At 37.5% G+C, this 72,089-nt stretch overlaps 3 protein-coding genes across 3 annotated transcripts; 1 reads left to right on the forward strand and 2 right to left on the reverse strand.

Annotated features, from left to right (window-relative positions):
• Positions 1-15,173: 15,173 nt before the first annotated feature.
• Positions 15,174-15,923, forward strand: LOC138890590 (secreted RxLR effector protein 161-like). The gene has a single exon (XM_070173987.1). It carries the CDS (start codon positions 15,174-15,176, stop codon positions 15,921-15,923), a length of 750 nt encoding a protein of 249 aa, XP_070030088.1.
• Positions 15,924-26,928: 11,005 nt separating this feature from the next.
• Positions 26,929-28,139, reverse strand: LOC104220823 (uncharacterized protein At1g76070). Its single transcript, XM_009771778.1, has one exon. It carries the CDS (start codon positions 28,069-28,071, stop codon positions 27,319-27,321), a length of 753 nt encoding a protein of 250 aa, XP_009770080.1. The 5' UTR covers positions 28,072-28,139; the 3' UTR covers positions 26,929-27,318.
• Positions 28,140-33,179: 5,040 nt separating this feature from the next.
• Positions 33,180-36,139, reverse strand: LOC104220822 (thioredoxin-like protein CDSP32, chloroplastic). The gene is made up of 2 exons (XM_009771776.2): positions 35,570-36,139; positions 33,180-33,850 (listed from the first exon to the last, which is right to left on the reverse strand). The coding sequence occupies exons 1-2, from the start codon at positions 35,993-35,995 to the stop codon at positions 33,389-33,391; spliced, it is 888 nt and encodes a 295-aa protein (XP_009770078.1). The 5' UTR covers positions 35,996-36,139; the 3' UTR covers positions 33,180-33,388.
• Between the last annotated feature and the right edge of the window lie 35,950 nt (positions 36,140-72,089).

A 72,089-nucleotide genomic window follows, 5' to 3' on the forward strand; every position in this document is an offset into this window, starting at 1 on the left:
AATTGTTAGTTTGTGTGCGTACACCAAACAATAGAGTACCTGGTCCTCTACGAGATTCTACTGAGAATTCTAATAAAACTATATATAAATAAGGCAGAGGATTTTTACGTGGAAAAATCCCACACAAGGGGATCAAAAAACCACGACCTACACCTGTAGGCTTTCAACTTTACTAACTTGTAAAAACCTATTACAAGCCACTTTGTAATGACTCCATTACAAAGAATTTACTCAACTAATTTGTGGTACTCTTACCAAAAGCCACTTTATGACTTCCTAGTTACAAAGACTTTTACTAACTTGTGATGCTCTCACCACAAGCCACTTTGTCACTCTACAGTTACAAAGGCTTTTGCTTATGACTAAATCGAGTCACAACATAAACTCAAGGAGTTTACAAATTTACAAGAGGATTCATAATCAGCGCTTCTAGCTAAGCAATTTAGGAGATACAATAAGTACAATTACAAAGTTACAACTCAAGTAGGACAACAACAAGCTAACTTTAGGAACTGGTCTGTAGTTGCATTCAACTTTGTTCTTCAAGCTTGTAAGGATTGATTTCTCTGTTTTAGCAAGAAGCTTGAATGAGAAACTGAAACATTCAAGTAATGTTTTGTATAAACTCATTGCAAGTACACCTTGATCACATCACTTGAAATGATGTGAACACTTTAGTTGGTCAGAGAATGAGTGGGCACTGGAAACAGTGCAGTGCGGTAGAAATAGTGCAGTCAGTCACTCCGTTTCCAGCTGTGTCCAATTGGCTGTGTACTACTATGAGGAAACCACAAGGGTATCAGGTCCTTGTTTGGGTTCCTAGCTCTTGAAGCTGTAGCAGTTCACCTTTAGCAGGAATCCGTTAAGCTTGTAGTGTAGTCCGAGTAGGTCAAGTTCCCTATCTGGTTCTTAACAGTAAGTTTGTTATATCATCAAAATATAAGACAAGAACATTTAAAACCTATCAGGAGCATTGTCCATCGATTCGAGTCTTCGAAAGGGCGTGTAATGCCGGTTATGGATCTTTGGAGCAAGGTGAATCTCCTTTCTAACCTTCTAAGATGGAATTGTTCCCATATGTGAATTAATTGGATATGTGCTTCTATTTGTAGGGGCTATGTATGCACGAAGTGACGAGAGTCCGTGCGTAGATACTATTATGCTTAAGCCAGGGTAGTTTAGGATCCAAAATCATGCTTTACTTGCATATTTGAAATCTTGTTGTCAATTTAAAAATGCTTAAAATATATCGAATGTGTAAATGAATTTCTAAAAGACTAGTCATCATTTCTATATTTTTAAAAGAGCAATTTTCTTTTCTTGGATAATTGCTCCTTGATGAGTTCTTGATTGACTGTTTGAATGTGTTTATATATTGTGGAACGGGCTGAATGCCTCGTTAGATTAAATAGATGCATCTACGGTTCCCGCCGTTCGACCCTCGGCAGTGCACATTTTACATTTATGTTGGATCGGGTCGTATGACCTCGGCATGATAGGCGCATGCTAGCATTGTTTTCTTGAGATTTATAAATGTTAATATTTGCCTTTCCTGGCCGGAGATAAATTGATAAAAGATGATAAAAAGTAAATCTTTGGGAATCCATTATTATTTGAGAAGTTGTTTACCTGCTATCCGGCTTTATGACTTTATAATTGCTTTATAAAATCCATGATCTTGTAAAGCCCCAAAAAATTTTGCTAAGTAATCTAAGATTTCGTGGTGCCAAGATAGGCTAATTATTTTATCTTGTGTGCAAGTGAGGGTTCATTATATAATGGATATCAATTAGATAAGTTAGTAAGTGTATAAGTCATATTATAAGTAGTTTGGGGTCTAAGGAGAGGCCTAAGTCTAAGCCAAGTTGAAAAAATTTCATAATAGGCTAAAGTTGTAAGCGAATGCGCACAAGACCTCACTTTGGACAAGCGTATCTCTAGTTATATAAAGTGTTGAGTGATGCACAATCTATCAAATTAAGTCCCTTTGGGTCTAGTTCTCAACTCAACAAACCGTTTGTCATTTGGAGGTGTATACAGAAAGTTATGACCATTTTACCGGACATGCGTCACCAGCGCGCCCAGGAGCGCGGCCGCGGCGAACCGCGACAAACCAAGGTTTTTCTGCCTGTAAACCACGGCGGACCACGGCGGAACGTGGTGGAACAAATAAAATATCTAAAATACCCCTGGTCAGTGTAAAAACCGAAGAGGTATTACATTTCCGTCATTTTTTGATCATTCAAGCTCGAATTTTGGGGGTTTTCTTCACCCTCTCAAGACCTCCAACCCCTCCCATCTTCAAGGTAAGCAATATTCATTAACTTGGTGAAAAATTCCATTATTCTTACACTAGTATTGATGAAATCTACTCATAAAACACATAGACCTTCAAGAACTCAAAGGAGGGTTTTGCAAGATTTCTTCCAAAAGGTAATCCTACACCCTTAGACTTACATGTATGAATTTATTATGGGTATATGAGTGTGAATTAAGTATTGGGACTCTTGGTGTGGTGATTAGAAGCCATAAGTTCTTAATATAAATACATAGTCATTATAGAGATTGGAAGGTGATTATTTGATGGAATTTTGTTGGTTGGGTGAAGATGGGTTGTCACACATATGTTGTTGGAAGTTAAAAATTGGTTAGGAATGATGGTGGAATGAATTATTGGTTAATGGTGATATTTGGGTGAACCAATACTATAGTTATGAGGTGTAAAGATCTATACCTACAAAGTGTTTGATGATATGCCTAAATGGCATAAGTTACGGAATTTATTACTAATATTGGCCCTATTGAATATTGTATTGTAGATTGAGGTTGCTTAAGTGTATTTGATCATTGTAGTATCATTAAGGGAGAATTTGAGGTATGTATGGCTAACTTTAACTCTTGTAGAATCCCCTTGTTGTGACGAGCATACGGTATGTGTACCTTGTATGAAAATATGTGTATTGATTGTCTTAGTTGATTTCCACACCACCGTGTTATAGGTGATTGTGAAAAGTGATTTGATGTGCCTACCTTATTATGTGTTAATCTTGTAAATGCTTGAGGATGATGACATGGGAGTATGTGTTAACGAATGAAAGAACGTTAATGTGTCCAAATGTGGGAATGTGTATAATGGCTAAAACCCTGCGTGGTAAGTAATGAAATATGGTATTGTGAAATGACGTAAATAAGTTGAACGATTACGACAACACCTTGTACATGAATTACTGCTTGGTGACATCTATGGTGTCTTGGGCCCAAATGTATGAATTGTTGGTATGAACTTGTGCTTCCTTGAAATGATGATTCTTGTGATTTATATGCTTTGAACGCTGTTGGTTAAGACTCGCGATATAATGGTGTAAGTAAATGGCAACAAACCAAGTGTGTGTGTGCGTGTGAATGTGTTCATGTGGTAAGAACTGTGTAACAAATGATGGAAAGAAATCATAATTGATGCAATTGAAACAACTGTGGTAATATCATATGTGACTTGTCGCGGGCAATTATCGTTGTGACTTAAATTGTATACGGGTTGTTGCATATGATGGAAATGGTATTGATGTTATGAAAGTTCTTTGTGAATTATTGTTGTTGTCGTGTGAAATTTGATTGTCCGTTGGGATCGGGTTGCGCGCCGCAACACGAAGTTATAAGGTGTGGGTTGTGGTGATAAAGGTGGCCGAGGTAATAAGGGTGGAAAAGTAATCGAAATCACTATTGAAATAAAAATATGTGAAAGTTGTGAAACCATTGATGTGATGAAATAATGTTGAAAGGGGAAAAAGGAGAGATTGTGGAACTTGTTTGGCTTTGGTTGTTCCTTTCATGTGCATTGGCTTGTTGATTCTATTACTGTTTGTTACCTATGTATTTATTGATTTTACTTAGGGTAAAGTTTGTTCATACATACCAGTACAATTCAAATGTACTGACGTCCCTTTTGCCGGGGGCGCTACATTCGTGTTATGATTGTAGGTGGTTCTATAGCAGGTACTCCAGTCCACCAACAGTAGCACTCCTTCACTTTCCGTCATCTATATTGGTGAGCCCCTTTCCTCTCGGGGCCTTGCGTGGCTCATTCCGCTTTTCTTCCCGGAGTCTTATTTTGGTATTTGTGTAAGGTATAGCCAGAGCCTTGTTGCCGGTATTTCCATATTATTCTTCAGTTGCATTTAGAGGTTCCGTAGACAGGTCATGGGTAGTGTCGGGTATTGACATTTAGAATAAAAATATTGATATTTGGCAATGAGGTATAAAACTTGTAATACCTGTAAACTGGCGAATGAGGTTGCTAATGAAAATGAAATGGAAATCGTTAATAATATGATTACAGAATTTGTTTAATGGAGTCCATCTCCTATTTATTCATGAGTTGGTTCGGTTAGAATGAGACCTAACATGCTTGCTCGGTCGGGTTTACTCGGTTGAGCGCCGGTCGCGCTTCTCGGGTTTTGGGGCGTGACAAACTTGGTATCAGATCCTAAGGTTTTAAAGTGTCCTAGGATGTCTCAGAGCCGTGTCTAGTAGAGTCCTTCTTATCGGTGTGTTGTCGACCGCATCTATAATTTGGAGGCTACATAGACATTTAGGAATATTACCCTTCTTCAACACTCCAGATCGTGCGATAAAGCTTGACTATAAGATTGTCTTCTAACTCGTGCGTTGAGATTCGAGATAAGTTTAAATGCTCTTTTGTCTATTTCAATAATGTTGTCATATGGAATGACCAATGGGAAAGGCCTGAATATTAATGAGATGGCACGTGTATCATGTTGAACAAATTGTACGGATATATGAGATACGTACATAGTACCAGAAGCATACTTTATATGAGAAAAATGTTTAAATTGATCACCCACCTCCAAAGAGACATTGACTTGATAAATGAGATGCAAGCTTATATGGCACATATTGATAGTGTGGGAAGCATGTATATGATCCTGAGGTGTAAAAGAAAAATTTGTTAAATAAGCATGTGATATATGTAAGGCATGACAAGGAGAGTAATGACAAACATGTAGGTCTCTCACGGGAGACAAAAAGTCATGAAATGAGAGTCAATTGAACCCATAATGAGAAGACCCTTATGCTATGAATGTTATAAGAATCCCATAAGTGTATGAAGTTGTGTTACACTCCTAAAGGATATTGACATGAGGAATTGGAATCCCAAGTCCGTGTGGTTGAATAAGAGTAGAGAACTTATGAGGTTAATACAATGTTGACTTCAATCTCCCTAATAGTCGAACATATATGTGAGGGATAGATATATGAAACATATATCCATGAAGTTGCTAAATTCAAGACTTATGTCAAAATCCGGGGCATTCGCCCTAAGTGTGGGAGGAAGGGCCATAGTAAGGCCACTTAAATACAATGAAACAAGAGTAAGACCATGTAGCTATGATGTTTGAATATTTTGTTGAAGACATGAGTAGTCTAGAAAGGTGATAATGGATAACGTGATTATTTGGAAGGATATGCTAATGATAGACCACTAGTACCCCCCCAAAAAAATGGAAGGTTAAGGAAGGTAAATTCTTCATACATGGCAATGTGAATGATAGGGTCAACGATCCTAAAAACTAAGAGTATGTTTGTAAATGGATTTTATACTTGTTAGAGGGTTAGAAACAATGGAACCTAAGGAAGTACTATAGGCCAAATATGGAAGGTTGCAAGTTTTTAGAATGGGCTAATCATAGATCTGTGATTTAACCAAAGTGCCAAGGCGTTAAGAAAGGCGAAATGAGTGGGAGAAATAAATGTGATACAATAATAACCCAAGAGGGTATTTGGGCTTGATGGAGAGCCTCTAAAGAATCTTACAAGCAAAGAAGTGTTAAGTGATATGACGATGAACACACTTTCCCACGGATATCCTAACAAGAGTTAAGAGGTGAGCGGAATGAAAAAATAAATAAATAAGGAAAAAGACCACATAATATGTGGAAGAATGCGTGGCTATTCACTAGCTAGGAGTAATGAGGCGAGAAGAAATGGGAAGAAAATCTATAAATTGAGATGTCCATGGTTATCGCAAAATAGTTCGTATCAGAATGGTGGACTCGCCTGGAGCACAAGTGTTAATTAAAGGTATAAAGGACTAACCGTAATGCTACCAACTTGGGTGACACTAAATATCAATTGAGATATTTAGAGGGAGTTCATGTCTACATATTACAATGGAAAGTGAGACTACTGGTGGTGAAATAGTGGTGTGGTAAACTCAACAAACCAGACACAATGATACCACGAGTCCATGGGGTGCAGACAAGTGTGTGGCACAATAAGGCTATCTGCTATGCATTATAGCAAAATGGAATGGGAATGAATGTCCACACAGAAAAGATAGTACCAATGTATTGGCTAGACCGAAAGGGAGAACAAAAAGGGCAAAACAACACAATCTACCCAAAGGACAAAGGGAAATGTTTGAAATGTAGTGAGAGAGGATGAACACTTGTTACGAACCAAACATGTTTAACATGATAGCTCTTAAGCCACAATACTAACAAACACTATTGGTAGCTACAATATTGGGAATAAGGTGAGTTACTTATTGAGGATGGAGTAATTGTTACACTTAGAAGGAAAACAAGAAGTTTTTGTTGAAGAATTTAGGAGGATTTCAAGTTGTTGTTTGGGCCAGTAGCTCTTTCTGAATTGAATATGTATTAAGATTGTTGATACATATTTTGGAAAGTGTTTAACAGTATGGAGGGAACATGAAAATGTTCACAAGGGAAGTGGAGTGGTTTCTTAAATCCTATAAGGCACACAAGGAGGAAAGAGGTTGACTAGGAAAGGTCTGAGCACAATGTTACATTACATTTGATGTAATGTCGTGCATGTTGATGATATTAAGGTGTGTGCGTAGGCTAGAAAATGTTACTCCTTTGAAATAGAAGGTCCTATAAGAAAACTCATCCAGTAATGTCTTTATTGAGAATTTGGAAGAGCAAGTTGCAAGTACTCACAAAAGATTGTAACCATATCAAGAAAATTATTGAAGAACTCAAATCCTAGGAGGTCATATGTAAGAGAAATGTGACATCGATGGTCCACTATTGATGCAACATGGCCAGGTGATCGCTTATGCTTCAAGGCAACCCAAGAATCATGAAAGGAACTATTCGACACATGACTTAGAACTTGCGGCGGTAGTTTTGTATAAAGATTCGGCGACATTATGTGTATGGGGTCCATGTTGATATATTTATGAACTACAAGAGCCTTCAATATATTCTTTTTAAACAAAAGGAGTTGAATCTAAGACAGAGAGGATGGCTCGGGTTACACAAGGACTATGACATCGACATTCTCTATCACCTGGGAAAGACTAATATCGTGGCAGATGCACTTAGTCAAAAATCTATGGGGAGTTTGGCTCATTTGGGGGCAAATCAAAGGCGGAGGGGTAATTATACAGAATAGGGCCGAATCATCGCTTGTAGCGGAGGTGAAGGAAAAGCAATTCAACGATCCATTGTTAGCACAACTGAAAGAGGGGATTCACAAACACAATACCACAGCTTTTTCCTTTGGCATGGATGATGGTACTCTACGGTACCAAGACCGCCTATGTGTTCCTGATATCGACGGTCTTTGGGAAAGGATCATGGCAGAAGCTCACACATCCAGGTATTCTATGCACCCCGGTTCTACAAAAATGTATCATTATCTCAAGGAAATTTATTGGTGGAACAACATGAAGAGGGATGTGGCGGATTTTGTAGCAAAATGTCCAAATTGTCAACAAGTGAAGGCCGAATATCAAAGTCCCGGTGGATTGACTCAAAGCATAGAAATTCCAATGTGGAAATGGGAGATGATCAATATGGATTTTGTTGTAGGGCTGTCGCGCACTCCGCGCAGGTTCGACTCAATTTGGGTGATTGTTGACCGACTCACAAAATCAGCGCACTTCTTGCCAGTTAAATCTACCGACACAGCGTAACAATATGCTCAGTTGTATATAAAAAATAGTCAGGTTGCATGGCACTCCAGTCTCAATCATTTTAGATCGAGGGGCTCAGTTCACGGCCAACTTTTGGAAGAAATTTCAGCAAGGTTTGGGTACGCAGGTAAACCTTAGCACAACATTTCATCCACAAACCGATGGGCAAGCAGAGCTGACTATTCAGATGCTTGAAGACATGTTGCGTGCCTATACTATTGATTTCAAGGGTAGTTGGGATGACCATTTTCCACTCATAGAATTTGCTTACACCAACAGCTTCCATGCTAGTATCCAGATGGCACCATTCAAGGCACTGTATGGTGGGAGATGCAGGTCTCCAATTGGGTGGTTCGAGGTTGGAGAAGCAGAATTGATAGGGCCGGACCTCGTGCATCAGGCCATGGATAAAGTCAAGATTATTAAGGAGAGGTTGAAAACTGCTCAGAGTCACCAAAAGTTTTATTCGAACATTCATCGCAGAGATTTGGAGTTCAAAGAAGATCATTGGGTATTTTTGAAAGTTTCTCCCATAAAGGGCATTATGCGATTTGGGAAAAAAGGGAAATTAAGTCCGAGGTCTATCGGACCGTACAGAATCATTCAGAGGATTGGTCAGGTAGCATACAAGCTCGAGCTGCCACCCCAGATGTCGTTGGTACATCCAGTCTTCCATGTGTCTATGTTGAAGAAGATAGTGGGAGATCCGTCCACTATTGTGCCAGTTGAAACTATTGAGGTTAATGAAGAATTATCTTATGAAGAAATTCCAGTTGCCATTCTAGATAGGCAAGTCCGGAAATTGAGAAATAAGGAAATTGCCTCCGTAAAAGTGTTATGGCGAAACCAGCAGGTTGAGGAAGCCACTTGGGAAGCCGAGGAAGAAATGAGAAAGAAATACCCACATTTTTTTGAATAGTCATGTAATAGCTTTTATGCATTTGGTTCCTATGAACTCTTATCTTTTGATTTGATCCATGTTAAACTATTCCATTTTGATTATATGTGTTGCCTATACGGCCATGGTTGGTGTTGTACAAGTTATGTTATGTCTATGAAACATGTATATGCTGTTAGGATATGTATCTAGGGCCTTCTGGCAGGTGGATAGGTCTAGTTACAAAGGAAACTCTGGCGAAATTTTCGAAAATTTAAGGAGTTAGCCAAATTCGGGGTTGTTGATATATTTCATGATGTGAACAAGCTGAAGTTACATAAGGATGGCTAGTTAATGAACCTTGATCCTCATTAGAGGACGAATGATCCTAAGCGGGGGAGAATGTAAAGCCTCAGAAAATTTTGCTAAGTAATCTAAGATTTCGTGGTACCAAGATAGGCTAATTATTTTATCTTGTGTGCAAGTGAGGGTTCATGATATAATGGATATCAATTAGATAAGTTAATAAGTATATAAGTCATATTATAAGTAGTTTGGGGTCTAAGGAGAGGCCTAAGTCTAAGCCAAGTTGGAAAAATTTCATAATAGGCTAAAGTTGTAAGTGAATGCGCACAAGACCTAACTTTGGACAAGCATATCTCTAGTTATATAAAGTGTTGAGTGATGCACAACCTATAAAATTAAAGCCGTTTGAGTCTAGTTCTCAACGCAACAAACTGTTTGTCATTTGGAGGTGTATACAGAAAGTTATGACTATTTTACCAGACATGCATCACCAGCGCGCCCAGGAGCGCGGCCGCGGCGAACCGCGGCAAACCAAGGGTTTTCTGCCTGTAAACCACAGCAGACCGAGGCGGAATGCGGTGGAACATTTAAAATGTCTAAAATACCCCTAGTCAGTGTAAAAACCGAAGGGGTATTACATTTCCTTCATTTTTTGATCATTCAAGCTCGAATTTTGGGGTTTTCTTCACCCTCTCAGACCTCCAACCCCTCCCATCTTCAAGGTAAGCAATATTCATTAACTTGGTGCAAAATTCCATTATTCTTACACTAGTATTGATGAAATCTACTCATAAAACACATATATCTTCAAGAAATTCCTTCAAGAACTCAAAGGAGAGTTTTGCAAGATTTCTTCCAAAAGGTAATCCTACACCCTTAGACTTACATGTATGAATTTATTATGGGTATATGAGTGTGAATTAAGTATTGGGACTCTTGGTGTGGTGATTAGAAGCCATAAATTCCTAATATAAATACATAGTCATTGTAGAGATTGGAAGGTGATTATTTGATGGAATTTTGTTGGTTGGGTGAAGATGGGTTGTCACACATATGTTGTTGGAAGTTATAAATTGGTTAGGACTGATGGTGGAATGAATTGTTGGTTAATGGTGATAGTTGGGTGAACCAATACTATAGTTATGAGGTGTAAAGATCTATACCTACAAGGTGTTTGATTATATGCTTAAAGGGCATAAGTTACAGAATTTATTACTAATATTGGTCCTATTGAATGTTATATTGTAGATTGACATTGCTTAAGTGTATTGGATCATTGTAGTATCATTAAGGGCGAATTTAAGGTATGTATGGCTAACTTTAACTCTTGTAGAATCCCCTTGTTGTGACGAGTATACGGTATGTGTACCTTGTATGAAAATATGTGTATTGATTGTCTTAGTTGATTTCCACACCACCGTGTTATATGTGACTGTAAAATGTGATTTGATGTGCCTACCTTATTATGTGCTAAGATTGTAAATGTTTTAGGATGACGATATGTGAGTATGTGTTAACGAATGAAAGAACGTTAATGTGTCCAAATGTGGGAATGTGTATAATGGCTAAAACCCTACGTGGTAAGTAATGAAAGATGGTATTGTGAAATGACGTAAATAAGTTGAACGATTACGACAACACCTTGTACATGAATTAATGCTTGGTGACATCTATGGTGTCTTGGGCCCAAATGTATTAATTGTTGATATGAACTTGTGCTTCCTTGAAATGATGATTCTTGTGATTAATATGCTTTGAACGTTGTTGGTTAAGTCTTGCGATATAATGGTGTAAGTAAATGGCAACAAATCAAGTGTGTGTGTGTGAATGTGTTCATGTGGTAAGAACTTTGTAACAAATGATGGAACGAAATTGTAATTGATGCAATTGAAACAACTGTGGTAATATCATACGTGACTTGTCGCGGGCAATTATCGTTGTGACTTAAATTGTATACGGGTTGTTGCATATGATGGAAATGGTATTGGTGTTATGAAAGTTCTTTGTGAATTATTGTTGTTGTCGTGTGAAATTTGATTGTCCGGTGGAATCGGGTTGCACGACGCAATACGAAGTTATAAGGTGTGGGTTGTGGTGATAAGGGTGGCCGAGATAATAAGGGTGGTCGAGGTAATAAGGGTGGAAAAGTGATCGAAATCACTATTGAAATGAAAATATGTAAAAGTTGTGAAACCATTGATGTGATGAAATAATGTTGAAAGGGGAAAGGAGAGATTGTGGAGCTTGTTTGGTTTTGGTTGTTCCTTTCATGTGCATTGGATTGTTGATTCTATTATTGTTTGTTACCTGTGTATTTCTTGATTTTACTTGGGGTAAAGTTTGTTCATACATACCAGTACAACTCAAATGTACTGACGTCTCTTTTGCCGGGGGCGCTACATTCGTATTATGATTGTAGGTGGTTCTATAGCAGGTACTCCAGTCTACCAACAGTAGCACTCCTCCATTTTCCGTCAGCTATATTGGTGAGCCCCTTTCCTCTCGGGGCCTTGCGTGGCTCATGCCGCTTTTCTTTCCGAAGTCTTATTTTGGTATTTGTGTAAGGTATAATCGGAGCCTTTTTGCTGGCATTTCCGTATTATTCTTAAATTGTATTTAGAGGCTCCGTAGACAGGTCGTGGGTAGTGTCAAGTATTAACATTTAGAATAAAAATATTGTTGTTTGGCAATGAGGTATAAAACTTGTAATACCTGTAAAATGGCGAATGAGGTTGCTAATGAAAATGAAATGGAAATCGTTAATAATTTATTTACAGAATTTGTTTAATAGAGTCCATCTACTATTTATTCATGAGTTGGTTCGGGTAGAATGAGACCTAATAGGCTTGCTCGGTCGAGTTTACTCGGTTGAGCGCCGGTCGCGCTCCTCGGGTTTTGGGGCATGACAGATCTCCTCCCATTTTTACAAATATTATTATTGGATCACTAGTAAGTATCGAAGTCGACCTCTCATCTCTACTTCTTCAAGATTAGACGGAAGACTCACTAGGTACATGTTGTTTTCGTACTCATACTACACTTGCTGTGCATTTTTGTTGCACAAGTTCATGTGTGGCTAGTGGCTTAGTGGCATAGCGGCATGGTTGATACGGAGACTTAGGTGAGCTTCAATTATCGAGACGACCCACAGCCAGCAGAGTCTCCTTCAGAGTATTGTACAGTATTTTTATTTCTGTCCACTTGTATTCCGGACAATTGCTGTATTTTTATTTCACTCCCTAGTAAATGCTCAAGCACTTGTGACACTGAGTTCTGGGATGATTATGGGGTATCTTGTATTAACTTCTTAACATTCATATTTGATTTGAAATGACTATCTTGTACTAGTAAAATTGAAGGAAAATTATAGTTTTCAAAATTTTTAAAACGAGAATTTAATTAAGTATTTTGGTTGGCTTGCCTGACAGCGGTGTCCGGCGCCATCACGACCATTTGTGAAATTTGGGTCGTGACAGTACTGCAAAAGAAAAGGCTAATCAAAAGAATAAAATATTTGTTCAAGAGAAAAATAGGCTCCTAGGATGGGCTAAAAAGAATTTGATTCACTCTTTTGCCTATAGAAAGGGACCCAAACTAGTTTGTGTTCCTAAGACGAACCACTAATTTTCTTTTACAGGTCCAAGTGAAGGGGAGCAGCTAAATATGGTACATGGATAGTAACTGCTCAAAGCACATGACAGTAAGCAAGAACCATTTCCTTTCACTTGAGGACCTCAAAGGAGGAAATGTCTCCTTTGAAAATGGAAAGAAAGGTGAGAACATTGGGGTTGGAAAGGTATGGAAGACAGACTCTTACTCTATTGAGAATGTCTACTTGATATATGGCTTGAAATACAGTCTAATCAGTGTATCACAACTGTGTGACAAAGGTAACTTGGTAGCATTCACCTTTACCAAATGTTTTGTGATAAATCTTACAACTACAAGATTGTTTTACAGGGAAAAAGAGTAAATAATATTTACATTGTAGATCTGTCCACACTCTAAGAAAATGAACTCACTTGCCTAAGTGTGTTGGATAATGATCCCCTCCTGTGGCACAAGAGACTTAAGCATGCAAGCCTGAGTCAACTCAACAAATTAGTCTCTAAGGACCTGGTGATAGGACTACCTAACATCAATTTTAAGAAAGACAAAGTTTGTGAGACTTGTTCAAGGGGGAAGCAGGTAAGATCCTATTTTAAATGCAAGAAAATGGTAAGCACCACCAGAACGGTGGAACTAGTCCATATGGATCTCTATGGTCCAATGAGAACATTAAGCAGATGTGGTAAAAGATATGTGATGGTGCTTGTTGAGGATTACTCTAGATTTACCTGGACATTATTTTTAACATCTAAAGATGAGGCATTTGACATGTTTACTTCTTTTGTTAGAAAAACTCAGAAACAACTAGGTAATCAACTTGCATCAATTAGGTCTGATCATGGAACTAAATTTGAAAATACTAAGTTTGCTGAATTTTGTGATGTGCATGGCATAGATCATAATTTTTCTGCTCCTAGGACTCCACAACAAAATGGAGTAGTTGAAAGAAAGAATAGGACACTTGAAGATATGGCTAGGACTATGCTTCTTTCTAGTAAACTGCCCCAGAAGCTCTAAATACTGCATACTAAATCATCAATAGGTGCATGACTAGACCTCTTGTAGAGAAGACTCCCTATGAGTTACTTAAAGGGAGAAAACCAAATATATCCCATCTTAGGGCGTTTGGATGCAAGTGCTTTGTGCAAAACAATGGTAAAAACTCCCTAGGTAAGTTTGATCCCAAAAGTGATAAGGGAGTATTCTTGGGATATTCTTCATATAGTAAAGCTTATAAGGTATACAACAAAAGAACTATGTGTGCAGAAGAAAATGTACATGTAGTTTTTTTATGAAACTAACATTCTTTCTGAGAGATAGGAACATGAAGATGAAGCAATTGGGCTGGTAAGAAATTTAAATGAAATCACAGCCCAGGTTGAAGATGCTCTAGAAGAAGGAAAATGTTCTTCTATGCAGGGCAACCTAACAGGGAGAACTGAACAAAGAGGAACTGAATCTCATACCTCGATAGAACCTGTCCATGAACCTGTTCTTCAGCAACAAAACATTGGAGAAACGTCAATAGGAAACCAGTTGGTTGTGAAACCTTACAAGTACCAAAGTTCTCATCTCATTGAGAACATAATTACTGATCCAACCTCTGAAATTAAAACCAAATCTTCATTAAAGAATCATTATATTTTTTATGCTTTCTTATCTCTTATGGAACCTAAAAATGTTGTTGAGGTTTAGCAGAATGCAGACTGGGTAAATGCAATGCAAGATGAACTCAACCAGTTTGAAAGGAGTCAAGTTGGCATCTGATTCCAAGACCCAAGGACAGATTAGTAATTGGCACAAAATGGGTCCTTCAGAAACAAACTTGATGAAGATGGAGCTGTTATAAGGAATAAGACAAGATTAGTAGTTCAAGGATATAGCCAAGAGGAGGGCATAGACTATGATGAGACCTTTGCTCTAGTTGCAAGGATGGAAGCAATAAGACTCCTTGTAGCCTTTGCTGCTTACATGGAATTCACTCTTCACCAGATGGATGTCAAGAGTGCCTTCCTCAATGGCTATTTAAAGGAAGAAGTGTTTGTCAAGCAACCTCCAAGGTTTGAAAGCAAGGAGTGTCCGAATTATGTGTACAAACTTGATAAAGCACTCTATGATATAAAAGATTATCAAAATTCCTACTTGAGCATGGCTACATGAGGTAAAATCGATAATACTTTATTCTTGAAGGAAAAAGGTAAAGATCTTCTAGTAGTACAGATATATGTTGATGACATAACCTTTGGAGCAACTACTGATAAATAAAGTAAGGAATTTGCTAAACTAATGGGGAGTGAATTTGAAATGAGTATGATGGGTGAGCTTAATTTCTTTTTAGGCTTACAAATTAAATAAAACTCAAATGGAACTATGATCCATCGACAGAAATATGTGAAAGCGTTGCTTAAAAGGTTTTAAATGGAAGAATCAAAAGAAATCGATACTCCTATAGCAACAGCCACAAAATTAGATATAGATGAACCTGGTTCATCTGTTGATCAGAAGTTGTATAGGGGAATGATTGGTTCTCTTTTGTATCTTACTGCTAGCAGACCTGGCATTGTTTTCAGTGTAGGTCTTTGTGCTCGATTTCAGGCAAATCCAAAGGAGTCCCACTTGACTGATGTCAAGAGAATGTTGAGATACTTGAAAGGCACAACTGACCTTTGCCTTTGGTATCTAAAAGGTAGTAATTTTAACCTAGTGGGATATGCTGACGCTAATTATTCAGGTTTCCTTGTGGATAGGAAGAGCACCTCAGGTATGGCACACTTCCTTGGTTCATATCTTGTGCCATGGGCTACCAAAAATCAAAATTCAGTGGTCTTATCTACTGCTGAAGCTGAGTATATTGTTGCTGCTTCATGTTGTGCTCAATTGTTGTGGATCAAACAACAATTATTGAACTTTGGAATTGATGTTGGTTGCATCCCTATTTTTTGTGATAACACTAGTGCCATTAGTATGTCAAAGAACCCGGTTCATCATAAGAGAACTAAGCACATAGATATTACGCACTATTTTTTTAGGGACAACTATGAGAAAAGCTTGATCACTGTGGAGTTTTGTGCTACTGACAAGAAAATTGCCGATATCTTCACAAAAGCCTTAAGTAGAGATCACTTTGAGAGGAATAGGTTGGAATTAGGGATGATTAAGATCACCTAAAAGGACCAGTTCAAGGTTAAACGAAAAAATTGAAAAAAAAAAAATAAAAATTTTTTTGGTTAGAAAGTCTATAAATTGTGTATAATTATATTAAATCTTGCTCAGTCTCATACTTTCAATAGTATACTCTTGTTCCATGTGTTAAAATGACTCATTAATCTCTAATGATATTTTCTCTATTTTGGCAAATTTAGAATTACACAAGAGAATTATCAGTGAAGAACCAGGTTCATCAAGATAACACGGTATGTTTTCTACACTCTGTATAATTTGGAATAATAATATTTGGATCATGAGCAGAGTCCTACCTAAGCCAAAATTACTTTTGAACTTATCCGTTACAAGTGAGACAGCTCCTTTCAAGACTCCTAACCGTATTAAACTACCTAGATTATTTTAAGTCTGCTACTGAGGGAGAAGAAAGTGGTTCTTCCGAAACTAAATAGGTATCTTTTGATTCTAAAGCTACTCCTGAGACAATTTGGTGCGGTGAAGTTGCTACAAATTTGGAGAATAGATTTGTAGGATCTATAGCAGGTGTTGAGACTATCGAATCTGGAAAAGTTGGTGGTAAAAATGAAAAAGAAAAAAAAGGAGATCAAGGGTGCTAGGAGTACTGTGAGGGAAAAGGGGACAAGAGTGGCTGATTCTTCATCCATTCCTGTGAGTTTAACCAAAGACGCAGGTGCAATGGTTGTTTGGGGAGATGAACCTGGTTCATCTGTAGAGGAAACTCTCGCATACCTGCTAAAGAAAGTGACTGAAAGCTACAATTCAGCTTCTTGATAGAGTTATCAATGGCATCAAAACTCATACTATTCCCTATGGCTTCATTCTCACAACTGTGCTTGCACATTTCAATGTACCTATGAAGAAGTGGGAGGTTAGTACAAGCAAGGATCATTTTGGGGTTAATACTCTACTTGCTTGCGATTATTAAGTCAATGCACTCCTAAAGAACCTGGTTCATCCAAAAAGGTACCGGTGAATAGCAAGGTCAGAGCCTTGGTGCAAGAAAGTGAGACTAAGGATGCTGAGATCGAAAGGCTGAAGAAGAGGTTGGTTGAGGTGAAGACTGCGAGAGATGCTCTCAGAACTGAGCTGGCAAGAGAAAAAGAGAAGAATCATAATATTCTTCAAGATATGCTGAAACTCTTCCAAGTCAAAAACCAAGCAACTAGTGGTGCATAGAAACGGGCAGATTCAAGCATATGGGATGCACGTGAAGGAGATAAGTCTAACTTGGTATATTTGATATCTCCCGATCGAAAAGGTTGCATAATTGTTAAGGAGAAGGACTCCTTACTCAAAGAGAACATTGTTCAAGATAGGAAGGAGTTAGAAGTTGAGATCAATTAGAACTCTTCCACCAAGGAAGAGTAGCATTAGAACTCTAGTTATTTCTTCATCTACTCACTTTATAAATTGCATAATGTTCTCACATTACAGGTAATGCACAAAAGCGCAGAAGTTAAACGTGAATTGAGAGCAAAATAGCAAGGCTTTTTGCAAGCAGTTCGTGTGAGATTCAAGTGTGCAAACCTGAAGCTACGTGAACTAGATAGAAGAACCAGTTCCAAGTATCTGTCTTTTATTCTAGGTCAATTGTAGTAGGCGTTTTCATATTGTACCTTTCAGCTTTATCTAGAGGCAATTGTAATAGGTACTCAGAGTATTCAAGTTAGAGTTAACTTGAAGTTGTCGCAACAGTTAGAGGTTATTTGTCACAACGGGATTAGAGTTAATCATAGGTTTACAAAAGTATTTTGTAAATGCAATTTTTGGCTCAGTGATTTAGTGGAGAGTTTGAGAAAATCCTACTGGGAAGTAGGTCGTGGTTTTTTCACTTTTTGAGCCAGGTATTTTCCACGTAAAATACTTGTGTTCTTTACTTTCCGCATGTACTATTTCTGCAATAGTAGGTTAAGGAACACTTAGAAGAACCATGTCCTTCCATAATCAGTTTAAGCGAAAAATTAGACATACACAAATCACCCCTCTTGTGTGGTATTGAAGTTAAAACATCGGAAAATAATGTAAAGTTAGAATTCATTCCAGTCTCGATAATACATATTATTGTGTGAAAATCTTAAATCTTGGTCAAAGGTTGATTTGTAAAATCTTCGATCAGTGTACAGAATCACAATTTCTGCTCGAAAGTCGAAAGCATTTAAGGAATAATCAGATAATAAGGGAAAACTCTTATTGAGTTGCCCAAAATTGGAAAAGATTTCCCAAATTTGATTTAATTATAAATCTTAAAACATTTCAACAATTTTGAATCATTAATGGAAAATCTGACTTTTATCTGATTGACCTAAGGCAATTTTGAATCCCTTTGCGACTATCGAATTATTTTTTATATCAAGAGAATTTAACAATTTATATATAATATCTATACTATATTAAAAGCACGAAGGTCCTTAGCGAAATATCGTTCGCCTTTTTTACCCTTTTTAAAATAGAGTTCACATTAGACAAAATAGTCATTTGATTATTTCCCTAATATTTAAAAATAATCATTTAATTAATTCCCTACTATTTAGGAATAATATAACAAACTTAATCAAATTATTTATCGTTGTAGGTCCAATTATTGTAACTCTAACTATCGCATTAACTTAATAAACAAATGTTTGCATCTATTTTAATGTCCATTTCAATTTTACATAACTTGTTCTTTTACATAAATTTTAATTGATTGACGCGATAAACACGTGCAACGCACGTATCCTAAAGCTAGTATTCTTAATAATATGTAGTATAATACTTAGTTCCAACTTGCATCAGGAAAAAAAAAGGGCTTGAATTAACCTAAATCGTTACCCATCTAAACACTTAAATTAAAAATAGCCAGCAAATATAATATATATATATATATATATATATATATATATATATATATATAACCGTATATAATTAGTGTATAATCTATGAATACCGATTAAAAAAATAAACAATAAATCTTGCCAGCTATAGATGGTCAAGAAAACTATGGGAAATGAGTTGAAGCGGGTCAATAGGAGATCGAATCCTTAAAAACTTTGTACTAATAGTTTCGAGATCCCCTTTCTTTGCACCCCCAAAGTTTTCCCATAAAATTGGGATTAGATTCTATATTCTTCTTCTTCTTCCATTCCAAACATCGATAAATACACAAGAAAAAGAAAGAGTTGCCACTTTGCCAGCTCTTACCTTCAGAGGCGGAGGCACAGTATTGGTTACGAGTTCGGCCGGAATTTAATTATTTTGATTCAAATTATGTTTTTATCTTAAATTTTTTATTAAACATATATGAATTATTAATTTAGAACCTGATAATTTAAAAAAATTAAAATTCCGAACTCATAAACTTGAAATCCTAGTTCCGCCTCAACTTAAATTCAACTATACTCCATCTTCTAGGTCAATGCCAGTGTTAAAAATATAGAGATAAGAGTTGCATCCAACTAAACGTAAAAAATCAATCAAAATCAATTATTTAATTAAAATACAAGGCAACAATTAAATTGTAATAGTACGTTAGTAACTACTTCCACGTTACATTAATTAAGGTTCCAATACATTATATGCATCCCTTTCTTGTATATTACTCTTATAATTTATACACAATTTTGTTTTATAGTAATTTCTTTTTGATTTCTCACTCGATATTCGGTGTCTGCATTGGAACGAAAGGAGCACCACATCCTTTGGTTAGATGCCATTACCTAACATGCATAAGTAGTATTACGCGGCGCCTTCCTGAGAGTCCTTGGAAGGGCGAAGTAAGGCTAAGCAACTGATGTCAGTGCAGTTGTTGTCCGCCAACTGAGGTCCCCTCCGTACGCTAGACTAGATTGTTAGTGCCGTACGGGAAAACCAATGTCAAGAGCAATTGAGAGAACACGAATGAGAATTGAGAATGAAAGAAAGCTTGATTGCATTAATGAAAGCTATTACAGAAAGGCAACGCGGTGTCGAGGGGGAGAGACACCAGTACAGAGAATTGTTTGCTTGCTAGAAAGTTTGATTGCTTGATCCCCCCTAATAATGCTTAAAAAAAATAATCCAAAGCTACAAGACTAGACTTGATTAAGCTAGAGAAACATAATGGAAGTACATGGAATAAAACTACTCTATATTTACAATGAAAAAGACTTAGTTTGCTATAAGGCAGAAAACAGGTCCGTTGTCCGCATCATTGTCTTTGGCATCAGGATATGCGTGCGCGGCGTTGTCTACGCGCGCGGTGCTGTTGGCATCTGCCTACGGTTGGGCGCTGGCGAGGTGGGGCGACAGAGGCACATGCGCGCTTGTCACTTGGCGCGGCCAAGACCACGGGGCCGTCCGTGGTGCTAGGCGTTGGAAGGCTTGCTAGGACGCCACGGGGCGCGCCCAAGGGGTCATGGGGCACGACTGGAAAGCCGCCCATGACATTCTCCCCCACCTGAGTTGGCGACGTCCTCGGCGCCTTACTTGCAAGATAATCTTCAATTAGGTTCTTGTAGGCTTTGAGGTTTGTTTCCCTCTCCCAAGTGTTCTCCTCTGCATCACAGCCCTGCCATTTTACCAAGAACTCTTGGTGATCCTTCCTTGAGGCATGAATCACTCTATCATCAAGGATAGCTTCAACACGCCTTTTCCCGGTTGAATTGGGCCCTCGAATACTGGGTATTGTGAGTTGGCTCCTTGAAGGATCCTCCGTGTCTTCCCGAAAAGGTTTCAGGAGGCTGACATGGAAGACAGGATGAATTTTCCACCAAGCTGGGGTATCCACCCGGTATGCAACTTTCCCAATACGCCTTTCAATGGACAAGGGTCCAATATATTTTTGCAATAAGCGAGGGTCATGGACCCCTGCAAATAAGTAACGTTTTGGAATTTTGACCATCACTTTGTCTCCTACTTGGTATTCAACAAAGCGACGATTCTGATCAGCATGCCTCTTCATCCGCTTTTGAGCCTTGACAAGATAGCTCCGCACTATCTCCAAATTTTGCTTCCACTCTTTAGAGAAGCTAGCAGCTCGAGGAGATTTAGACATATTTGGTGCATTGACGGTGTGTGGGAGTAGCGGTTGCTGTCCGGTAACAATTTCAAAAGCGCTTTTGTTTGTACTAGAGCTCTTTTGTGAATTGAAACACAGTTGAGCAGCATCCAGAAGCTTCACCCAATTCTTCTGCGATCCGGTTACAAAATGACGCAAATATTCCTCCAACATACCATTGAACCGCTCCGTCTGGCCATCAGATTGCGGATGAAAACTTGAGCTGTGATTCAGCTTCGACCCAAGACACTTAAAGAGTTGGGTCCAAAAGTTGCTAGTGAAGCGTGAGTCACGATCACTAACAATATCTTTGGGTAGGCCCCAATATTTGACGACATGAGAGAAGAAGAGTCGAGCTGTATCTTCTGCTGATATATATTGTGGGGCAGCAATAAAGGTAGCATATTTGGAAAACCGATCTACCACAACCAAGATAGTTGTTAGATCTCCGACCTTGGGCAATCCGGTGATGAAATCCAGGGAAACACTTTCCCAAGGTCTCTTTGGGACAGCTAGTGGTTCCAAGAGTCCCGCCTGTGTTAAGCGGTCTGACTTGTCCTTCTGGCATACTAGACAAGTCTTCACATACTGAGCAACGTCATCGGCCATTTGAGGCCAATAATATGCACGGCGAAGTAACGCCATGGTGCGTTCTTCACCGGGATGGCCGGCCCACAGAGTATCATGACATTCCGCTAGAAGAGTCCTTCGTAGATCTCCTCCTTTAGGAACATAAAGTCGGTTCCCTTTCACTTTCAGAAAACCATCTTCCATGTAGAACTGGCGAGTCTTGCCTTGTCCTACCAAATCAACCAAATACTGTGAAGCAGGATCTCTGATGAGTAGATCTTGTATCTGGTCCTTGATGGAGGTGGCTACCTCGCTCCCCCTTAGGGTGGCGAGTAAGCACACTGATGCTAGATCAGCTCTCCGACTGAGCGCATCAGCAACATGATTGGTCTTCCCACTTCGGTATTCCAGGTTGAAGTGGAATTCAGCTAGGAGTTCCTGCCACCTGGCCTGTCGACCATTCAACTTCGGCTGGGTCATGAAATGGCTAACAGCTGTGTTGTCTGTCTTGACCACGAACGGGGTTCCCAGCAGATAGTGCCTCCAGAGGCGCAAGCAGTGGACGACAGCCAATAATTCTTTCTCATGGGCGGCATAGCGCCGCTCTGCATCTTTTAGCTTCCGGCTCTCGTACGCCACAGGATGCCCTTCTTGTAGCAGGACTCCACCGAGGGCATAGTCAGATGCATCTGTTTGTACTTCGAATGGCTTGGCCAAATCAGGAAGGGCCAAGACGGGGCTACTAGACATAGCCGCCTTCAATGCGTTGAAGGCCTCCGCTCGCTTGGGTCCCCATTCCCAAGGCGTGACCTTCTTGAGGAGTTCTGTCAATGGTACTGCAATGAGGGAGTAGCCTTTCACGAATCATCGATAGAAATTGCATAGACCAAGGAATGCCCTCAAGGCGTGGATATCCTTAGGCGACGGCCAATCTGTGATTGCCTGAATCTTCTGCTGGTCCATCTTGATCCGCCCTTCCTCGATGACATGTCCGAGGAAGTCAATTTGCTTTTGAGCAAAGGAGCACTTAGATAGCTTCACATATAGTTCATGCTCCCGCAATCGAGCTGGGACCTTCCGCAAGTGCATCAGGTGTTCCTCCAATGTTTGGCTATATACCACAATGCCATCCAAGTAGACCACCACGAATTCATCAATGTACTCTCGGAAGACTTGGTTCATCAAAGTGCAAAACGTAGCTGAGGCGTTAGTCAAGCCGAATGGCATAATCAGGAAATCGTACGACCCATATCTTGTCACACAGGTCGTCTTGTGCTCATCACCCTCTGCAATCCGAACTTGCCAATAACCTGTCTTCAGGATCTATTTTGGTGAACACTGTCGCGCCACCCAGTCTATCGAACAAGTCTGCCATTAACGGAATAGGGTACTTGTTCTTCACAGTAATTTTGTTTAGAGCCCGATAGTCCACACAGAGTCGTAGACTACCATCATGTTTCTTTTGGAATAGCACAGGGGACCCGTATGGGGATTTGGAGGGCACGATAATCCCTGTGTCTAGCATTTCCGTCAATTGTCTCCGAAGCTCGGTGAGTTCGGGTTGTGACATTCTGTAAGGCGCCCGGGCAGGTGGCTTCGCGCCCGGCACCAGCTCAATTTCATGATCCACAGTGCGCCTAGGCGGTAGTCGCTTTGGCATGTCTTGTGGCATGACATCTTCAAACTCTAGTAGTAGCTCCTTCACGGGTTCAGGAATGGGACCCGAGGAGCATTCTACATCTTCGATGCAGAGGGTTGCCAGGAACGTAGGTTCGTTTCTTTTGACCCCCTTCTTCAACTGCAAGGCCGAGATGTTTTCAACGGCCATCTTCATGGGCATGCACGGGATAACGCAGGGCTTGGCCCCGTTTGCTCCCATCATCAGTAACATGTCAGCATACGGTACAGGCATGGTGTTGGTTTGCCTCAGGAATTCCAATCCAACTATCAACTCGAAGTCATCTATGATCACCACGCGCAAGTTGAATTTTCCTTCGTAAGGGCCAAGCTTCATCGGTACTTCTTTGGCTATTCCACCCACTGGCTGGGGAGGTGAGTTGATAGCCTTGACACGGCCTCTACCTTTCCCTACGACTAGACCAAGGCGCTCCACCTGAGTCGAGGCTAAGTAGTTGTGGGTAGCACCCGTGTCTACCATGGCCCGAATGGGCTTGCCATTCACCTTCATCTCAACGAACATTAAGGTCCTCTCGTGCTTAAGAGGAGTCTCATCATCCGCCTTCTTTTTCCCTTTCTTGGTGACTGGACATGGGTCCTTCTTCTTACGGATACCAGCACTAGTCTCTGCTAATGCCTCAGAAATGGAGCCAACAATTGCATTGAAGGCACCTATTGGTTCAGTCTGATCCGCATCGTCTGAGTCATCATCCGTCCCATCATCAAAAAGTCTGATGGGCGTTCATCTGTACCTGTAGGCACTCATTATTCTAATGTGGTCCGCCGCAATGACGGCATCCTGAAGGAGGCTTCCTCCCCCGATCATTGTTGTTAGACGCAGCACTGTTGCTGCCTGTGGAGGGAGCCTTAGGTTTGGTTGAGCTCCGATCTCCCCCACTTCTGCTAGGGCCACCATTGCTAGACTGGCCCCTTTGAATCCCACTCGGGCAGGCGGCTGAGGCCTATCCTTCCGAGATTCCATTTGATAGTCCCCAAGGCATTCAGCTGCTTGGATCGCCTTGGGCAGGGTATCTACCCGTTGTCTTTGTAGCTCCATACGGGCATAAGGTTTCAGCCCTTCTAGGAAAGTGAAGAGCTTGTCTTTGTCCCCCATGTCGCGTATGCTTAGCATGAGCGCGGAGAATTCCCGCACGTAGTCCCGCACAGATTTGGTCTGACGGAGCTCCCGTAGCTTTCTCCTTGAATTGTATTCAACATTTTCGGGGAAGAACTGTAGGCGGATGGCTGCCTTCAGTTCTGCCCATGTTTCGAGAGCATCTTCACCGGCCTTGATGGCTTCGTATTTCACCCGCCACCAGAGTTTAGCATCACCCTGAAGATACATGGCAGCAGTTGCTACCTTCTTGGCTTCTTCTAGGCCCCCAACAGCATCAAAATATTGTTCGACATCAAAAATGAAGTTCTCCACTTCCTTGGCATTCCTAGCTCCACTGTATGGCTTTGGCTCAGGAATTTTCAATTTTTGTGTCGCGGAGGTGGGGTTTGCAGCGCCCCCGACCTGGTTTCCACCGCCTCGCAGTAGGCCCTGTAAGGCAGCATTGACAACATTGAGCTTGTCTGTCAAGTCGTCAATAGTTTGTTGCATGGCAGTCACCCTATCTGCCTCTTGTGCCCTGTAAGCTAAATCCTCGGCACGCTCCTGTTGGAGTCCCTCGAATTTGCCAAAAATTTCGGCTGCCTCTGTGGCTGCCGTTTGCCGATCTCCCTCGGAGTCACGACTGATGTTTTCTATGTCAACTTCGGCCTGGAGCACCCTGCGGTCCAGGTCATCCAACCTTTGCCCTAGGCTGGTTCTTAGTTCAGGCACCGTATCCATGATGGGCAGTAATCCGTCAACCGTCTGTTCAAGGGCCGCAATGCGGTCCCCATGATTCACCATGGTCAGAAATGGTGGTAATGGCAATGCGTTCCCTCGTCCGATGTCGAGCCTAGGCTCTGATACCAACTGTTACGCGGCGCCTTCCTGAGATTCCTTGGAAGGGCGACGTAAGGCTAAGCAACTGATGTCAGTGCAGTTGCTGTCCGCCAACTGAGGTCCCCTCCGTACGCTAGACTAGATTGTCAGTGCCGTACGGGAAAACCAATGTCAAGAGCAATTGAGAGAACACGAATGAGAATTGAGAATGAAAGAAAGTTTGATTGCATTAATGAAAGCTATTACAGAAAGGCAACGCGGTGTCGAGGGGGAGAGACACCAGTACAGAGAATTGTTTGCTTGCTAGAAAGTTTGATTGCTTGATCCCCCTAATAATGCTTAAAAAAATAATCCAAAGCTACAAGACTAGACTTGATTAAGCTAGAGAAACATAATGGAAGTACATGGAATAAAACTACTCTATATTTACAATGAAAAAGATAGCAGAAAATAGGTCCGTTGTCCGCAGCATTGTCTTTGGCATCAAGGTCTGCGCGCGCGGCGCTGTTGGCATCTGCCTGCGGTTGGGCGCTGGCGAGGGATATCGATGGGGCGACAGAGGCACATGCGCGCTTGTCACTTGGCGCGGCCAAAACCACGGGGCCGTCCGTGATGCTAGGCGTTGGAAGGTTTGCTAGGACGCCACGGGACGCGCCCAAGGGGTCATGGGGCACGGCTGGAAAGCCGCCCATGACAGTAGTTTTGCAGCTATTATTGTTATTGACTTTTACAACATTATCTGTTGATTTTTATAATATATTTATTCGTGCCAATTTCATTCTTTGAACTCACAAAAAGGCACACAATTCATACGATTATATATCAATCTTGGACTGCCAAAGGATTCCGCTGTCTGCAACTTTTAGTACTTTGTAAAGTCGTTTTTGTCTTATCTCCTTGCATGAAATAAGTCACGTGTATATATTTTTATAGCGGATCCAAGATTTTAAGTTTAAGGATTCTTACATTGACTTTAAATCTGTATATTATAATAACCAGACTAAAGAACTGAGTTTCCAACTAAATATTCTTATACATTGGATAATTTTTTAATACAAATACGAAATCTAGCCAAAAGTAGGTCCCTAAAAACCCATACTTATACCTTTAGATCCGCCCCCGACTACGAGTAAGTTTGTATTCACATGTATTTCTTTGCAAATATCCCTATAATGAATATATATATATATATATATATATATATATATATATATATATATATATATATATATATATAACTTAAATTGTTCAACCAACTATCTGCTCTACATTAAAGAACAAGGGGATATATTTGAATTTGTGGTCAAAATTCAATTATTGCTGCTTATTCGGCTCCTGGACAGAGACCGCGTAATTGCGGTTGCCACCAACCAATTTTTTTGTAGATAGATGTGAAAATCCATGTATCTTGCGTGTCTTATTTAAACAGCTTATCTTTTATCCTTTTCTTGTAACCTATTTTCCTAAGTCGAATCATATCGGTAGACGACTTTGTTCCAATTTTGAATCAATAACATGGCCCCAAGCATTGACATCAGGGGCGGAGCTAGCCCACGACACGCAGGTCGGCTGGATTCAGTAACTTTGGTTCAAATTATATATTTGTATTAAAAAATTTATTAAATATGTATAAATTATTAATTTAGAATTTAGTAACATAAACAAACTAGAATCTCAAACTCACAAGTTTCAAATTCTGATTTCGCCTCTGTTGACGGGGCAAGATTTTCACTAAGGAAGTTCATCATCTATTATATACAATAACAACAACAAATCCAGTAAAAACCCACAAGTAAAATCTGGAAAGAGTAGTGTATATACATACTTTATTCTACCCTAAAAGGATTCACATGAACCCCTTACGCTCCTGGCCACAAGGATCATAGAATCATAATATGAATATATACAAGAGTTCAACAAAACACACTTGTAATACTAAATGGCAGTATTTGATTTACAATCTTAATTTGTTGCTCGAATTCTTCAAAAACGTCATATATATAGCATCCATGTCATATACCATTTAATTTTAAAAGATTTGACGGGGGAAGTCGAAATTTTTGAAAAATTCGGAGCAACATAATTTACATTACAACTTCATATGTGAACTAAATTTAAACTGAAATGAATCAAGAACAACAAATTAATGAAAGAAAATTATACACAACGTATAGTATGTAACCTTATTTTTTCATCAATTGGAGAGGATTTGGTTTGGTCATGGTTCTCCTTTTCCATAAATTAATTTCCTTCTTTGGCTCCAATGGAAAATTTGGTTTATCTCTACTACTACCTACTAATATTGGAGCTGAAAATGGAATAATTACCTCTTCTTCTTCATCTTCATCTTCATCTTCATCACAATATTCTGATCTATCATCATCTGAATAACATTTCCTATGATCTTCTGGTGTAATTTGCACATTTTTCCAATCAAAATTTGACAAACTACTTTCACGACCACTAGCAAATTTTTTCATTTGACTCAAATTACAAGGTACTCTATTTTGAATATCACTAGAAATATTATTTTCAGCTGAATTACAAGCATCAGATTTTCTCCCACCTCTTTGAAAAATATTCCTAAAACTGGATCTTGATTTCTTCTTATTACTCTCAACTAAAGAAGAAACTGAATTTTTCTCCACTGGCTTTGGTGTTTTAATCATTTTCTTCTTCCTTTGTTTGATTTGACCAATGCATGAAACTTTTGGTGAAGTTGGTTCTTGAGTTGTTTCATTATTTGACTTTCTTGATCTAGCTTCTACTGGAATTAAAATAGGACCAGAAAATCCTTTGTGATTATGATGAAGATGTGATAATCTTTTTTCTCTACCTGGACTAAATGGAGGATTTTGGAATATAACAGCAGCAGCAGCTGCTTTTGGCAATAATTTCAAGATCATATTTTTCTTTGACTTGGTTGGTTTCTCCATCCAAATTTTAACTCTCTTCTTCTTCTGTTGGTGTTGATAAAGTGTCTCTTTTTGGTTTAAATGATTAAATTTGTCATCTTTAGGTTATATTTATATGTGGGTTTTGGGGGTAGGGTGGGTGGCAAGAAAGGAGGTAGATAAGGGTAAGGATTGGATTATTGACTATGTCATGACTGGTGAAAAGACTCAGAAAGAGAGGGCTTAAAGAGTTGAGAAGAAATCAAGTCTCGCGCTGTCTTTACTCCCTCAGCTTCGGCTTCGGTCAAATGATCGATGAAAGCGCTCCCTACCAAGATTAGCCAGAGCTCGAACCCGAGACCTTTAATTAAAAACAATCATATCTACTGCATCACATCCTTTGGTGGTAACTAAATAAAGAATTTAACTTATGTAGACAGATAATGTAAAATTTTGTACTATGAAGTTAATCAAAATATATTTATTAGTAACTCTTTTAAAAAAAAGGTAATATTTATAATTTTGGATAGTTTTTAAGCTAAAATAAACTTAAAAGAGGGTGAATGAGAAATGAAGGTGAAATGAAAATTTTAAATTTCCCTCCTTGACAATGGGACATTGTCCTATATTGAAAGAGGAAAAGGTTTTTGATGGGTATATATATACAATTGCTATTATTTTAGCTCTTAAAGAGTTGAGAAGAAATCAAGCCTCGCGCTGTCTTCACTCCCTCAGCTTCGGCTTCGGTCAAATGATTGATTGATTAATTTTTTGGAACAAATTTATTTGTTAATAGTAAATATTAACGTAATATGATTAAATATCCGTGTTTGTAACAGAAGATTAATAATCCAAATTATACGTTTCAATGACTCTGCCCCATCCGTTTTTTGTAACGGAAAACGTTTCCTATGCCTGTTTTAATTTGCGTAAATGACCATTTACGTTATGACCGTTTTACGTAATTGACCTCTCTTCGTTTGAACTCAATAGGTTGGGGCTATAAATAAGCTGTCCATTCTCTCAGATTTTCAATACGAATTTCTGAATACTCCTCTTTTCTTCTGCAGTGTTTTAACTACAAAGAAAGCAACAGTAAGTGTGATTTGCTACCGATCATTGTGTTCGCTGAAACACTGGGGTTTTGAAGTACCATTACACCAATGTGTAATTCGTTCTATCCGGAGAGGAAATAATCTACAATCTTGGGTACTAGGAGGGGATTAAGTTCCTTAAGGAAACATTGTGAATTCAATGGGCTCGAATTAAATTCTGTTTCTGTTTTTCATTTCTGTTTATATGTTATTTTATATTTTCCAGAATTATTTTACAAATACAATATACTAACAGATAATAGGTAAATGAGACCTGATATACCACAGAGTAAATAAGGTAGAAATAATTTTATTTGATGCATATTTCGGAAACAACCTCTCTATCCCCTCGGAGTAGGGGTAAGGTCTGCGTACACACTACCCTTCCCAGACCCCACTAGTGAAATTTCACCGGTCGTTGTTGTTGTATTTTAGTCATACGAAAACCAAAGCAATTAAAAGTTAAACTATATTCAATGTTCAAATCCTAGGTGGTGTGAAACGACGTGCTAAATCAAATTGCCGACATACTAGGAGTTGTTGTCCAATACAAGTTGCCATTGCTATTCAATTAATTGACCTGTTAAGTTTCTCATAACAACAACTTAGTTTTTTTTTTCTCTCTTTTTTTTCTTTTCTTGTGTGGTGGTTAGATAAGTAGGGTGTTAAACAAAACAAAGACGATTGAGTCTACTATATATTTTCTAGCTTATGTTTTCATAAATATTACTAACCTCGTTTGATTTAAGATTGAAGCTACCTAATTGATTAAATATTTGATGAGATAGAAGCGTGATAATGAATAATCAAAACCTCCTTCGTCATAGTGATGGACAAAGAGGCCCAGTTAAGCTACATGTTGCTACAAGCCTACTATATTAGTTCTTGGTCCAATTGAATTTTCGTCTTGAAATTATCATAAAAATTGCACGGGGCGCCCTATTTGGTCGCCCCCATTTAACATATACCCATTTTTTTAAAAGTTTTAACCTGTACTCAGTTTTTAAACAACTTCAGCCTCTTTCTCCTCATTATTTTCCTTCTTCGTTTTTTTTTTCTTCTTCTTCTTCTATTAACAATTGAAAGGCACTATGATTAATTCTCTAATACTACCACCATCTTAAGAGAAATTTTCATTCTGTTTTTAATATTGTATTGGTAGAGTTTTTACATTAGGTGAATGCAATGGTTGCAGGAGTAGATTTGGAATTTGTTTCTGTAGAATAATAGTACTAACAAATCAGGAGAATAATATCAGTTTTTTCATTTAAGGAGAGGAATGAGGAGGAGGATCACAGTTCTCTTGCCTTTGTACTTGTCTGAATAGTAAAGTTCTTAATGTGCTGCAATGTCAGAACGAACATCTTTGGATTATTAGTGTTTTGTGTAACATCTGTGGGATAATTGATTGTTGACTTGAAATTTATGAAATCTTTCAGTGCTGATTCGATTTTTACAGATAGAACTTAAGCCTTGCCATTTATATTTCACTCTTCCTGCAAAATGTTACTTCAACTTATATAGTGCTGAAATTTTTACAAATGAACTAAATAATTTCAGCATTTTCTCTTGAAGTTTTTGAAAAAGCTTATCCAGGACAAAAAAAACTCCAGCTTATTTAGTGCTGAAGTTTTTACAAATGAACGAAATAATTTCAGCATCTTCTGCTGAAGTTTTTGAAAAAGCTTTATGACAAAACTAATGAATCCATGACAAAAAAACTTCAGCTATTTTAGTGCTTAAGTTTTTACAAATGAACTAAATAACTTCAGCATCTTATCCAGGACGAAAAAATTCAGCACTGCCTTTGCTACTTCAGGCCCGTCTACTAGAATGCTGAAGTTTTGCATGATTAGCTTTGCTACTTCAGCCCCGTATGCTGAAGTTACGCGAAAAAGTGGGTACGCTTGCAATATTTTTTGCAAAATGGGCACAAGTTAAAACGTGACCCAAAAGGCGGGTATAGATGCAAATCCCCCTAAATTATATCATACTAATAAGAGAAATCTTTGATCAAGCTTCTAAAATCAACTTATTTTGAAAAGTAATTTTCTTAAAAGTAATTTTTCGTGCTTTTCAAAAAGTATTTTTGACGAGAAACAATTTGTATTTGGCTAATTAATTTGAAAAGTATTTTAGATCAGCAATTAATGTTTGATCAAGTTTTTAAAAAGTACTTCTAAATATATTATTCTCGCAAGTGACTTTTATAAAAGGAGTTTTTTGAAAACACTATTTTTCTTCTGCTTTACAAAAACTTCTTCTGCTTCTATTCAAAAGTACTATTTTTCCCTTCTAATAGCTTGGCCAAACACTAGGCATGTTCATGGATCAAATTTATCACATTTCGAATTATAATTTTGGATTTCGATTCGGATTGTACGCCTTATTAAGATCCTAAAATAAATCATTATAAGATGCTATTTCCTACCATTTTCAATAGCAAAACTCATTGATTTCCATATCTTCCGCATTTAATATTAAAAAGAAAGAAAAGGAAAAACCAAGAAGAGAGATAACAAAGAAAACCTTAAAATTTATGAAAGGACGCCCTTATCTTTTATATGTAAAATATTAATTTCGGGTTTCGATCGGTTTTTATGTAAATTGAGCCAAACATATTGATATGAGGCTAAAAATTCATATTTTTGCATGTAATTTGCATTGCATTATGCCTCAATTTTGTTAACTTTGGTGTAAATATTCATGACTCGAGCTTAATAATGGTGTTTATATGTGTAGGAGTCAATTTAATGTAATTTGGCAAGTTTGCATGCAAAGCGAAGTAAAAACAGAAGAATTTGGAGGGAGTATGAGTTTGGTGCCCAGGTTGGTGCCAGACACCAACCAAAATGCCAAAGGTAGAATAGTAGAAAATTTCGGCGTCCTGATTGGTGCCAAACAAGACGGCTAAGGGCGGATTTCGTCCTAATTTGGCTAGGACTTGGGTAGTTTCAATCCTACGCTCCCTCAACATGTATAAAAGGGATTCTAAACCTATTTCTTAAGCGATGTCATTATTGGGGAAGCAAGAAGGCTATGGGAACACTTGGAAGCAACGAATCACAAGAGTTTTCTTTTCCGTTCTTCTTTAATCTGTATTTTAGTGCTCTCAATTATTATCATGATTATTAGTATGATTATGAGTAGTTAAAATTTCTCATCTAATTTTAATATAATTTTGCCTTTGAATATCTCTACTTGTTCAACTATATGATTATTGTGATTGATTGAAGGACCCTCAATTGATTGTGCCTATTTAGTGTGTATTGCTTGGAAAATGGTACATATTTAAGTAGTTATTGAATAACATCACTCCTAACGTATGTGAGGAATCAATACAGAGGGTTTAAAAGTGGGATTAGGAATTGTGAGTGGTGAATTAGTGCCAGCTAGCGTAGTTCGGAAGAATAGGTCTAGTAAATTGTAGTAGTTGCTCTGAAGAGAATTACGACACCCGAAGTACTCACGATCGGTGGAGAATATTTAGGTAAAATTATAGAAAACGTAGCGGGGAGAATTCCGACAATTAGGGAAATCATAACTCTAGATCTCCTTAATCTTGTCTCTAACCCTTAGTCTTGTTAGTTGATAGTTTTATTGCTTTCTAGTAGTTGTTAGTTAATTAGTTAGAAATAAACATTATAATCTTTATAATTAGAAAATTGTTTGGACTTGTTTCTTAGCGATATTGAACAACTGTATCTAAGCCTTAGTTCTCTTTGGGATTCGATCCGAACTTGTAAACCGGATTATATTTGCAATGACGCTAGATCTCTACATAGTTGGGCGTGATCACGTATCCGATCCGATATCCAAAATAATAAAATTAAAGATCCGAAATCCGATCCAAAAAGCTAAAATCCAATCCAAACTAGTCCAAATAACACATATCGATTCGAATATTCAGGTTGATCCAAATAATGCACAACCTTACTAAACATCTTAACGTTAGGGAAAAATACTTTTGGCCAAAAAGAAACCCGACTAAACTGGCTATAAATTATTCCGCTTGAAATGCCTTCTCCAAAAATAAATTAAGGCTAACACGCTAAGTAAGAATTAAAATGCTTATTATAGCCACTTTCAAAATCAACAATCCCAGCAAAATAGTTCACAAATTAAGCATACCAAAACTCACATCTCAACCAATCAAAGTTGGTTTTTCTGTATGACAAACACTTAATTAGCTAGTCCATAATCATTTGACATAATCAAATCATGTCACAATTAAGTCTAATCAAAACAAATTTTTCTCAATAATTTTAATAAGTAACCCTTACTCCTTGGTATCTAAGAATTTCTCCAATAAGTTCTCCTTTTCCAGATCCAACATACCTTCCACAAATCTCCCCTTCTCTTATAAACAAAAATGTTGGCACTTCAACTACATCCATATCCTTCAAAAACTGCATGCAACTGTCATTCTCATCACCGTTCATTCTTGCAAATACAACTGTATCAGCCATTTGCCTTGATAGCTTAATCACCGTTGGATAAACTTTAACACATGGCCCACAATGTTTCAATCCCACATCAAGAACTATTAGTTTTTGATCAATTTTGTGGTCTTGAATTAGTTTTTCTACGTCTTCTCTGCTGTGGAGTTGTACCACTTCAGAATGGTTGTCGCCGTAGTAGAGTACGTCTCCAACTAGTTGATCTGGACCTATGCCTTCTTCCTCGTGTATCTTTTCCATGCTTTTGTAAAAGTTGAAATGTGGTACCTGTTGAGAAAAAAACGAGCTTACATTAGCTTAATTATTTTATTTATATAGTACTCCCTGTTTCGAGTTTGATTTGATGGTAGTTGAAAAACAAGAGCTTAACTAAAAGTTTGATACATAATCATTGGATCGTGCATTCAGAGGCAAAACCGGAATTTGAAGTTTATGCGTTCTGAATTTACCACGGAACTCATAACTCGTCTTAGTTACTAGGTTCGCAATTAAATATTTACATATATTTAATGAATTTTCTAGTACAAATACAATATTTAAGTAAAAGTGATTTGGTTCGACCGGACCATACCTCGTAGGCTAGCCTGTTGTATGCATGGAAGGTCTAGTAAAACGCCCAGTTCGTATGAGCTGAACTTTATAAGCCAAAATGAAAGGGCATACTAGGTTTTGCATAAGATGCAAATCTAAGATTTAAGTTTTATGTATTCAACTTTTGAAGTTTTTAGCATTGAACCCATTGTATTTTTTAAGTTATGAGTTTATATTACTATATATTGCAATATTGACAAAAGTACTTGGTTCAGTTGAACCTGATGCCGATACATTACGGTCGCCTTTGCATATAGGTTTAATTTTTTGCAACTAGGAGGGTATTTGGCTAAGATTATAAGCTGGTCAAAAAGGTTTGTAAGCACTTATTGGTCTATCTATGGGTTTTGTAAAAATCCAAAGTGTTTATAAGCTAAAATTAGCCATAAATCATAAGTTGATCACCCCCAACTTATGACTTTTCAGCTTATAAGCACTTTTAGTTTAACTAAAACTTTTACTAATTTATCCTTAATTTTAGTTTACAAAATATTTTTTCCAAAATAAATTTCCTAACTTACTATTTATTTTACCTTAGTTGTTCATCCTTTTCTTTACAAGAAAACTTTTTAAATTTATAATCTTTTGTAAAGTTTTTAAAGGTGTTTTAGTTATTTTAACAAAATAATAATTTATCAGTACTTTTCTAGCAAACACATCAATTATTTATTATTGGTTTCAGTATGCCTATTTAAACATGTAATTGCTTATTTAAAAAAATCAATTTCAGCCTTAAAAATATTTTTTAACACTTTAAGCTTATCACCCATTTACAATCCGCTAATCCAAACGGGCTCTAAATAACTTTTGAATTGAAAGCCATAAATAAAGAATCATCACTACAATTTCCATTTTTTAAGTCATAATTTAAAAACATATGTCCTTGCTATAAATGTAAAAGATTGATCAACCTATTAATTTTAAATCTCAGGTCCACCACTGATAACAAGGAGATCTAGTCATACTTGGTTCAATATGGCTCAAATTAAACTGTACACCAATGTTTATCCGGGTAATATTATGTAATTTTGTATTCTATTACTCCCTTCGTTCCATGATATTAACTTCTTATTACTATATCCAAAATGATCCATAGAATTCTAATTTGAAAATAATTTAACTTTAAATTTTTATTTATTTTTAGTTAGACGCTTTTATAGCTATACAAACATTTCGCCACATTTAAAATCACATAATTCAAAAATATTTTTTCTTTATTACTCTCTATGGAGGGAGGAATATTATATTTCATGTAGCGAAATCACTCAACAGCGCTATAACGTCATATCTATATAACAACACTTCACTATAAAAGAAAAGCTTTTTCGGAACCAATTTTCATGTTATGTTATAATATATGTTCTTTATAACAGACACTTCGCTATAAACTTGTACCTTATCTATCTTTTCTCTGCGGCAGAGTTCCTTTGTCTTCTCCGTTTCATCACCAATCACTAGCAAGAAATCAACGTCGTTGCATGTCTTACTTAGGTTTACCATAAAAGGGTAAATATTTTTCGACCTTTCACTGTCTTTCCCTGCAAATTCCACCACAACAAGCCTGTTTTTGGCTTTGCTAAGGGCTTCATCTAATTCCTCCTTACTATTCACTTTTACCACTCTTTCATCTTTGTTTGCTTTTTTCTCAACACCTGATGCTGCTGTAGCCTTTGTAATTAATAAAGATCTTTTTGTTCTCAGGTTTGTGAACTTGTCGAATGATTGATTAGTAGGAAAATTAGAGTAAAATGAAGGGCTAATTTTGGTAATAGAAACTAGATCTGGAGATGGTTTGAGCAAAAAATTAGTGAGGGTAGCCATATTGCAGTAAAATGATGGGCTAATTATTGTAGTAAAATTTTCAAGAATGGAACACTGAGAAAGAAGGAAGAAGGAAGTAGAAAATTTGAGAAAAAGGATATCCAAGTTAAGATGAGGCTGACCCTATTGGAGATCTATAAACACATCCACTTGATAGGTTTTGGTTGCATTTCAACCACATATAGAAAGAGGATATCAAGTTATCAACCACTTTGTCTAGATTTTTTTGCTTATTTTGTTGTCTTTATGTGTGATATTCTTTGGCATCAATTTCTTGATTTGCTATTTGGTGTCAACCTATTTTCTTTTTGGTCCGTTTCAAATAGAATGAACCCTTTCTAAATTTAGAAACAATTTAGGTTAAATTTTCAATTCTGTCCTTAATGAGAAGCTTTTATAACCACACAAATACTCTGGACCCCATTTTAACTTGTTTAGGACCACAAATTTCAAAAGTCTTTATTTTTTCTTAAACTCCGTACCCAGTCAAATAGGTTCACGTAAATTGGAACGGAGGAAGTATTTTTATTGGAGCAAATTAAATTTAGATTTATTCCGGGAAGTCCTATATTGGGATAAAATATTCTTTAACTATGATGACTCCTATACACAAAATTTGAATTCAAAATTTTAGGTTAAGGACGAAGGAGTACTTATCACTCCACCACAACACTTGTAATTGATATTCTTTGTCATCTTAAAATATCAAGAAAAGAGACTTGATTGGTAATTGGACTTATTTAAAGATTTTTATTGGTTTATGTACACTTTTCTTTCACATATACGTTTGTTATATGTGGTCTGTGGACAATCTAATTGATATTTTTCAGTTACATGATAACAAAGCAATCACCTCCTTCAATTTTATAATTTTAGTTAGACATGACATATTTATTTTAGACATAAAATATAAAATTGATTATTTTGTTGTCTTAAGTAATAGAAATTGACAAAATAATATAAGAAAAATGCACACCGTGTGAACCAAATCCATGATGGATAAGTAATAAGAATATTTTTGGAGAGAGGAATATAAGTGTAGAATCGATTGGGTAAGAAGCCCAAAGTACATGAAATACCATTTCCAGCAGGCCAATTTCAAGTTAAAATGGCGCAGTCTAGCCAGTTTTCGGACTGGTCATTCAAAAATAGCCAGCATTTATCAAATCAATGAAAAATAGCCATTATTTTGCTGCAACAGAGACCGGTCCAGCATAATATACTGGAGTTCGGTGTACCTGTATATGAACTTCCAGCATATTATGCTGGACGAGTATACTTTGGTGGCTCCAGTATAATATACTGGAGACTGGAGCACCGATGCTCCAAACTCCAGTATATTATACTGGAACTCCAGTATATTATGCTGGAGTATTTTTCCGGAGTTTGAACAGTATTTTCGTTCAGATTTATCTTTACATGAAAAGTGGCTAAATTTCGATTATCTTTGAAACTGTGGCTATTTTTGAATGACCACTTGTAAATCTGACTATTTTTTAATTTCTCCCCAATTTCAATTGTAGAGCCCAAAACCCAGTCATATTATATCTCTCAGTCAGTGGAACTTTTGATTAGCCCATATAAAACTATGCATGATTTGAACAAATAGAACATTTTGGTGCTATTATTAATTTTTTGACCCAGCTTGAACTATGAGCAAATTTTAAGTTTAACAAGTATTGCTTCGTTCTTGACTTTTGGGTATAATACTTTTTGACTTTTAACCTAAAGGTTCGCCCATAAAACAAGTAGGGGTCAAAAATTCAAGACGATCCATTTTCAAAGTCATTCCTGTAAACTATTGGCTTGGCCCATCTTCCAAACCAGTGGGTCTGTTCTGAATTTTGACTTGTAGAAAGTGGCTATTTTTATATTCTGAAATTTTCCCTTCAATAGCATAAGCCACATGAGAAATAGAGCTTACGATTGCAGCGGTAGACTTTAAAATTTTCATTTTTCTCATGTTCGATATCTGCGAAGATAGAATGTAATAGTACCAAAGAAATATAGTTGAAATTGCACCCAAATCAATTCAAACATAGACATTGTTGGCATTGAGCTTTTAACATTTACTAGGTTTCATGGTTTTGCACGAACTTGCAAGCTACACATCAATTCAACGTTGCTCTTTCGTTACTCTCTGAATTATATGACTCTTATATATTAATGTGCCATTATATGTGTATAGGTCGAAATCTGAACAAAAGAATCTTACTTAAGGGAGGGCAACCGAGAGCCAACCAAGCCGAGGTCACGTATGGGAAGCAATACACTAACGAGTGATTCAGCTACGGTCGAAGTCGAACACTTCATTCGGCCTGAACGGCTAGTTCAACCCTTAGATATCTTTAAAGAATATTCCGAAGGATATTCCACGAACTTAGGTACTCCGGTTAAGGACCGTTGGGTAAAGAAAGTATTTTGATATAAATATCATATGAGAGAGTAACTTTGGGGGGGGGGGCAAAAATTCACACAGAGATATAGACACATCTTTAAAGATGAAGAGGGATCATCATCTCAAGCCCCTCGTCAAGAACAAAGGAGAAAAGAAGCTTAGATCTTCAGTATTCATCAGTAATTGAATTATATCAAATGTGTGGAGGTCAGCCTTGTTCAAGAACGGTGATCCTTTTTATCTATCTATTCACCGCTATCATTTAATGTTATTAAAACATCATCCTTTTCTTACATTATGGGATTCAACCATTATTATAATCGAATTTTGTGTTCAGCTATGCTTGTGTATTTTTTATCTTCTATCTCAGATCTAGGATAAATTATCTTTGGTTAGGATTTGCCTCAAATCTTCCTATTCGATTAGTTTAAGAAAAAGGTTTAACACTTTTTGGTCAAAAAATTTAGCGCCGTCTGTGGGGATTTTCTAGCCAAAATTTTAGTTTCCTCTAGATCTAAAATCAACCAGAGTTCCACTTCCTGGTTGTCGTAGCCTCGCCCTCCCATTACAAACACCAACTCAAGAAATTTGTAGGCAAGCTCTTGAAATAGCCGAACAATCCGAGGTCAGATCTTTGCACGAAATCGAAATTATGTTTTGATATCTATGTGAAAGCCACGTCTTGCTGAAGGGGTGAGTCTGGTATGTCGTGAGCCTGAGTTGCCAAAGATTATGGCCACTACGCACTAAGTACATCCACCATCTTATTGCTATATTAACGGCAGATACCAATCTATATTTTATGCACACTGCCCTCTTTCTCTTAGGAAGTAATGATAGCCTATTGTGTAATTCTTTGAAATAGCAAGCTTACCTTGTCCGCATGTTGGCGGTATAACTTATATTCCCCTTATTTTTGTGCACCTGGGACTGGATCGGACCGGGACTCGAATCCGATACCCCAACGGGCGAAATAAGTTGTCAGTCCACAAGATGTCCAGATTCGACTAATGGAGAAGCTAAGCACGAGGACGGGATCAAATCTGAATCCAAAATTCGAGTACGGGTCAAACGACTCGTATTGCAATGCCCTTCTCTACTCGTCAACCAATCAAGTCGAGGTAACAAATAATTTAGTTTGGGTATAACTAGCTATTTTTCTTTGAGTGGGATAGGAACAAGAACATTCTCCCAAATACGCGAACAGAGAACAAACGCCATCAAAATAGCACTCTCCACGCCATATCATCCTGCAGGCAACGGACGAGTGAAATCACCTCTCCAACAAATTAGTACTTAACGACATAAAGGGAAAAGTCGGAACAAATGTTAAGACTTGCAAATGCACGCAATTAATTGACAAGTTGTATTAATCGGCAGAATCCTATAGACTGGATATCTATATGAGGAAATATGTGAGCAATGTTATATAGAAGCAGCTTCATTAAGGCGGGTATTAGGACCTATTATTTGCCTACTTATTCTAATGAATATCATCTGGGCACTTCAAACTATAATGAATCACAATTACAGATCCAGAATTGTTATTAAGTCCTATAGGCATATTGTCTAAGTGATGACAGTGGCGATTATGTTCAGAACCCATTAGTAGAATCCTATAGGCATGATTGCTAATATCGAACTGACTTAAATCCTATAGGCATGATCTCTAGGTTTGAAACTGATTTAACCCTATATGCATGGTATCTATTATTGAATTAATTTAAATCCTATAGGCATGATCTCTAGGTTAGAAATGGTTTTAGTCCTATAGACATAGTATCTATTATTGAATTGATTTAAATCCTATAGGCATGATTTCTAGATTTGAAACCAGTTTTAGTCCTATAGACATGATATCTATTGAACAATAATACAGGCAGAAATGGTGCACATTACCAGGAATGAAAAATAGTTAGATTAACATTGAGGTCTTATAGGCATGATTGCTAACATATGCTCGTTGGACAAATTAATACAACCTATAGGCAGGATTTCTAATGCAATTTAATTTTCTATAAGCAAGATTTCTAATGCAATTTAATTTTCTATAGGCAGGATTTCTACTATGCAAGCATAGTACATCACTCACGCGATTTCAACAGAGATGAGGTAAACAAGATTAACAGAGCAAATGAAACCCTATAGGCAGGATTTCTACCCGGATTGCCCAAAGGGAATAAAGATCCTTCCCAATTTTAATATATATCCCAGAATTTGTTTGTTACAAACTTATTATGGGCCAGAGTAAATGAATAAATTACATAACAGTAGTAAAATAAAATATAGGGGGCTTTCATTAAACCCAACTGAACCTGGGAACCAGGCCTTCACACCAATCAACTTTAAGGCTCATTTTATAGGTACAACATAGCCAAAATATGAGTGATTCACTCATAGCACATATAGAACCAGGTTTCCAGTGTGTCAATGTTCCCAAGGGCCTTGGGGACCCAAGGCAATGCTTACACCAGAACCATTATTCAATAGCTGATTCACAGGAGATGGGTAACCAATTCCCAGTGAGTTAGAGTTCACAGGAGTCTCATGTGGATCCTAAGCAATGCTTACACTGGGGTGGTTGGGAGCCTAAGGGACTAAGAGTGAGGTTTTAAAAATCAGCTTGAAAAAGGGAGTAAGGGCAGATTTCAAAACAGTTTGATTTCAGAATTAACAAGATTTAGAACATAGGATTGTATTCAGAAGACAACAAAGTTTGCAAAGTACATAGTTTCAAACAGGTTAATTCAGAAGAGAGACTTAATAACACTAAGGGAGCATGCTGACATTTAAGACAATCATTGTTTAGTTACAGAAATAACTTAGGTAAAACAGTCATATCATCACATGACACATCAACAGACAAGGCACATGAGTTAAGCAACAAATTAGGATAAATTAACTAATGCTTGTAGTATCCTAAGAATGCAAGGTTCAAAACAGGTACAGGATTAACAAACAATGTGCCCGGACAAATTTGAACATTAAGCTAACTTATAAGAGGATTCATATTATTCAAAATAGTTAATCTTATACTAACAGTATTAGCCATAAGATTAGAAGAGAGTCATAGGAGCATAAAAAGTAGAATCATGCTAAAAGTAAAGTTCAAGACATGCTGTTCAAGTAACACTGATTATAAAAAAACATGGAGAATGAAATGACAAGGGGTTAGGGCTTACCAGTTAAGCAAGAAAGCAAGTATATATGCTACAACAATTAAGTTTCAGAATCACTTGGTCTTGGTTTTCAGCCGGCCAAGGCCAGAAACAATGAGCACATAATTAGAGTAAAAGAACTAAGTTTTAGTGAGAGTATGAGAGTTCGAGCCTTTCCTAAAGGGAAGAGTGGAAAGGGTTTAAATAGTGTTCAATTAGGTAGACAAATAAGGGAATAAATCAAACATACACAAGTAAGGAAAGAAAATAAATCGGGATTCAATTGAAGTCAGAGTTCAGTCAATTAATGAGTAATCAGGCAAGTACTACTTAGAATAAGGAAAATATCAATTAACGGTCAGTCTCATGGCAAATAAAGCAAACAATAATAGAAGCATGGTAGATTGACTGAAAATAAGGAAAGTATAAGTACCATATGAGAAAGGAAAGAGTAAAAGTCTCAAACCCTAGTTTTAGGTAAAATATACAAAATCGGCAGTAATAACAAGCAAAGAGATGCATATAGGCATATAGACAGAGATTTTAACATAATAATTAAAGAGTCAAACAGATCTGGTTTGATTTTGCAAAATCAAAAATCCTTAATTTAAGGTAAGTAAAAATAGTCAGAAATAACCTAGAGATTAGGTAAGGGCTCGAAATAACCTGTCAAGACCCGAATTTTTCACCCTCAGGAGTCGTGATGACGCCTACTAGTGAAAGCTAGGCAAACCAACTATTTCGATTAATTTACCCATTTCATTTTTAATCTCTTAACAATTGCAAGTTAACATATTATAAACAACAGAAATAATAATGCGGAAGAACGAAATTTAACAACTAAGCTAATACCAATACGAATCCATAAACATAAACCGCCCAGAACTGGTGTCATAATCTCATAGACTATCTAAGAAAAACTACAAATAGGGTATGAACAAGAAAATATATGTCTGTCTCTGAAATAGAAAAGAACATAAAGAACTAGATAGGAAGGGGACGTTAAGGCCTGCGAACGCCTGCAGGACTACCTCGGGTCTCCGATGGACTGAAGGCGGTAACCCCTAGCTAAGGTCCGTGTGCTCCAGTTAAGGTTCCTTTGTGAAGTTAATTGTTGGTACAAGTTTGGTTATAGCTGATTCCCTTGCCGGGACGTATTTAATTCTTATTGTTGATTCCCTTGTCGGGATGTATTTATTCTTATTGTTGGTTCCCTTGACGGGATGTTATTGTTGCTATTATTTGGGTGAGGAAAGAGAGATAAAGCACGAAGGATGATGTCGTGCACATTCATACTTATGCATTTGGTGAGGAAGGAGTGATAAAGTACGAATGGTAATGACGTATACATTTACATTGATAATTATACATATGGTGAGGAATTTGAAGAGTCTCCACCTAACCTTGATGTAAATAAAGTAACTCATAAAACCGATTTGCATTACCAGAGATTGGGTAAGGGCTCGAAATAACCTTTAGGGGAATGTGTTAAGCACCCCACGAGGTCCACAATGATGGGTCTCGGTCGAACTCAAATTAGGTGAATCAGTCTTATAAATAGATAAAGCAAATTAGACAAATGGATATTATATTTAAAACAAGGAGTAAAGGGGGGTCCTAGGTTTTTTAGCCTACAGGATCACTTCTGTACAATGCTTGGTAATCGTCCCCAAGTTGGGGTGCTACACATAGAATTAACGCACATGTCATCATATCCTTTACTACCCAATTAACTTCCCCTTAATGGTTATGTAATCGATTCTAATTAAAGTACTCTATACGTGCATTACCCGCCCATCCTTAAGGCCTTGGAGGTGTTTAGAACCTCTAATTAAGGCAGTTCTAGACTCTTCTAAAGTGCTTAAAAGGAAAAAATCTAAGCGACAAGCAAAAACAAATAGGACATCCACATAAAGGGTAATTAAAGGCTCACTTTTACCTCCTTACACAAGCAGACAATACCACGTCCCAAACAACAAGATTTCAGATATTTCAAAGGATCCAAGAGCAGGATATCTAGGTGAGCATGACAAATAAAATATATGCAGCATTGTGTTAAAGTGAGGCAATAGAGACCTACTCAATTTGCCTACTGATTTTAGGGCTTGCTGAATCTAGACAATTCACAAATAACAAAAGCACAATTTTACAATTTGCAGGATTTTAGTCTCCTTACAGGCTTGCCTAGGCGTGTATCAGTGATGTCCTATGAACATGGTATCTAGTCATTAATCAAAAGTGCGATAAACCAGTAAAAAATTTTAAGCAGGCAGTTTGGTTCATTAGGCCCTATAGGCATGTTGTCTAGGTGTAGAAACGGATTTAAAACTTATAGACGTGGTATCTAAATGCAGAAAAAACCTTATAAACATGGTATCTAAATGCAAAAATTGGTTTTAAAACCTTATAGACATGGTATCTAAATGCAGAAATTTGTTTCAAAACCTTGTTTGCATGCAGAAACTAATTTACACCTTATTGGCATACAAAGATTGATTTTGAGCTTACAGAGATGGTGCTTAAATAAGTGAACATCGCAATAACCTATAAGCATGGTATCTAGAATGCATGATTGATTTTAAACTCTATAGGCATGGTATCTAGAATGTAAGCATGGTATCTGAATGTACATAAGCAAACAAACAGCGCAACAAACTTACATGCATGGTATCTAGAATGCAGGATTGATTATTTAAACCTTAGAGGCATGGTATCTAAATAAACAGACATTGAAATAACCTATAGGCATGGTATCTACCCTTTCCCAACAAGATATGTATAAGAACCCCTCCCAGTTTTACTAATATTCCCAATATCTGTTTACAAAGAAATTATTATTACAAACCAAACATAAATGATGAATTACAGAAGTGAAATTGCTAAAACTATAGGTAGCCTAAACAGGCCCAAACAGTAAACCTGGAAGACCTGGCCTTCAACCCAATATGCAGTACCCCAACAACTCATAGTATCCAAGAGAGTATTCTGGTGCGTCAAAGTTCCTAAGGGCCTCAGGGACCCCTAGACAATGCTCATACCCAGACTCTTTTCAAAGAGAAACAATCTCTGGGCAGTGTAGAAGGGTCAGCCCCAGTGTGTTAGAGTTCAAAGGAGTCTCATGGGCTCCTAAGCAGTAGTCACACTGGAGGGGCAAGATCCTAGACATTCCAAGAGTAGGAGTGGAAGGTAGTGCTTGAAAGTTTAGAAATAGTTTGAAGAAAATAGTTCATAAGTAAAACAGTTCAGGAGTGAAAATAGTTCAGGAGTACTAAAACAGTTAGAAGCATTCTGAAACAAAGGGTCTCAGCAGAAACATAGTCACAACAAAGGCCCATATGGCCCAAGTTTAACAGAAGGAGCTTAGGCCTGAGCTCCATCAATCAGTAGATTGGATCAATTAGTTTAACAAGGTTTCTCATGGTCTTGATCCCTTAGCCATTACTAGGTTAACATATAGGCATGTATTAATCATAGGACATCATGCTAGGATCAGACAATCACACAGAAAAGCAAGCATAGTTGAGGGCATAAAGACCATGACTTAATCAGAAGCTTGTTAGGGATGAACACTTAGAACAGGGTAAGCAGACATAAGTCTAATGGCATAGAGGCAGGCATGTAGACATGTTGAAAGTAGGAAAACACATAGGTCTAAATAGAAGCAGGCATGCTGACATACTGAAATAGAAACCCTCTTGGTCTAATCATATGTAAGTAGGCATGCTGGTTAAGAGTATTAGCATGAAACACATAGGTCTAGTTAAAAATAGGCAGGTTGATAACAAAGGACATACTGATTTAATAACATGAAAGTAAACATGCTGAGAACAGGAAGTACATAAGTTAAATCATATAAAGACTTGAATGATTGTAAAGTGGAGGCATACCAGTTAAGAAGTTGGAATAGAAAAGTGGAGCAAACAGGGTCCAAAGGTCTAGCCTTGGCTTCCAGCCGGCTAGATAATATAACAACAAAGAGTAGAAGATTGTGGTAGAGAGAGAGAGCCAAAACTTTTGTGTACTTTTTCTATGTCTCTGTATGTATGTGTTGAACTATATTTGTGTGTGTTAAAGAAAAGAATGAAACTTATATAGCATTGAGCAGAGTAAACGAATAAGGCAAGAAAAATTAATGGCACATAAATAAAGTATGTAAATCAATTAACCAGTTAGTCAAGGCTAAACCTAATCAATTAATAAAACATAATCCGAAAATATTACTTAAATTTGGGAGAATCTCGTACAAAATTAGTTAGCAGTCATGATTGAAGTTAAATAAGGTAAGCAATAAATCTAAAGACCACAGATCAGACTAATTAATCTAAATAAGGCAAGTAGTACCAAATAAAAGTTATATAATGAGGAAAATAAGTAAAATCACGGGAAAGTATTAATTTTAGCAGGAAAATATAATTCGAACCCTAAATAAAATCAGTCAATCTATTTTGATTGACAGAGATAAACAATAACGGGAAAATTGAAGCAGACAGTGAGACAAATGAACAAACAAAGGACTAGAACATAGGCATGAAATAGTCGGTAGAACTAGTAAAGATAATCAGACTCAAACACTTAAAACTTTAGAAAAGTTTTTGCAGAAACAAGAAGAAGTGGAACCCTAGTTTAAGAGAAACATTAGGACCGATTAATAATAAGGAAAGCAAAAAATCTTTAAAGAAAAATGCTATTGAAACTCGAAGCCACTTCAGATATACATCAAGTACTAAAGAATTAAAACCCTAATTTGGAGGACCATTAAAATCGGTTGATGATAAAGAGAACATAATTTTTTTTAAAGAAAATTACCGTATAAATTTGAAAACATTTCAGATCTGAACGGATTCAAAGTATAAGAGATGAGGGTTTTGAGAAAGTGACAGAGATAAAAGAAAATTTGGTTTGGAATGAGAGATTCGAGCCATAAACGTAACATAATAGTACTCACAAACAGAGATGGACATAAGACAGGCCTATGAGTCAGATTTCGACGAAACTTGGTTGAATCTCTTTGAGGTTCCCTCATAAATTGATGAATTCGAACAACCAGAAGATGTAACAGGCCGGTAGGGGCCTCAAATCACCAGGGAGCCCCATGGAACGAGTATTAATCGAAGGGTTTCGAGGAAAATTTAGGTGGCGGCGCTAGGTTTAGGGTTAGCTTAAGAGAGAACCGGAGAAGAAGGGGATTCAAAGGCGGCGGATGGTAACAAATGAGTAGGGTTAGGGGTCGTTTGGATTAAAAATAGTAAGGGGTGTTATGGACGGTTGATCTTAGAGATCAACGGTCACGATTGGTTCTGGGTCGGGGCGGGTTGGATTTAATTTGGCTAGGTTTGATTTGAATTGAGCTTGGGTTTAATTAAATTGGATTGGGGGGGGGGATCCGACTTTGGGTATAAATTAGGGGCAATTTGTTAAATACCCATTTTTACTAAAAATTATTTAAAATTAGCTAATTAAATGATAAAAAAATAATTTTCATGCATGAAGGTAATTTAAAATGATTTCTTAATATTATAAAAATATAAAAAGCCATTTTTTTGTATAAATAATGTAGTTATGCATGTGTAGGGACTATCTTTGCAAAATATGCAATTATAGTCTTAAAAATGCAATTACAATATTTGAACACTTATATGAACATAAATGATGAATTTAGATGATTAAAGCATCATAAAACAATATGAGGAATAGTTTTAAACATTTATGTAATTAAAAAAATGCAGAAATAAATAGATTTAGGGCCTTTAAAAATTATAGAAAAATTGTAAAAATACTTGTGCATGTTTGTAAATGCATGTACAATATTTTGAAAGTGTGTATGCACATTTTAAATTTTAGAGAAGATATTCAACCAAAAATCGAACCAGAATAGATTTTAAAAGATCCGAGCCCTAATTTTAGGGCAAATGAGATTAGTCGAAAAAATTTAGATAAAATCACTAAGAAAATGCACATAGACGGATATCAAAAAAGGTACTTAACAAAAAACAGAACCATAATAGATCTTTGAAAAGATTTGAGCTCTAATTTTAGGGCGAGTAAATTAGATAAAAAAGACTTTTGATGAAAAATCGTAAAACATTCATAGATAGACATGCGGAAATATAAATAAGATCTTTAACAAAAAAAATAGGAACAAAATCTCAACAGATCATAAAAGATCTAAACCCTAGCTTTAGGGTAAATAAAGAATAAAGAAATTCTCAGAGATTCGTGCCATAAATAGATGGAGAATGAACATAGATGGAAAGAAGCAAAGATCTGAACCAGATTTTGTTCACAATAGGAGTTATCTACTTGCCATGTTAGGCAAGCAATTATGTAACACCATAAATGAGTAGCCAGTAGCGAGAAAGGCTCAATAAGGTAAGGAAATCATTGATTGATTCCATCTTAGGTTGGAATCGGAGGGGGTAACAGGTGACGACACTAGGGTTTTGAGAGGAAGATGATGAAGGAGAGGGAGTGTATAGAGATGGCAGGTTGGGGTAAAGTGATTTAGGGTTTGGGCGGATGGGTATAATTAAAAGGGGTGAGGGTGGTGTGAATCGTTGATCTTCAGAGATCAACGACTGTGATTTTAAAAGGGGAACTGGGTCGGGTTTTTAAACGGGCATGGGTCTGGGTTAACGGGTATTGGGATGATGTATTAGGCTGGGGTAATGGGTAGTGTATAGGTCCGAAATTAATTAAGAAAAAGGGCTAGGTTTTAAATACCCAATTAAATCAGTAAATAATTTATAAAAAATAATTAATAAACAAAAAATATCACTTATGAATGAAAATGATTTGAAATAATTACTTAATATTATACAATTATAAAAAGTCATTTTTATGTAAATAATGTAATTATGCATATATATGGGCTATTATTGCAAAATATGCAATTTTAGCCTAAGGATGCAAAACATAAATATATATCAAATATTTAAAGCTTAATATGGATATAAATGATGAAAAAATTAAATTATAAAATTATTTGTGATGCAATTAATATTTATTTATATAAAAATGCAGGAATAAATTGATTAAAAGCCTTTAAAGAATTATAGAAAATTATGAAAAAATACTTGGTGATGCTCATGCACAATTTTGAAGGTATATATGCATATTTAAAATATGTGAGGAAAAAATTTGGTACCAACAGCTGCCCCTCTTTACTTGGGAATGATGAAAGAGTTGTCGGGTAAAGAAATAATTATCGATTTTGACTGAATGAGGTGTTTTGAAAAATATAGGCCGCACCCTGGTCTCTGAGCTGCCCATATTTCCCTAGTTTTACAAGAATCAGGTCTTGTGTAGTTCTAGACCCAACGGTGAATGAAACCGATGGAATTGTTATAGGAATAGCCGTATGTTTTGGAAAGGGTTCTTTTGGGAAGGATAGTATCAGATAGGTTTATGTGGAGTTATGAATGTGAATCTGAAGTGTAACGGATGTATCATAGGGCAGATATCTGAACAGTCATAGAGTAAAGGCGAGTAATTGATGGGGAGTCGGTTACGTCCGGAAACAATGACCTGGTATGAATGGTATGAACGGAAATCAGAGCGAAGGTTGCTCCTGTTTGAAGAATGGTTAACTTCTTATTTACCTGCAAAACTTAAAATATGATGCATGCAAATATATATGGATTACTGCCAGAATTTAAACATGAGGCAAATTCCCTTTGGACCTTGAAGGTTGTCTTTGGATAGTGAGGATGACGTCCTTAGACCATGACGTCCCGGGCATGAATCATAAGATAAGGGATTCGCAGGCCATGGAATGATTTTCTCGGGCCATGAGAATAGTTCCTCCAAACCATGACACCTTTGAATAATGATGTGCGATATTGAGAGACCCTCAGGACATGTCATGGTATCTTCAGGCTATGAGGATGATGCCTTCGTACTATGATACCTTTGGACAGAGACATGATGATGCATACGATAGAAACAAGATAGAGCTTAGTCTTGTACAAGATCAGGACAGAGCTTAGTCCCAGAAAAGGTAAAATAGTGCTAGATTTCAAGTAGAGTAGCATTCGACATTAGACAAGGAAAGGCAGAGCCTAGCCTTACGCAGGAAGAGGAGACAGGGCTTAGTCTCATGCAATAGAAGGCAATTCTTAGCCTTATACATTTGAGGAGGCAGGGCTTAGCCTCATGCAGCAAGAGGAGGCGGGGCTTAGTCTCATACAAAGAGAAGGCAATGCTTAGCCTTATGCAAATAGGGAGGTAAAGCTTAGCCTCATGCAAGATTTGAGACAGGGCTTGGTCTCCTGCAATGCTTAGCCTTATGCAAATGAAGAGGTGGGGCTTAGCCTCATGCAATGGAAGGCAATGTTAGCCTTATGCAAATAAAAAGGCAGGGATTAGCCTCATGCAAAATTTGAGATAGGGCTTAGTCTTATGCAAAGAGAAGGCAATTAGCTTTATGCAAATAAAGAGGCAGGGCTTAGCCTCGTGCAGGATTTTGAGACAGGGCTTAGTCTCATGCAATGGACAAATAGCAAATAGGAGCAGAATATTTCTTAGCTAGAGATATATTTGCGCTTGGCGGTCTAGTTGCTATGAGGGTAATGATTTAAAGGCGCACTTGCTTGTGGTTATTCCTTGTCCCTGCATTCAAAGAAAAATCGTAAGTTTTGCGGGGGATGTTGGTTCGTGCCTCTGTTTGCTTATTTTTCTTTGCTTTGCTTTGCTCTAGAAATCCTATTCAAGTTACCCTGGGTAACACCTGGCTACCGTAGAAATACCATTTTCAAAAAATATGCACTTATTTGATGAAATAGAATTATTTTAGAAAACATAGTGGTATATAATATCAAGTAAATTAGATGAACTAATGACTGCAACACTTTTAGAGACATTACAGCTTTCTTTACGTTAGAATTTTGAGGGTCCTCCTCAAAATTCTGTCCCAGTTTAGTAAGTGATCCTTCAGCCGTTATGCATGTAACGAAATTCATCGGACCTGCTCCAGAATTTTGAGAATACTTCTCAAAATTCTGCCCCAGTTACTTTATCGATTTTCTGACTATCTTACACATGATGACGTCGGCTGGACTTGCTCCAGAATTTTGAGGGTCCTCTTCAAAATTCTGTCCCAGTTTCTGGTTCTGGGAAAATGAAGATTCTATTAAGATATGACCGAACCCACAAGGCTGCCTACGTATCCCCTCTTAAACACGAATCAGGTCAAGCGTAGTTCAGTTACATCTGATGAAAAAATGTGAACAATCTAGACATAGTATCTCTTGATGCGGGAAGATTAGCTTCAACACCAGTTGCCCCAGTTTGAATTGTCTTGGTTTGACCCTTTTGTTGAAAGCTATGGACATTCTATTATGATAAAGCTGACCATGACACACTGCATTCATCCTTTTTCCATCTATGAGGGTAATTGCTCATAGCGTCTCCTTATCCATTCTGCATCACTGAGTTCGGCTTCTTGTATGATCCTTAAAGAAGGAATTCCTACCTCGGTGGGAATGACAACTTCAGTACCGTAAACCAACAAATAGGTGGTTTCCCCAGTTGATGTGCGGACTATGGTACGATATCCCAATAAGGCGAATGGTAACTTCTCGTGCCATTGCTTGTGATTTTCTACCATTTACCTTAGTATCTTCTTGATGTTCTTGTTGGCAGCTTCCATGGCTCCGTTCATTTGAGGCATGTATGATGTGGAATTTTTGTGCTTGATCTTGAAAGTTTCACACATGGCTTTCATCAGATCACTATTGAGATTGGTGGCATTATCAGTGATGATGGACTCGGGAACCCCAAATTGACAAACAATACGATCCCTGACAAAATTTGCGACGACTTTCTTAGTTATAACTTTGTAAAATACAGCCTCTACCCATTTTATGAAGTATCGATGGCCACTAAAATGAACATGTGCCCGTTTGAAGCAGCAGGTTCGATCAGACCAATGATATCCATTCCCCAGGCAGCAAAAGGCCAAGGTGCACTTGTTGCATTGAGTTCGTTCGATGGCACTCGTATCATATCTGCATATATCTGGCATTGGTGGTATTTATGGACATACCGAATGTAATTTGTTTCCATAGTCATCCAAAAATATCCGGATCTGAGTATTTTCTGGGCTAGAACAAAACTATTTATATGAGGATCGCAAGTCCGGGCATGTATTTCCTCGAGCAATTTGGAAGCTTCTTTGGCGTCAACACACCTTAATAGTCCTAGATCAGGTGTTCTCCTATACAAAATTCCTCCACTTTGGAAGAAATGATTGGACAACCTACGTAGTGTGCGTTTCTAAATATGATTCGCCTGCTCTGGGTAGTCTCCTTTTGCCAAGTATTCCTTGATATCATGGAACCATGGATTTCTGTCTGTTTCTTCCTCAACGTGAGCATAATAAACTGGCTGACTATGGATCCTAACTAGGATGGGATCGATGAAATTCTTGTCTGAATGTTGTATCATGGAAGACAGAGTAGCTGGTGCGTCTGCGAACTCGTTTTGGATTTTCTGAACATATTTGAATGCTATTTTTGTGAACCTCTTTATTAGTTATTGCACATGGTACATGTGTGGTAGTATCTTAGTATTTTTCGTAGCCCATTCTCCTTGAACTTGATGTACCAGAAGATCCGAATCACCAATTACTAGCAAACTCTTGTATATTCATGTCGATGGCCAAATTGAGTCCCATGATGCAAGCCTCATATTCTACCACATTGTTAGTGCATGGAAACCTAAGCTTTGTGGATACCAGATAATGTTGACTTGTCTCTGACACCAAGACCGCTCCAATACCCACTCCTTTGAAGTTTGCAGCTCACTCGAAAAACATTCTCCAACCATCGTAGGCTTCAGCAATGTCCTCTCCTACGAATGACACTTCTTCGTCAGGAAAATACGTTTTTAGTGGTTCGTATTCTCCTCCTACAGGATTTTCAGCAAGATGGTCTGCCAACGTTTGTCCTTTGACTGCCTTCTAAGTTACATAGATGATATCGAACTCACTAATTTGCCACTTGGCCAACTTCCCGGTAGGCATAGGTTTCTGAAAGATGTACTTCAGAGGGTCTATCTTTGATATGAGGTATGTGGTATAGGCACAGAAGTAATGCCTCAATTTCTGAGTTGTCCATGTCAAAGCACAACAAGTGCGTTCTAGCAGAGAGTACCGTGCTTCATAAGCTGTGAACTTCTTACTCAAGTAATATATGGCATGTTCCTTTCTTCCTGTATCGTCATATTGTACAACACACAACCAAAATCCCCATCTAGTACGGACAAATAGAGTAGCAAAGGTCTCCCAAGTTCTGGTAGGACTAGGACTGGTGACGTGGACAGGTATTCCTTAATTTTTTCAAAAGCCTTTTGACAATCTTCAGTCCAACTGGTTTCAGCATCCTTCTTCAATATTTTGAAGATGGGTTCACATATTTCTCTGGACTTTGCTATGAATCAGCTAATGTAATTGAGGCATCCCATGAAACTCATCACGTCCTTCTTGCTCTTCGGTGGTAGTAACTCTTGGATAGCTTTAACCTTTGACGGGTCCAACTCGATTCCTCGGCGGCTTGACGATGAATCCCAACAATTTTCCTGTAGGGACCCCGAAGGCACATTTTGCGGGGTTCAGTTTTAAATTGTACTTTCGTAGCCTATCAAAGAACTTCCTCAAGTCTGCTATGTGATCTGTGGCCCTCTTGGATTTGATGATGACGTCGTCAACATATACCTCTATTTCCTTGTATATCATATCATGGAAGATGGTCGTCATAGCCTTCATATAGGTGGCCCCAGCATTCTTCAGACCGAATGGCATCATTTTGTAGAAGTACACTCCCCATGGTATAATGAAAGCTGTTTTCTCTACGTCTTCTTCGTCTATCCAAATCTGATGATAACCCGCGAAGCAATCTACAAAGGATTGGAGTTCATGCTTGGAGTAATTATCGATCAGAATGTGTATATTTGGCAGTGGTAAATCATCCTTGGGACTTGCTCTATTTAAATCCCGATAGTCAACACACACCCTGACTTTCTCATCTTTCTTTGGAACCGGTACGATGTTGGCTAACCAGGTTGGGCACTCAAATACTCTGAGGACTTTGGCTTTGATCTGCTTAGTGACTTCTTTCTTGATTTTTAGGCTTATGTCTAGTTTGAACTTTCTGAGTTTCTGCTTCACCGGCGGACACATTGGATTAGTAGGCAACTTATGAGCTACTATGGATGTGCTCAGGCCGGTCATGTCATCATATGACCATGCAAAAATATCCTCATATTCTTTCAGAAAACAAGTGTATTCTTTCTTCTAAGAAGGTTACAGGTGAATACTTATGCGAGTTTCTTTGATGGCTTCAGAATCTCCCAAATTGATTGCCTCGGTTTCGTCCAGGTTGGACTTAGTTTTTTTCTCAAAAGTTTCAACCTCTTTGATAACTTCCTCAGGTATCTCATCCTCCTCTTCCGAGTCACTATCCTTATGTTGTGTTGTCTCATTACATGTCACAGTCGTTGATTCATCAAGGTAAGAAATAGTAATGTTGTAGAAGAAAAATATGAAAGATAACGATAATAAAACATCAAATTATTTGATAAATGCTGAAACATTAAACAAAATATCGTCTGAATGACTTAAAACAGTGTTTTCCAAAACAAAAATACTGAAAGGAAGATTTTTTTTTAAAAAAAAAACTAAATGCTCAAAAGGACTTGTTTTTCAAATAACATTAGTAGTTATGCTACCCCGGGACTCGTCTAGCCCTTGATAGTGTGGCGGTCCAGTTCCTGAGAAATGCTCCCTTCTCCACCGTCTGAATAATAAGGCCTTTTTCCTCCTCCTCCCCAACTATCACATTGCAACCCATATTTTCGTATTCTAGAAACATGTTCCTTAGCCCAGCCAAAGCTTCCTCTTCTTCAAATCCCCATATTATGCTGGCCTGGTGAAAAGTCTGACTCAGATGCGACACTGACTGCTCAAGAGGGTAATAGGGACCACGCAATGGGGGCGACCAATCATCATATTCTTGCCATGTATACTGATATCTGAGCCCAAAAGTTGTACCATAACATTTCAACTATATTGGTTTGGTAATGCCCTGGAGTTTCTTCCCAAGCCCTTTCCCGGGTTCATACCCTGACCATGCCAGTATGCTTTCTGTTTTGCTGCTCCACCATTTATCTTTCTCAATTGCATTGACACGTTCGATGCAGTGATAAGTTTCTCCACCCAACTTTCTTCTATTCTCGACAATCGTGACAGTTTGAATGGTGTAAATGGGATTACTTTCATCTCCGTGAATGATTACCTCCTGATGATTCCATTCGAACTTCACGGCTTGGTGTAGCGTAGAAGATACAGATCCAGCGGCATGTATCCAAGGTCATCCCAGTAAAATATTGTACGTAGCAGATATGTCCAATACTTGAAACTCAACATCGAACCAAGTCGATCCTATTTGTAAACAAAGGTTGATTTCCCCAATCGTGGCCCTTTGAGACCCATCAAATGCTTTTACATTCATAATCCCTGCTCGTATCTCATGGAAATATTTACCCAACCTTTTCAGAATAGTCAATGGACAAATGTTGATGCTTGAACCCCCATCTATTAAGACTTTGGCGATGAATTTATCCTCAAATTGTACTGTGATGTGCAGTGTTGACTTAATCCTTCAGGTGGTAGTTCATCTTCATGAAAGGTGATCTTGTGGCTTTCCAATACTTGCCCTACCATGTTGGTCATCTCTCTACTGGTGATGTTGTTAGGCATATAAGCTTCATTCAACACCTTCATCAGAGCATTCCTATGTGCCTCAGAATTATGCAGCATTGACAAGATGGATATCTGGGCGGGAGTCTTGTTCAGATGATCAACGATAGAGTATTCTCTTGTCTGTACTTTCCTTCAGAGATCATCTGGACCCGTTTCAATGACGGGTTGTTTGGTAGCAGCTTTCTTGCTTGTTCCTCCCAAATTTTTAGGTGTATAGATCCTTCCAGTTCTGATCATTCCCTATGCAACACCAGACTCTTCCATTTTTGGTTTTCCTTTTCTCCTACATTCGGCAATATAATCCCAGGGTATGTCGTTGTAATTGAAGGGCGGTGTGGATGCTACCGTCATAGTGAAGGGTGTGACTACTTCTACTTCAAATGGAGTAGGTGTAGTCACATGTGTTGTTACTTCAATTTCAAATAGAACTGATGCGGCTACTTCAACTTCGACCAGTGGCTATATCTGTACCATAATAAGAGTGAGTGTGACTGTAGGTTTAGGGTTGTCACCTTCTCGAATAAGCCCAATCGACCCTTTAGGATCCCATTCTTCATCAATTTTTATCACATTTATTCCTTCACCCCTATGATCTGGGAGGGGATTATTGCGGACATTTGGTGCGGCTTCCTTTGCTTGTATGACTTTGGTATTAATCAGGGTTTGAATCTTGTCTTTCAGAGTGCGACATTCATCAATAGTATGCCCCTTCATGCTGGAATGGTACGTACATGTTTTATTCGGGTTGACCCATAGGGAGGAGTTTTCCATCGTTACAGCGGGAATGGGGGTGACATATCCGGCAGCCTTCAGTCTTTCATATAGCTGGTCGATGGGCTCAGCAATAGGGGTGTATTGTCTAGGCGACCTGCGATTAAAATTGGGTCTGGGTTTTTGATAGTTTTGATGGGTTGGAGGTGAATGTTAATAGGCTGGCTGGGTGTTATAAATGTGATAGGCGGTAGCGGGTAGAGAATATCTGGGAGGTGAAGGCTGGTTTGTGGGTGGAGGTGTTTGGTATGTGAGTGGAGATTTTGGACCTTGGGCGACCACCACAGCCCTTACTTCTTTCTTCTTTGATATACCTCCTAACTGTAATGCTTTGTTCGTAACCTGCAATGCCTCAAAATTGGTTACCATCCCACTCTTGATCCCTTCTTTAATATTTTCCTTGAGTTTGATGATGTCGGAGAACTTGTGATTTTCGATGACCATTAACCTTTCATAGTATTGTGTATCCTAGGCCCTGACAAAAAATTTGTTCATTTGGTCTTCCTCTAGTGCCGACCTGACCTTTGTAGCTTCTGACCTCCATCGAGTAACATACTCATGGAAAGTTTCTGTTAGTTTCTTCTTAAGGTTCTGTATGTAGAAGACGTCCTGTGCATTCTCTGTATTAAACCTGAATCAGTCCATGAAGTCTGATGTCATGCTTACCCAATTAACCCACTTTTTGAGATTCTGACGGATATACCAAGGTAAGGCGTCTCCAGTGAGACTCTTCATGAATAGTTTCATGCGAATTTTTTCACTTTCCCAACTCCCATGAGCTTATCACAGTATGTCCTCAAATGTACCTTTGGGTCACCCATTCCGTCAAATATCTCGAATTTGGGAGGTTTTTAACCTTCCAATAGTTCCACGGCTGTCTGAATGCATAGATCCTCATAATTTAGACCCTCAATTCGTTTGCCTCCTTCAATACCCTAGATTTGGCTTGTGAGCTTCTTGAGCTCATCTTCCACGTTCTTAATGAGCAGGTCCTTCTTGGTTGATTCTGGAGTGTATGAGAATGGTTGAGTAGAGTGGGATAAGGTTTCAACGTATATGAGATTGTTTTGATGGGTGTCGGGGGTTGGAGTGTAGTGGTGATCATTAGTTGAACTTTGTGCATCAGGGATAGGTTGTGGGGTATTCTGAGGAGTATAGTAAGTGGTTTGTGGGTATTGAGTAGGAAGATGTTGGTATTGAGGAGGAGTGGGTATTGGTAGAGGATTAGGATTTTGGGGAGGTGTTACATATTGATGGGGCGTGGGAGGATTTTGCGGACGTTGGTTTGGTGTGTTTTGAGGAGGTGTTGGGTTTTGAGCATTTTGCTGGTTAAGATCTGGGATGTTTAGGGTAAGGGAGAGGGTTGCCAAGTTGTAGACCTGCTCAAATTCCCCTTGCAATTCTAGTATTTTCTATTCTAACCATTGGACCAAATCATTTTGGGCCGTAGTACTCCGACCGTCTGAAGTTTCAACATTTTCCACATGCACAACATTTTCTTTCCGGATACCACTCATATCATTCATCTTAGCTTTTCCCGTGCCTTTCGAATTACTTGGAGGAGGAGGTGGTGGAGGGCCTCTAGATCTGGTGTGATATCCTGACGATGCCAGTATGTATGAACCAACCTTAGAGAATAGGAATAATCAAAATAAAGAAAAGTGCAAAAAGGTAAAAAAGTCAATAAGGATTCTGAAAAGTATTTGCAGTATTTAAACACGTATTGCAGAAATGTAAACTCACGTTCTAATTTGGGAAACCTCGTTGTGCCCGAGGTAAGCCTAGTGACAAGTAGATTTGGAGAGATTTAATGCTGATAAGTGCTTCATTTAATTAATGTAATAAATAAGACGAACCTAAAAATGACAATAAATAAATGAGTTACTAATGGCATCTGCCTTATTACATTTGAATTCTAAAACGACTCAAAACAAATAAACCTAATATACTTGGTCCCAGAGGGACCTTCCCGATATTTGACCCTCTTGGCTCCGTCAATTAGATTTTTCAGGTCGTGCATGTCCAGCAGCAGGTACGCCCTTGCTAGGTGTCCTCCTTCGTTTCCCTCTGCATTCTGACAGTCTACGACCCTTTTCCTCATCTTCCCTTCCAGTTCCATTAGACCCTGCTCCAAATATTCCAACCTTTCTGTCGACCTTGTAGCCATTTCCCTCCACTCCTTAATTGACTCCATGTCTAACTTGTGTTGTTCCAAATGCCTGGCTTCGGATTCAATGACTCTTTTACATAGCCTCTCATATTTCACTTGTGCTTCAGCAGTTTCATCTATGACCCTGTTTCCTTGATCAACCCCTGGCTCGACTATTCCTGCTATGTTATCTTCTAACTATGATGGGTTGGAGTACACATGACCTGCATGATATCGATCTGGCTCGATGGTATCTTTTTCCACGATAATCTTCAAGTGCCACATGTGATGGGCCTCACATTTGTTTGGAATGGCATCATCCTGAAAATTAGTGTCACAACCCGAATCGATGGGCCGCGATGGGCACACGGTACCTTACTCAACCGAGTACCAACGTAATGTATCTTTCATGTCATTGTATCATAGGTAAATGAACCGGAGTAAAGCATGAGGGAATACAAACTTATACATATAAAGTATGGGCCTATAAGAACAAAATAACCACTCGTGTACTAAACATGGGCCGACAAGGCAATACAATCTTTTACGTATATGATATTTGTCTACAAGCCTCTAAGAATACAGAATTTTCATAAAGGTCGGGACAATGTCACGCCATACCAAAAAATACATGTCTAAATCATACTAACCAATCAAGAAACTCCGAAACAAATGGAGCGCACCAACATCTTCTGTTGAGCTGATAGCCTACTTGGAGGGCTCTCGACCTGTCTATCGGGACCTGCGGGCATGAAACGCAAAGTCCCCAGGCAAAAGGGAGGCAATACGAATAATGTACTGAGTATGTAAGGCGCATAAATAAGTACATAATAGACATGAAAGAAATATCGAGTAAATGACTCAACCTGTAAGTCTAGATAACTCTGTAAATCATGAAATACTTATAGTGTCATGCATATATATATGAATGTCATGTCGTGCATAGGTACATTTGTTCATAACATCATCAAGCCTCTGAGGTCTTCCCATCATATCATCTCGGCCACTGTGGGCAAATCATCAATGTATACCAGCTAATCAGGTGGTGGTGCGTATATAACGTCGTAACTTTTTCCCATATCCCATACACACACACACAGATATATATATATATATATATATATATATATATATATATATATATACATATATATATAACACCATCTGGTCATGGGTCAATGTACATGAATTCAATACATGAGAAGTACGTCAATAAAATCTTTTGGAGTGTCATAAGACCATTATGCCTTTGAATAATATCATGAAGTAAACTTTTTCAACTTAAGTATTTTTTTGTGACCCATGAACAGATGATAGAATAATATAACACATGGAGAATCAAGAACACAAGCACCTCTAGCATTTCTATGAATAGAGTCATTTATGAAAATTGCAAATTTGCTTGTTTCGTTTGTGTCGTATAGATCATGCCAAATAAAGAAGGGATAGCTTTAACATACCTTAGACAATTCTCTTGACAATATTTCTAACCCACGTCAATTGCGATAAAATACAGAACTAGTCGTAAGAAAAGCTCGAAGCAATTACGTTGCTATGCAAAGAAAATATTGGCTGAAACTTTTCCATAAGCACTTAGCAAAAATGTTGCTATTTGGGAAGTGAACTAACGTTGGGCTTAAATTGTAAAGTTTATTGGATTGTAAGGTTTCTATGTAAGCTTGATTTGCAAAGTTTTTGAATAACGTTGGTTGTTTGAATTGTAATTGAATTTTAAAGATCTTAAAAAAATCTCTTTCCTTAAAAGAATAAAGTGACTCATGTTCTAAATCATGCCACCTATTAGTAATGACTTATGAGTCATTTTAAATTAAAGGGAGGGAGCTGCCACCTTAAGCTTAAGGCTTATCCAAAAGACCTTAGTCTTTATCCAAAGACAACCACACTTTATTAATTAACTAGGTAATGTCCCATTACCCAATAATTAACCAATTATTTACATAATTAAGAATTATCTCCACTTACTTAAAATACTATTCACTTTTAACATACCTTATACACATTACTATCATGTTCATGTGGTACCTTGTATGACATTAGTTCATAAATATCAGGTATTAACGCTCGGCTCATATTTTATCCCAACATGCCAAATTTGGACGAAAATTCATTTTCTTTAACATGCTTCCCCTCCCACCTTCACAAATTTACTCATTACTTGTTTGAAATAGCATAATCCTTAAAATCTCTAAATAATCTTTTCCTTGGACCGATGTTAATTATCTTACAACAAATTTAACGTACAATACTACACGGTACAACATCATCGTAATTTAATACTACAAAGTGTACCATCATCGTATATAATACTGCGGGGCATAATATCGACGTAATATTGCGGGGTGTAATATTATCCCCCCTTGGTAGCATTTATCCTCAAATGTTGACTGATGCTCTTATCATTTTCATAACTTATAGCTCTGGTGAATACCTCAATACTCTCCTTGCAATTTAGGCAGTTGTTCTATGAATAAATCCAAAGCCAGGGCATTCCCTCCTTTAGACCTCTTTCTCATGCCATGACTCGTGATCGAATTCCTTACAATCTCGTATCTGTTGCTTCCTTCTATCATGCAACCTCTACGATACTGACCTTGTAAGTGTGCCTATGCAACTGTTCTTTCCTTTTTCCTCCAGCTTTTAGCCAATCTCTATGCCTTACTTTGTAAGCATATACAAAGGACTAGAGATTGGCTAAAAGCTGGAGGCAATCTCATGCCAGCTTTTAGCCAATCTCTAGGCCTTACTGTGTAAACATATACAAGGCCCAGATATTGGCTAAAAGCTGGAGGAAAAGGAGAGAATAGTTGCATAGACACACTTACAAGGTTAGTATCGTAGAGGCTGCATGATAGAAGGTAGAAACAGTTACGAGATTGTAAGGAATTCGATCATGAGTCATGGAATAAGAAAGAGGCCTAAAGGGGGGAATGCCCTAGCCTTTGGATTTATTCACAAAACAACTACCTAAATGGCAAGGAGAGTATTGAGGTATTCAACAGAGCTATAAGTTATGAAAATGATAAGGGCATCAGTCAATATTCGAGGACGAATGTTTCCAAGGGGGTAATGATGTTACGTCCCGCAATATTACGTCGATATTATGCCCCACAGTATTATATACAATGATGTTACACTTTGCAGTATTAAATTACGATGATATTGTACCCTGTAGTATTGTACGTTAAATTTGTTGTAAGATAATTGACATAAGTCCAACAAAAAGATTAATTGGAGATTTTAAGGATTATGCTATTTCAAACAAGTAATGAGTAAATTCGTGAAGGTGAGAGGGGAAGCAAGTCAAAGAAAATGAATTTCTATCCAAGTTTGTCATGTTGGGATAAAATACGGGCCGAGCATTAATACCCTATATTTATGGACTAATGTCATACAAGGTACTACATGACCATGATAGTAAGGTGTATAAGGTATGTTAAAAGTGAATAGTATTTTAAGTAAGTGGAGATAATTCTTAATTATGTGAATAATTGGTTAATTATTAGGTAATGGGACATTGCCTAGTTAATTAATAAAGTGTGGTTGTCTTTGGATAAAGACTAAAGTCTTTTGGATAAGCCTTAAGCTTAACGTGGAAGCCCCTTCCCTTTAATTTAAAATGACTCATAAGTCATTACTAATAGGTGGCATGATTTAGAACATGAGTCACCTTATTCTTTTAAGGAAAGAGATTCTTTTAAGATCTTTAAAATTCAATTACAATTCAAACAACCAACCTTATTCAAAAACTTTGCAAATCAAGATTACATAGAAACCTTACAATCCAAGAAACTTTACAATTTAAGACCAACATTTTTTCACTTCCCAAATAGCAACATTGTTGCTAAGTGCTTAAGGAAAAATTTCAGCCAAGATTTTCTTTGCATAGCAACGTGATTGCTTCGAGTTTTTCTTAGCAACGTGATTCTGTGTTCTATGATATACCTTATTTCATAGATTCATTTATCCATTCGTATGACTTGATTGCATCAAGGTAGGTCATACTATACCATAATTCTTACTTCAATTTATCGTTACTGAGGTATACCACCAAACTCCAGGTTACTTTTGTTGTTTATCCTATAGGTATAAATCTCAGTCCTTTAATGCTTCTTCATTACCGTTCATCTTATGCTTCCATAACCGTATCTCACATCATCCCAATGTAATTCACCTTGTGTGGGTATTTTAATCATGTCCAATTCATGAGATCCCTTTCTTTTCTTTGTTAGATCATTACATAATCAAATGCCCAAACGTCATTCTTTATCTATCACAATCACATTATTATTTTATTACCAGGGCAACATTCTATTTCTTCTAAATGCTATTAGTGTTAAATTCCTTTGAGTTCATTCAGGCTATATTGAGCTTTCTATGACTTAGAGGAACCATCAGCTCCTTTGTTTTCACAGGCTTAATCCTGAGGACTTATCTATTTTCATCACCTTCTCACTTGCCCTCTTCTTATCCTTACTCTTGTCTTTCTAAAACCTTGTCGTTCTATCATATTTTAGCTTACGATCAATTCCCATGCATTTTTTTGGAACACCAAGCGAGACATTGCATCGTCTCTAACTCTTCTTTTACTCTCTAATTAGACCTTTCGATACTTAGAAAACATAGGCTGGGAAGTATTCCACTGGCGATGCTGCTATCATTCCTGGATACTGAATCCCAGCGTTTCTAGTCCTTTACCTGAAGTATGGAACACTCTCATCCTTCTATACTTGAGTATTTCGTACGTTGTTCACCTTTAACTTACTTACTTTAATATATTGACATACATTCTTCTATCTTTCTTTCATAACCTCCCTCCCATATAGATAAAATCCCATCTACCATTTGAGGCTCTATTATAATACATGTACCTCTGGTGCCTATACAATCCGGTGGGAGCTTCATACTAACTTCTTATGAGGCTGGTACTTCTTCTAACTGACTTTATCGTAGAACCGTTAAAGGATATGGTTGTTTAATATCTCCCTTGTACCTTCGATATTAAGAGTACTAGTTTTAAACTGTCACGACCCAAATCGATGGGCCGAGATGGGAATCCGGTATCTTACTCAACTAAGCACCAACATAACGTATCTTTTTATGTCATACTATCATAGATAACTGAGCCGGAAGGTGGTCGTGAGATAAGTAAAATACAACATGTGATACCAACTTATACATAAGACATACGGGCCTATAAGATCAAAATAACCACTCGTATACCAAACATAGGCCGCCAAGGCTATACAATCTTTTACGTACATGACATCTGTCTACAAGGCTCTAAGAATACATAATTTTCATAAAGAACAATACACATTTAAATCATACCAACCAAACAAGCAACTCTGAAGCAAATGGAGTGCACCAACACCTTCCGCTGAGCTGATAGCCTACTTGGAGGGCTCTCGACCTGTCTATGGGTATCTGCGGGCATGAAAAGCAGCATCCCCAGAAAAAAGGGACGTCAGTACGAATAATGTACCGAGTATGTAAGGCACATAAATGAGTACATAACAGACATGGAAGAAATATGGAGTAAATGACTCAGCTTGTAAGTCTGGATAATTTTGTAATTCTTGAAGTAATTATAGTGTCATGCATATGCATATGAATGTCATGTCGTGCATGGGTACATGTTTCATAACATCATCAGGCCTATGAGAGCATCCCATCATATCATCTCGGCCACTGTGGGCAAAATCATCAACGTATACCAGCTGATCAGGTGGTGGTACGTATATAATGTTGTAACCTTTTCCCATATCCCATATACATATATATACATATATACATGCATATATATATATATACACGCGTATATAACGACATCTGGTCATGGGTCAATGTACATAAATGCAATGCATGAGAAGTACATCAATAAAATCTCTTGGAGTGTCATAAGACTATTATTCCTTTGAATAATATCACGAAATAAACTTTACCAACTTACGTATTTTTGAGACCCATGAACGGATGATACAATAATAAGTCACATGGGGAATCAAGAACACAGAGATACCTAGTATTTTTATGAATATAGTCGTTTATGAAAACTGTGTGTTTGCTCGTTTCTTCTGTATAACTTGAATCATGCCAAAAAGAAATAATGGATAGCCTTAATATACCTAAAGTAGGGAAAAAACCGTGTGATATTTTGAGAAGGTTGCACCGTACTCCCTTAGAACCGCAAAATCTCGTCGCTATTTTCTAAATAGTTCGTAGGAATTTGTTTTTATTGAAGAACTCATGTTACATTATCTCATTTTGTAAAAGAGTCTAATGAATCTCGTTTTTAAACTTTGCATCCGCAAGGGTCTCTTTAAAGACATATAAAAGTCATTTATAATTAAGCTTTGTAGGCCCCATTTGCATAATGACTAAGCCATTCAGATTACACCTTATTTTTCCAATTTGCAACATAATTCATGAGTCATTATTTAAAGTGATGGGCTGCCATGTGTATGAATATAATACTTATCCAAAAGTTACCCACTTAATACCTTAATCAATTCATTAATCCCCACTAGCCCAATAATTAACAACTTATACACATAATTAAGAATTATCTCAAATTACATAAAATATTACTCATTTTTAATACACCTTATACATCATACTATTGTGGTCACATGGTACTTGTATGGTATTAGTCCATAAATATTAGGGTATTATAACTTGGACCGTATTTTATCCCAAATTGCCAAATTTCGACGAAAATTCATTTTCTTTGACTTGCTTCCCCTCTCACCTTCATGAACTTACTCATCACTTGTTTAAAATAGCACAATCCTTATAATATCCAAATAATTTTTTCCTTGGATTGATGTCAATCACCTTACGACAAATTCAACGTACAATACTATAGGGTGCAACATCGTCGTAATTTAATACTGCAAAGCGTAACATCATCGTAATGTAATACTGCAAGGCGTAACATTATCGTAATATTGTGGGGTGTAATATCATTCCCCCTTTGGAACATTCGTCCTCAAATGTTGACTGATGCTCTTATCATTTTCATAACTTATACCTTTTGTGAATATCTTAATACTCTCCTTGCCATTTAGGCCTCTTTTCTACGCCATGACTTGTGATCTAATTCATTCCAATCTCGTAACTGTTGCTACCTTCTATCATGCAGCCTCTACGATATTGACATTGTGCCTATGCGACTCTTCTCTCCTTTTTCCTCTATCTTTTAGCCAATCTCTAAGCCTTACTTTGTAAACATATACAAGGCTTAATAGGATGCCTCTCTGGGCATCTATAAGTGTACTGAAGTTCTTCGTTCGGTACTTTGTAGAACTTGCGAATATGGCTATATCTTATTTCATAGACCTGGTTATCCATTCTTATGACTTTACTACATCTACGTAGGCATACTATACCGTAATTCTTACCTCACTTTATTGTTACTGAGGTATGCTACCAAACTCCCGGTTACTTTTGTTGCTTGTCCTTTAGGTATAAATCTCAATCCTTTAATGCTCCTTCATTACCGTTTGTCTTAAGAATGATGGCCTAATCTCATGTCATACCTTGTAACTTTTGTCCATCCATTATTGATTTGCCTTAATATTGATCTACAATATACCATCGATAATCTTGAAACATCTTACGTAATACCTTTCCATTAGGGCTTACGTTGCATTAAGGAATATTTGAAGTGATTTCCATAATCGTATTTCATAGTATCTCAAAGTTGATTCACCTTATGGTGGGTATTATAATCTCGTGCCATTCGTGAAATCTTTTATCCTTCTCCTCAAATAATTATACAAATGAAGGCCCAAACGTTATCCTTTATCTGTCACAATTACACCCTCATTTTATTACCAGGTCAGCATGCTATTTCTTCTAAGTGCTACTAGTCTTAAACTCCTTTGAGTTCATTCAGGCTATACTGAGGTTTATATAATTTATAGAACCCATAAGCTCTCTCTCATTTTTGTGTGCTTAATCGCGAGGGCTTATCCATTCTTGTCACCTTCTCATTCACCCTTTCTTATCCTTACTCCTGTCTTCCTACAACCTTGTCGCTCTACCATACTTTAGCTTGCGACCCATACATATCCATTTATACTACTCGCAGCCTTCCTTCAACTTCCTTGCACTATAGATTTCCTTATGTTATTCTGGAATATCAAGCGAGACATCACATGGTCTCTAATACTTCTTTATTCTCTTAATTAGACCTCTCGATAACTATAAACCATAGACTGGAAGATAAGCCACTGACGATGCAGCTATTATTCCTGGATACTAAATCTCATCGCTTCTAGTCTTTTACCTGAAGTATGGACCACTCTAATCCTTCTATACTTGAGTATTTCGTACGTTGTTTACTTTAACTTTACTTACTTTAAAATATCACCTCACATTCTTCTATTTCTTTCATAACCTCCCTCCTCATTGGTATAAATCACATCCACCATTTGAAACTTTATTATAATACTGGCACCTCTGGTGCCTATACAATCCGGTGGGAGCTCCATACTGAATTCTTACGAGGCTGGTAGTTTTCTAACTGGCTCTTTTGTAGAGCCGTTATAAAATATGGCTATTGTATTATTTCTCTTGTACTTTTGATATTAAGAGTGATTCTACAATATTCTCAATCATGATACTTGTAACTTTCTAGTTCCAATAAGCAGACTCCTAATTTACTTAGTTGATGTAACTCTTTAGTTTCCTCTTTCTTCTGATTGGCCTTTATGTTGGCTTAAGTTATCTCCCTATCTGTGGTTCATGGTATTAGTTATTCCTGTTTTGCCTTTCATGGGTGCTAAGGAATATGCATGATACAATCCTTTAACAATTTAATCTTTCGTCTAAGTCCTGGCTCAATTTCTTCTTTAAACGTATACTAGAATCCTCTACGACTATATATGCTGCATAAACAAAACTCTGAACACTTAAGTGCGTTCGTAACGTAGCCTACTCTGGATCATTTATCAAATAATTTATTTCGTTCCATCTTAGCTTTCTTTCGATGTAAGCTATTACTTTTCTTGGTCTTTCTACCCCCTTGTTGCATCCATACTTAGCTTATCATAGTGCCCACATTTGCCAGAGTTTTCATACAACTCATGTAATCTCGAATCTTACTTTTAATTTTACTTCTCGTTCATTAGTCATGGTAGGTGCCACTTTCCTTTGGAGTGCTTCAATGTTGTTGCGAGACTGTTGTTACATGACCATTTCCTCTTTAGGTCGTTGTGCTTAGGTTGAAGCCTTCTTCCTTATCTCCTCAGCTAGTCTTTCGTTGTAGTACTTAGGGAGAACCCTTGACTTTCGTAAAGTTGTGAGCTTATTGCAGACCTTTTTGATGTCTTTCCTTGCCTATAATCATCCGTAGTTGCTTACCTCCGTGCCCTTGTGCTTGTAGGGTTGCTTCTGAACTGATATTTTGACTGCCTTCCTAGTGGCACTTTCTTTTTTCCCCGTAATACTCATATGGTACCTTTAACTACCCTGGCTCCTATTTGAATATATCTCAAGCATTATAATAACATTACTACGAGGCTAAATTCTTCATGTTGCATTTTACTATGTTTATCTTACACGATCTACTGACTCGTCTGTAACCTCCCGTTTAGCCATAAGTGGGGTCTTCTTGATCAATTACTAACTACTCGTTGGCCCATTCTCATACCAATATTCCACATAATCTTTTTTGGGCTATTTCCTTTATCTTAACTTATGTCTCGCACTGGCTTCTTATTTATTAATAACAGTCGGGCAGGAACCTTTACTTCTTCTCCTTGACGTCGTTCTTGCACAATATTCCGGAATCGTAGCGTATCTGTAGGATTTTGGATAAGTTCCATCTCATTCCTTTTTCATTTTTATCGCATTCTACCTTTACCATTCCATAGTCACTAGAACCCCTTAATTCTTATTTTATGCCACATCACTCCATATTCCTCCTCTAGGGGAGTACTAAGACCTGAAGCCACGAGGATTTACCTATAGATGTTTTACCTCTTCATCTTTGGCGTCGTTTCACAACATTAATGATCCTTACTCGCCTTGTGGTAATCCTTCTATACCAGGATAACAAATTACCTTACTTGCGATGGTGACACTTAGCGCAACTGGTGCATACAGTCCCTTAAGCTTAACTTTGCTCACATTGCTTGCTTTAGGGAAGCTTCTTCCTAAATGACCTTTCTCTGAATTTCTTATGAATCTTCTTCTATTGTCCATTCTGTTATGGGCGGAATGCAATATGAAATTCTCATGATGCCTACAGTCTAACTTCCTTCTTGTAGTCGCGTTGGAGTCACGAGCTTATTTCTCGAAATGAGGATATGACTTTATGGACTATATTCTTTTGTTGTCTCAAGGCCTGTCACCTCTCATATTTTTTCTTCATGTGACTATAGATTCTGTAACACTCTACCATTGTCACTATCACACCTCTTTTTTTCCTTACAACCCGGAAGGGTATAAATAAAGAAGTTTTTCCAATTAAAGGACAATCGAAACGGAATTTATTGTTTTAAAAAATTCAGAGTCGCAACTTGGGATAATTTCATGGTGTCCCAAGTCACCGGTTCAAATCCCGAATTGAGGAAATAATGACTCTGTATTACAATCCGCGAACCAGAAATCCGAGTAAGGAATTCTGTTAACCCGTGGGAAGGTGTTAGGCACCCCCGGATTCCGTGGTTCTAACACGATCGCTTTAAACTATTATAATTGGCATATTATCTGATTTTATTACATGTTTTAGCCTATGGTACATTTTAACTTATTAGTCGCTTTTAATTAACTTTAGTAAGATTCAACGTTATTTAAAACACGCATTGAACCACGCCACGTGAAATGCACCCGCGGCCCACGACACATTTTATTTAATGTTGTTGAGAATTGGAGTTGGGTCACATAAAATGCACACCCCAGTTTAAGGAAATTAATTTAAATTGCGCGCCTAAAGCAACTACATACTTAACAAGGTTTGCGAGGGCCATAGAAAATTCAGCTAAATGACACACCTCGATTTCTAAAGGATTAAAAATTAATTAAATGAGGGGTATGAGTTTAGGGATTGAGTTAGCTAAAGAAATCATGAGAATCAATTATATGACTAAGTTATTAGAAATATTTACAACTTGATGAATTGCTACTATGTTTCTCAACCTAAACCCGAATTTTTCCTCTTCTCAAACCATGTTCGAATTCCCTTCTGTTTTGACCTTTTTTTTACGTGAGGCAGGTGGAACTTGTAATAAAAACATCGTCGGACTTAAAGTTTTCTGGAGGGTTCTGATGGAAAGGGGTTGGGATGCGTCCGTTTTGGCTATCAATGGAGGAATTTTGTGGAGGAATTGAGGATGTGTTGGTTAACCACTGTGATGGTATTGCTGATGGTGTGCGTTGATGGGTCTAACGGCTGGGTGGGGGGTTCGAAGAAGAAGACGTGAAAATGGGGTGGGGGGCTCTACGTCTATTGCAACGCTTTTTTATTTTGTTTTAGCTTTTTTTGTTTTTTCAGCCTTCCTCCCTTTCTTTTTAGTCTTAGCCGTGTTTTTATATTGTAGAGTCTAGGTTTTTGGCAGGGTTTTTAGGTTAAGGGGTATGAGCCTAGGAATTATGAGCTTGGAAATTATGGGCTAGGTCTAAAATTAGGCCTAAAAATGGGATGCTCGAGCCCAAGTTCTATTCTTTCCGAGATTAAAAATACGGGCCCATTTATTAATTAATCCTACTATTCAAATAATTATTAATATAAAACTAACCATTAAAACAAATCTATTTTTGTTATTTTCAAATATCATATTAAAATAAAAATACGATACTATTTTTTGTTTTTTTTGTTTTTAAGATTAAAAATGACTACAAAACATTAATGAACCTATTTTTATAATTTTTTTTCTTATAATAAAATAAAGTAAAAGAGTTAAAATTACTTAAAATATCTATATTATGCCTAAATTAAATATTTTACGCTAATACATAAAAAATCTTGGGGAGGGTCAAAAATCACATGTCTACAGTTGCCCCTCTTTGACTGGAAACGCGCAGAATTTTCAGACAAAGACTGACTAGACAGGATTTTGACCCGACCCTTATTTGGAGAGACTAAAACTAAGAGAAAGGAGAGTGTGACCGAGCCATGGTGTCTGAGTTGCCTACATATCCTTGGCTATAAAGGAATCAGGCCACGTGTAGTTTAGAGGTGAGTTAGATGATGGAGTATGCCGAGGTGAAAAGCCGATCGAGGTTCCGGTCTGCGGTCTCGTTATTACATCAAAATCAAAAATGAAAAAGACTAACTAAGCCTATCAGCTATGAGTTACAAGATTCCTATCTATGAGTCTTCTGAAGCTTGATCTTCAGTCTTGGATGATTCTTCATGCGGACCCTGATCTGAATCTTGATTCTTGTTAGCCGCAGGTGTTGGTTCAATCTTCTTCAGCTCTTCAAATCAAGACGGGACATGCAGAGCTTGTTACCTCAGCCATGTCTTGAGTAGCTCACATCTTTCATTAACTTCTATATTTGGATTCACTTCATGTCTTTCTTTTTATTTATTTTTTTTGGATTATGACTAACTTCTGTTGATCATCTCGGGCTGCTGACTCGCATTCTTGACGCGAGCTTCTTTTGTTGCTGACCTGAATTGCATTCTGAATTGAATTCTCTTATTTTCCAGGCGGGTGCCTGATTGCTGAACTTGAATCGTCTTCTCTTGTTACTTGACACTGTTTTCCTTTGTACCTTGAACCATTTTCCCTTGAAACTTGAACTGTCTTCCTTCGAAACTGTTTTCTCTTGAAACTCGAGTTGTCTTCCTTTAAAATTGCTTTCCCTTGAAACTTGAGTTGCCTTCCCTTGTTCTCTAGGTTGGCGCCTGATTACGACAAAACAGACAAAACAAAAGAAATTTTTCTGCCCCAGTTTGCACTAGGAAGATTTGTAAGTTGTTAGCAAAATTGTAAACCACTTGTACTATTGATGCAATGATGAGAGAAAACTAAAGAATAGACTAGGAAAACTATAAACTAAGCTTGACTAAAGTAAAAACTGACTCTATTCTTTAGGCAGGGCCCCTTGATTTAAGGAAAACTAAACATTGATAATCTTAAATAAACTAAAAAAAATGACCCCCCCCCCCCCTTTTTTCAAATCCAGATTTCTTTTTTTTTTTTTTTAAATATATCCTAGGAGAAAATTCGTCAAACTAGGTTTTTTATCTTAGAAGAAAGATTCATCAGACTAAGACGTTAATCCTAGGAGAAAATTCATCAGACTAGGTCTTCTATCTTAGTAGAAAAATTCATCAGACTAAGTTTTTGATCCTAGGAGAAGGTTCATCAGACTAAGATTTTTATCTTAGGAGAAAGATTCATAAGACTAAGATTGTGATCCTAGGAGAAAGTTCATCACACTAGGTTTTCTATCTTAGGAGGAAAATTCATCAGACTAAGATTTTTATCCTAGGAGAAAGTTCATCGGTCTAGGTTCCCTTTTTTTTGGTTTTGGTATCTTAGGAGAAAGATTCATCCGATTAAGACGTTTATCCTAGGAGAAAATTCATCAAACTAGGTTTTCTATCTTAGGAGAAAGATTCATCAACTAAGATTTCTATCCTAGGAGAAAGTTCATTAGACTAGGTCTTCTATCTTAGGAGAAAAATTCATCAGACTAAGATTTTGATCCTAGGAGAAGGTTCATCAGACTAAGATTTTTATCTTAGGATAAAGATTCATCAGACTAAGATTGTGATCCTAGGAGAAAGTTCATCAGACTAGGTTCTCTATCTTAGGAGGAAAATTCATCAGACTAAGATTTCGATCCTAGGAGAAGGTTCATCGGACTAGGTTCCCATTTTT

Source organism: Nicotiana sylvestris, chromosome 4 (assembly GCF_000393655.2).
Source record: "Nicotiana sylvestris chromosome 4, ASM39365v2, whole genome shotgun sequence".
NCBI lineage: Eukaryota > Viridiplantae > Streptophyta > Magnoliopsida > Solanales > Solanaceae > Nicotiana > Nicotiana sylvestris.

Bases quoted from the DNA above. Each gene is read 5' to 3' on its own strand.
- LOC104220822 (XM_009771776.2), bottom strand. From the start codon at position 35,995: ATGGCTACCCTCACTAATTTTTTGCTCAAACCATCTCCAGATCTAGTT. The intron at 33,851-35,569 runs GTACAAGTTTAT...TTTTCTCAACAG, and splicing joins GCAGAGAAAAGATAGATAAG to GTACCACATTTCAACTTTTA.
- LOC138890590 (XM_070173987.1), top strand. From the start codon at position 15,174: ATGGAAGAATCAAAAGAAATCGATACTCCTATAGCAACAGCCACAAAA.
- LOC104220823 (XM_009771778.1), bottom strand. From the start codon at position 28,071: ATGGAGAAACCAACCAAGTCAAAGAAAAATATGATCTTGAAATTATTG.